This window comes from Seriola dumerili, unplaced genomic scaffold, assembly GCF_002260705.1.
Source record: "Seriola dumerili isolate Sdu_G_001 unplaced genomic scaffold, Sdu_1.0 BDQW01000322.1, whole genome shotgun sequence".
Lineage (NCBI taxonomy): Eukaryota > Metazoa > Chordata > Actinopteri > Carangiformes > Carangidae > Seriola > Seriola dumerili.
In genome coordinates this window covers 2598463-2659410 of record NW_019174577.1, presented here as the reverse complement: position 1 = coordinate 2659410, position 60948 = coordinate 2598463, and the positions used below count along the sequence as shown (strand labels likewise).

General features: G+C 41.9%; 5 protein-coding genes across 6 annotated transcripts in view; 2 read left to right on the top strand and 3 right to left on the bottom strand.

Annotated features, from left to right (window-relative positions):
• The first annotated feature begins 268 nt into the window (after positions 1-268).
• Positions 269-11693, top strand: ankrd24 (ankyrin repeat domain 24). Its single transcript, XM_022759624.1, has 21 exons — positions 269-340; positions 645-775; positions 1088-1176; positions 1287-1351; positions 1472-1529; positions 1671-1741; positions 1926-2032; positions 2700-2872; positions 3481-3503; positions 4124-4246; positions 4353-4472; positions 4634-4763; positions 4928-5106; positions 6076-6239; positions 7011-7807; positions 7923-8239; positions 8809-9042; positions 10024-10200; positions 10284-10445; positions 10581-10646; positions 11478-11693. Exons 1-21 carry the CDS (start codon positions 269-271, stop codon positions 11544-11546), a joined length of 3327 nt encoding a protein of 1108 aa, XP_022615345.1. The 3' UTR covers positions 11547-11693.
• A 540-nt stretch (positions 11694-12233) lies between these two features.
• On the bottom strand, positions 12234-29883 carry LOC111232138 (SHC-transforming protein 2-like). Of its 2 annotated transcripts, XM_022759509.1 has the most exons (14): positions 29775-29883; positions 26778-27038; positions 23292-23362; positions 20702-20762; positions 20252-20371; positions 19657-19710; positions 19406-19457; positions 19001-19127; positions 17828-18008; positions 16603-16696; positions 15215-15394; positions 14757-15103; positions 14315-14466; positions 12234-14026 (listed from the first exon to the last, which is right to left on the bottom strand). In XM_022759509.1, exons 2-13 carry the CDS (start codon positions 26958-26960, stop codon positions 14338-14340), a joined length of 1599 nt encoding a protein of 532 aa, XP_022615230.1. In that variant the 5' UTR covers positions 26961-27038; positions 29775-29883; the 3' UTR covers positions 12234-14026; positions 14315-14337. The 2 variants fall into 2 exon arrangements, with proteins under 2 accessions (XP_022615230.1, XP_022615229.1); XM_022759508.1 differs by lacking the exon at positions 29775-29883 and having other exon boundaries at positions 26778-27536.
• Positions 29884-32325: 2442 nt separating this feature from the next.
• On the top strand, positions 32326-34419 carry LOC111232194 (cyclin-dependent kinases regulatory subunit 1-like). The gene is made up of 3 exons (XM_022759594.1): positions 32326-32500; positions 33028-33155; positions 33878-34419. Exons 1-3 carry the CDS (start codon positions 32442-32444, stop codon positions 33919-33921), a joined length of 231 nt encoding a protein of 76 aa, XP_022615315.1. The 5' UTR covers positions 32326-32441; the 3' UTR covers positions 33922-34419.
• A 70-nt stretch (positions 34420-34489) lies between these two features.
• LOC111232090 (outer dense fiber protein 3-like protein 2) lies at positions 34490-36912 on the bottom strand. The gene is made up of 5 exons (XM_022759443.1): positions 36869-36912; positions 36649-36692; positions 35747-35857; positions 35257-35370; positions 34490-34977 (listed from the first exon to the last, which is right to left on the bottom strand). The coding sequence occupies exons 1-5, from the start codon at positions 36910-36912 to the stop codon at positions 34490-34492; spliced, it is 801 nt and encodes a 266-aa protein (XP_022615164.1).
• A 1778-nt stretch (positions 36913-38690) lies between these two features.
• cpamd8 (C3 and PZP like, alpha-2-macroglobulin domain containing 8) overlaps positions 38691-60948 on the bottom strand; it is a 41728-nt gene continuing 19470 nt past the window's right edge. The window contains exons 28-44 of the mRNA XM_022759517.1: positions 59568-59649; positions 55667-55823; positions 55124-55198; positions 52689-52854; positions 51935-52021; positions 51674-51810; positions 51424-51579; positions 50615-50677; positions 48506-48762; positions 48315-48402; positions 45582-45656; positions 45306-45411; positions 44985-45095; positions 44694-44906; positions 42881-42955; positions 40440-40641; positions 38691-39800 (exon numbers count right to left, since the gene is read on the bottom strand). Of these exons, the coding sequence (XP_022615238.1) occupies position 39800; positions 40440-40641; positions 42881-42955; positions 44694-44906; positions 44985-45095; positions 45306-45411; positions 45582-45656; positions 48315-48402; positions 48506-48762; positions 50615-50677; positions 51424-51579; positions 51674-51810; positions 51935-52021; positions 52689-52854; positions 55124-55198; positions 55667-55823; positions 59568-59649 (2051 nt within the window). The 3' untranslated portion in view covers positions 38691-39799. The remainder of the gene's footprint in view (positions 39801-40439; positions 40642-42880; positions 42956-44693; positions 44907-44984; positions 45096-45305; positions 45412-45581; positions 45657-48314; positions 48403-48505; positions 48763-50614; positions 50678-51423; positions 51580-51673; positions 51811-51934; positions 52022-52688; positions 52855-55123; positions 55199-55666; positions 55824-59567; positions 59650-60948) is intronic.

Below are 60948 nucleotides of genomic sequence, written 5' to 3'. Positions count from 1 at the left end.
TATGTGTGACGAGCTATTCTGTTTTATTGGTTGTGATTTTGAGTGTAGCATACAGTCTCTGGCTTGAAGATCTCTATTGTGTTGTTGCTGTGACCTTTGAAGGGTATCTGATAGAAACTTGGGGTTATCTGAGTTCTCGACATGATCTGTTGTACGTCTGGGCTTGTTTTGTAGCCAGGCGACAGTTGTATTGTCATTCAGGACGCACAGTGGTGGCCTTGTACACTGTAGCTGTATTTAGTCGAGTGTGTGACGCCCTGCTGGAGCTATGGATCCTCAGCAGCCTGTTTTTAGCTTGATGAAGCGGTTCTGTCCTTGTCTCAGTCTGCTGCCGCTGCCAGTAGGTATCCTCTCTCTCTATACCCAGTGAGCATTTGAATATGAAAGAAAACTGAGGAGCTTTTACTCTCTGTTTATTTTTGTCTTAAAAGTAGTTTTATGTGACTTGTAAAACTGGTCATATTCTGTTAATGATCTCATATTTTTACATAGACATCAACATTGGTTGTTGCACATTCTAATGATATTTCTTTAGGCTACCCATCCATTGTTTTGTATGTTATGAGATATGCAGTATGGTATCGGTTTTCTTTGTGGCAGTACAGGGTGATGACCTGTTCTCTGGCTTGCCCCCCCCCCCTCAGAGTCAGGACTGGAGTAAGAGTGATGAGAGGCTCCTGCAGGCTGTTGAGCAGAATGAACCTGACAAAGTCTCCGCTCTCATCGTCAAAAAAGGTCTCTGTCCCACCAAGCTGGATGCTGAGGGCAAGTCAGCGTAAGTTAATCATCTAATTTTTACCCTTAAAAGTTACTTTGGGAATTAAACAATTACTTGTAATATTCAAATTCCTTAAAGTTGCATTAAGATTATGGAACATGATTTATTGTGTGGGAGTATTTAGATCAATCCAGTTCTTTATCAATTCTTTTTTGACCTTTTTCTGTTAAATGGTTTGGTTTCATTCCCTGCTTTCTCTTGAACTAAAACTAATGATTAGAGAAATCGGCAGTGTTGGAGCTGAAGAATGCTCAGATTTTAAATGGAAACCAATTCTCATTTCTCATCTCTAATCCTTCCTTCTGACAGCTTTCACCTCTGTGCATCACGAGGCCGACTAGACTGTCTGGAGGTGATCATCTCTCATGGAGCAGATCTCAACATCCCTGATGGTGCCGGTACAGCATTTTATTTACTGAATAACAGTCTAATCTCATAACCCAAGGTTGTTGAATTGCACGTGTCATGGATTGTTTATAAATGTCTGTTTATAACTGACTGACTCCAGGCTTCAGCGCCCTTCACCTCGCGGCCAAGAATGGCCAGCCAGAGTGTTTAAAGAGACTCTTACAGGTAAAATACAAAGTGACACCACTGTCTGGTCAGCCAGTTAATATTGGAAAATACACTGAAAATGGATAAAGGACTTTGCAAATGAATCTTTATGATTTTGTTTTGTGTTTTAACTAACAGGAAAGGTTGACAGTAGATTGCACAGACAGCATTGGCAGGACACCACTTCATCACGCAGGTAACAGTTACACAACCACAACAATTTGCATGCTACACACATAGATCCCATTCAACCTAATTTAAGTATTGAAAACAAGCCAGCATCATATGTTATATGTAAACCTTTGATATCAACCATAGTTCTGACTATTTTCTGCAGCAGTCAGTGGCTGCTTGTCCTGCACTGAGACTCTGTGGGACTTTAAAGCCAACATGGATAACCAAGACAGTGTAAGTTGATGATTACAGTTAAAGTATATGAATTTTTTTTTTAATTGTTGTGTGAGATGGAATTTTCAGGGTTTTACTTCTTATTTACTTTTGGTCTTATTCAGTACATTAGACAACATTATCAAATATCCATCTGCGCTGTTGCTCCATGATGTTTGGATGTTCATATGTGTGTCTCTGTCAGGATGGGGCCACACCTCTGATCTTAGCAGCCCAGATGAGCAGAGTGGAGATTTGTGTGTTCCTGTTGGGACGAGGTGCTAATGCAAACATACAGGACAACCAGGGAAGGTACTGGTACTTAGTTAGTTAGCTAGTTACCTAGTTAGTTAGCAGGGCAGCTTAACTCTCCTTCATCCATCTCACTGTTGCTGTAGCCTTGACAGATGGAATGACTGAGAGGGAGAGACAGTGGGGGGCCTGTTGGGGCAGACTTGAACATGATGCAGCTTCTTCAGCTAAGCTAGACCCTAAAAACCTCATCAGGATTATTCTCACAGCAGTAGGGTTGCAGGATAATGTAGGATACAGGAAGGATTCCCGTAAAAGGTCTCCAGTAGTTGGGAGTGCTTGGGAGAGATTTGGATGGATGGAGGTCAGGACCTCTAGCAGGGAGCATCCGCTTTTAATTTTGGCTTAGATCGCCCCTGGGAGAAGATGATTATAGGAATTTCCTCATGGTTAACATTAACAAGGTTGAAGAATGCAATTTTTTCAGGCTGTATCATTACATCAAATCAAAATGTTTCACTGCTTTATACTTTATATCATATACTGTAATTTCCTAGTAATTCCTCCTGGCTCAAAGTCGTTTAGGTTTTATCATACTACATGTTTGTAATGATCTGATCATGCTAATGATCTGCCCCTTACTACAATTATATAGATCTAAAATACTGTAAATATACTGTGTGATTTCTACAGTACTAATTTTGATGACAATGTTTGTGAATCACAGATCTGCATTAATGCTGGCCTGTGAGAGTGACAGTGTTGAAACCGTAGAGGCTCTGCTGAGAGGCGGGGCCAACACACAAGTGGTTGACGCCCTTGGACACAAAGCTGCCGACTACAGTGTAACCACAAGCAACCAACGTGTCATACAGATGTTGCAGGATGGAGTACCTCCAGGTACAGTATGAGGCCTGGGGGCCTTTTTGATTTGTAGCAATAGAGAGGATAGAATTATTATAAATCAGGCCTAACTAGTTTGGGTAAATCAATTGAATAAATGAAACAGCTCATGACAACACAACATGTGGTAGCAGCATCTTGCAGACTATCAGTATGGCTTCTGTTTGTGACTGTGCTTCTCTGGATCCTGGCTCTTAAGCTGTAAGACTGTATTAAAGTGGATCAGGAGGACAGCTGGGTGTGATTGCAAAGTGGGGTTTGAATAAAAAGGAGACGAAAGGCTTGTTCCACTTTTATCTCCCAACAAAGACATAGCTGTTATATGAAAAACAGATGTGTGACTGGTTGGAAAAGGAGATGAAGGAGAGAATTTGGTGTGCATATGATGCCTGACCGCATTAGCTTTTATTCTTTAATTGGAGATTTTGGTGGATTTACTACTAGATACATGAAAGCCACGACTATAACCTACATGTTAAAAAGTGAGTGGAAGTGAGAGCATGCATGTGCACATATTCTCATGTGCCTCTGGCAGTTCGATGAAGCTCACTGCTATAGAGGTTAAAGTATTTTGCTGTGTGTGTCTTTTCCTTCTGCATACGTAGCTTCTGAGGGCGCAGGCGAGGAGGTAATGTTGCATAGCTGTGTGTTGCATCACTCCCTCCATCAATGAGATCACGGCCCAATTTGGCCGATCATATTGTGCATGTTTTCCAATATGAGGTCATTGTTTTTGTGTGCTTCTTTCTTTTTGTTGGCTTTCATTCCCCCTGTTGTTGCTCCATTTTCCCATTTTAAGTTGAGCTTTACCTCTACTGATCCCCCTCCCAACCCCCACACAGCCCCCCCAAGTTCCCTCAGGCGCGTCATCAGTGCAAGGGGGGACTACCCCCCGCAAACGGAAAGCTCCTCCACCACCTCGCTCTCCTCTTCAGGTACTGTAAGAACCATCTCAGTGGATGGAAAACACATTTTAACCACAACCCTGCCTTACAGTATTGCCAGCACATTTAACCTATATCGGTGGTAGCAATGTCTGTAATCACTGAAATGTCACCATCACACGTTGCATATGTGAAATGTTAAACCTGTGAGTTTTTTCATCTTCATTTTGTGACTCCCAGTTTTGGACCAGTTGACCTCTGTTTTACTATAATTAATTGGTAATGTATCTTAAAAGATTAAGTGAACAGTACCATCTCTGTAATGACTAATAAAGAGTTATTTGATTGTTTTTCCATCACAAAGATGCAGGGTTTGCCACCATCTCCACAGCCCCACAGTCCTGCTCCCCCTGCACAGTCCCCTGAGCCTCAGTCCCAGTCTCCTTCTCCTTCTCCCCAGCCTCCAGAAGCACAGCAATCAGCCCAGGTTGGCACCTGATAATTGGCTTGTCATAGTTGATGTTCACCCTTCGTATTACATGAAACGCAAACTTTGCTAGGTTGTCACAGTGTTTTGTGGCTGTCTCTGTTAGGCGGAGGACGAGGAGGTGTTTGAAGAGATCAGACGGCTCCGTCTGGAGAGAGGCCGTCTGCTCCAGAAGATCAAAGCCTTGGAGCAGCAGCATCAGAGTGCCATCTCTGCCTTGGAGGAGGTACTGCAGGCAAAAATGTTTCAGGATTTCATTTAAACCTGTTTCTATTCATTAGAGCTGTGTCTGCATCTGCATCAGAAATTATTTATGAAGACTGAGTGTTACTTTTTCTAACCTTTATTTCTTACACATGTGTGTTTGTGTTTGTGTTTGTACTGTAGCTGTCCGAACTAAAGCAGCGTCTAGAGGAGGCAGAGGCGGAGAGGGACAAGCTGCTTGAGGAGCTGAAGGGAGGTCATGGAATAGGGGTCAGTGACTCTGAGGACATGGATGAAATGTTGGACTTCCCAGGTATGTGATCTTTGTGTGCATGTACTTCCCCGGCCCTGGCACAGAGCATGCATGTACTTCCATGCATGTGTCCCTGTCACACCACATGGGCATTCCTGCATCTCTCATGTCAGGAAGTACACTGATTGATTTATGTTGCGGTTTCTCTTGAACTTTCCCTCTAGAGAAGCTGCTCTCGAAGCGCTCCAGAGCCTCCCCTGCTCAGGATGAGGCCACTTCTCAAGCAGACTCTGACTCAGCCAGCCCCTCTCCTGCCCCTGCAGACCCAGGAGCTGTTGCTGAGCTGCGTAAACAAATAGAGGAACTTAAGTCACAGAACTCTGAACTTGTTCTCAAAGTACAGGTGAGGTCAGGGAGTGCACAAATACACACCTGAACGCACCCACACTCACACCTACTGACACATATGCAGAGAAAAAATTCTCATTCGACTGACATGTCCCACCATAAATACACTAAACATGAACATAATCAACCTTTTCACTCTCTCACATGCAAACACACACACAGGCCTCTTTAAAGAGGATAAATTGATAGGGAGATGATGGTTCCCTAGCAGAAGATGAAGATGCCGGGTCAAGGCAGCTTGAGTGTCCCTGGCTGGAGCATTAGTCATGACCACTTAAATGTTATGACGCTGCGCTCTGGTACACTAATGCACTGAGGCAGTTGTGCTCATACAAGTATAAATAGAACAACACAACATCAGATGCAGACATGGGGGCATTTTGTAGTCATTCTTCACTAACTGGGTCATGCTGGTTGAAGCGCTGAAGTCTGTTTGAAGTATTCTGTTCTGGTGTGGTTGTTCATTCAGCGCTGTCTGAGCGGCAGGGATCTAGGCCAAGAACTTGAGTTCTTCTCTGCTGAGTGACAAAGAACCAGATAGGAAAGTGGGGAAATGTAAGGTCGGATAGGAGAGAAAGGAGAGATTGTATCTGTGGAAAAAGGTTAGAATTAAGCTGGAACCAAACCTCCTGTTGTCATTTTCTGTATATGGTGGATATAGTGACTTAAGTTAATTAAAGGGAGTCCCTGGGAGTATCGTTTCGCCTGTGAAAACAATTGTACAATTTCTTCTTTGGACTTTAGTTTATAAATAAATTATACATTTAAAATGGAAGCTCTTTGTCACAAACTGGGGGAAAAGCAGGAAGGATGCAATGAAATGATACTATCAAGTTTCATCATGGGAAATGTAGTATCGACTGTTTTTAGAGCTATCAGCATCGACTGATAAACTGTACAAGGCATCCTAATGAAAGGTGAAAACCTCCATAAGCTACTTTAATTTCCTCTGTGTTGTATACAGATGCTGGAGATGTTTGAGAAGGATGACACAGACATGCAGACCGCCAGCACGGACTCCGTCCCCTTAGCTCAGTATGAGACCTTGAGGAAGGAGTTTGAAGCCCTTCAGGAGCGATTGTCCCTGGCCCAGGCTTCAGAGGAGGCCTCCAGCGTGGCAGAGCAGTGGTAAGACGGATTCAGTTATTCATTCATTCAAACTGATTTACCACTCGTAAGCTGAAACAGCCAACATGGTTCACATTCATTATGAGATGTGCACACCTTTGCTAATATCAGCTCCAAAACTCAAAATCAGGGCCATTTTTAAAAGTGCTGAGCATTTGTATTTTTTCCTGCAGCATGCTGGAGGCTGAGCAAGCTTAGATGCTAAATGGATACTCATGACAGCATGGATTTGTTGGTTCCTTTACCTGTTTTTCATAATATTTATTGTTTCTCCAACATCATTGTTGTTTATCTCCTATTCTGAGGAATTAATTATATTTGTATTAAAATAAACTGTATGTACGACAGGTTGCAGTTGTATGCTTCAATAATCCAGTGTTAATGTGATGTAATGGTGAAATGATTAGTTGATTAATGAATACATAGGAAATTTACTATCAGAATTTATTGAGCAAAATGCAAAAAATATTTTTTTTTCCAGTGGGAATATTTCTTTGTCTTTTTAAGTTTGTAAAATGATTATCTTTGTTTTTTTTTGGACAAATCAGGCAATTTGAAGACATCACATTTTTTATACTGTTTTCTGATTGGTAAAGACTAAATCATTAACTGATTAATCAAATAAATAATTGTCAGATTATTACACAAATGGAAATAATTTAACTGTAGAATTAGTTTGATGCTAAATATGTATTTTCATTGATGTGATTGATTTGTTCAGTTACGTTTTGCAATGTTTGAGGGATTGATAATGCTTGTCTTGTTTTGCAGTGGTGATGACAAGTCTCAGGAAGGAGGTGCAGATGCAGAGAGCGCAGAGGCTTTGAAGGAGAAGCTGCGTGGGTTGGAAGAGCAGTTGGCATCTTCCCAGTCTGAGCTGGAGGAGCTGAAGGAGCAGATGCGGCTTGGGGTGCTTTCTGTGGAGTGTGGTGAGGGGGATACTGTTGCGGCAGGTGCTGGGACTGAAGGCGGGCCGCGGGCTGCAGAGGAGGGTCCGAGCCAGGAGGCACAGCAGCTGAGAGCAAGGGTGACAGAGCTAGAGGCGGAGCTTGCGAAGAGACAGGGCGGGGAAGGGGGTCAGAACGGCCAGGACAGTGACACAGTCAAACAGCTGACAGAGAAAGTGGAGGACCTCCAGGCTGCTCTGGCCCAGAAAGAGTCTATGAATGTAGAGGGGGAGAAAGACGGCGAAGGAGAAGAGTCGGAAACAGTGAAGTGCCTCCGTGACAAAGTGGCTGAGTTGGAGGCGGCCCTGGCAGAGAGCAGGATATCGGGGAAAGAGGGAGGAGCAACGAGAGATGGAGATCAGGTCCGTCGTCTCCAGGAGCGTTTGGGAGAGCTCGAGGGGCAGCTGAGGAAGAGTGTGCCCCGTTCTGATTTGGAGGAGGTGCAGGTGACTCTAGGGCTCCAGTGTGAGCAGCTTGCCAGGGAGAGGGCCGACGTGGCTAGAAGGCTCAACGATGCCCTCCTGGACCTGGAAAGACTCAGGCCTCCTCTGCGTGCTGATGATGAGGAGGAGGAAGAAGAGGAGGAGCACTCAGAGAGCTCAGAGCCCTCAGTCATATCAGGTGTGTAGTGTCATTTTTTTTTTTTCAAAATATAAAATATTCTGTGTATTTAGTTGTTAGTCTTGGACTCTTCTGTCCCTTTTGTGAGTGAATGAGCATGCCTCTCTCCAATCAGAGCGCACCAGACGCACCTTGGCAGCAGTGAGAGAAGAGCTGGAAGTGGCAAGACAGGAAGCAGCCCAGGCTCTGGATTGTCTGTGTGCAGAGCGAGAGGGCCGGGCACAGGACGCCCTGCAGCTGAAAGATGCGGTGGCGCTCTCAAAACACAAGGAGGCGCTGTCCGCAGTATCAGAACAGCTAGCTCAGACACTGCAGGAGCTCCAGGAGGAGAAGACCCTTCGTAGCCACGCTGAGGAGCAGGCTGCCGCACTAGAGGCCAAACTGAAGCCCATGCAGGACGCCATACCCAGAGAGGAGCATGAGAAAATCAAGGTCAGCAGGGACATTCACAAATATAGAGGATTGGAGGGACAGACTCAGAGGAGAGGGGCTAGCTCATTAGCTCATTAGCTGCAACACAGTGTCTTAAGAAGATACAGTGTTGCCACTACTACATTTCAGGCCATTTCTCATTGGGCTACATGCTTTTGGTTCAGGTAAGAAGAGTCACCAAATATGGCCTGTCAGATTTCTAGAGCCCCATACCCCTGGGTGTTGCCCCTGAGTTGATGTGTGATTATCATGAAGTAAGTTATCTACCATTTTGAAATGGCTCAGTAGAATTAAACTAAAGCTGAAGATTCACTAGGGAAATGCTTGTCTGCTCTAAATAAATAAGGGAGTTCACCTCAAATTGGGGTAAAAAGCATAAGTAAGTGGGCTGCACATACTCTGGTACATCACAGTAGATATAGTAATGTGAAAAGGCATGCAGACAGACAAATGTAATTGCATTTCCATCTCACTTAGGAGTACATTTTGCGAACAAATTTGCCATAAACTTTCCAATCATCACTGAACAGAAAGTTATGATTCGTCAGTCTTTGCTTCTTGCCTCACAGGCAGAGCTCCAGCGCTCCCTGCAGGTCAGTGCGAGCAGTGCAGCAGCAGCACAGGACGCTCTCACTGAGAAGGAGATGGAGCTTAGAGAGCTCAAGTCCCAGAAGGCCGCAGAACAGGGTCTGATCTCTAAGGAGGACCACGAGGCCCTACGGCTCTCTTTGCAGGCTGAGATCAACGCCATCACCGCTCGCTTCAATGACCTCACCCGCAAACATGAGAAGACCTGCACCGAGGTGTGTGTGCGTGTGTGTGCGGTGTGTGTGCGTGTGTGTGCGTACGTGCACGCGTGTATGCATGTGTGTTATTGTTTCTGGCTTCTCCAATCCCTTCTAATGCTATCTAAAGCCACATTAGATGTTATTGTGTCTGCCACAAAGTGAGCCATGTTCCATGAAGGCCTCTTTCCTGTCTCTACATTATTCATATGTGTGCTACTTTCTCTATTCACTACCTTGCTCTGTTTCATTGATCCCTCTGTATATGTGCTTACTGATGTGCTGAAGTGGGGTTACATTGCACTATAGGCTCCTGATGTCCAAATGTCATTTCTCTCTTCACCTGTGCATTCAGATATAAATACTCTCACTTTGTAAACTGAGTAATTGCCTCTCCAATTCAGGTTGACAAACACAGAGAAGGGGTCACATTGTCACACAGAGAATGATATCTTCTAATGGCGTTTTATGTATTTCATAAATTGAGTCCGGCTCAAAGTAGAGGGCATTTTATTACAGATATATGGTCTCTTTAGCACCCAATCATTAAGTGCTGGTAGGTGCTTAGACACACCCTTGTATGTAAGTTCCCTAAAACAGAAACACATTTGAATATGATACCCAAGGCAGATGTGTGTAGATTTACTGTGGCTTGGTTTACTGCACTGCAACCACAGCGTGAGTGTATGAAGATCAAAGAAAGAACCGTTACCAAGGGAAATTCCCCTGAGCAAAAAAACAGACAAAAATGGTTGTGGGAATAGGCATTTTGAGGGAGAGATATTTTAGATTTTACAGAGAAAATGAAAACATTTCAAAACAAGTCATACAAGACAAAGTATAGCTTGAGATGCATGGTAAAGCCAATCAAACAGCAATTTAAATATCTCATTTACTTAAAGTTCTACACTATATAAGCAGAAAAGATCTGAACTGGTAATATGACCAAACAGATGGTATTATTTACACAGGGTGTTATTGGTGGTTTCACTGGTCTAGGTGTTCCAGGTGCAGAGGGAGGCTCTCTTTAACAAGAGTGAGCGGCAGGTCGCTGAGTCCCAGCTGGTCACAGTGCAGCAGCAGCTTTCTGAACTGCAGGCGCAATCCAGCCACATCCAGGAGCTTCACAAGGACATCCAGGAATCCCAGGGCCTGGTCAAGGAGAAAGACCGTAAGGTGAGAGATTGTAGGGCTAGTTCAAACAACTGCTGTTGAAGCACCTATGAGCTGACCAAACTGACGTGTCTGTCTTTGCGCAGATAACAGAGCTGTCCAAGGAGGTGTTCCGGCTAAAGGAGGCCTTGGGAGCTCTCTCACCTCCTCTCGGCATCACGTCCTCCTCCTCATCCACCCATCATGGTAACCCTGGGCAGCAAGTGGCACTGCAGAACAGAATTTCTATACTCACCCAGCAGCTCCAGGTGAGGAGAGGCTTGACACAAGGGATATGTAAAGTGAGATATCACCATCTATAAAGTGCCATCATCTGTAAAAAGAAGAAAAAAGAAAAAAAAAGATTAAACAAATGTTCATGTGACAGTAAAATTGTTTTGCAGGATTGGGAGAGGAAGCACAAACAGGTGGTGGCTGTATATCGCTCCCATTTACTGGCAGCTGTACAGGTCAGTTGAATGCACACATACACACCAGAGCACAAATTCAGACTTAAACCTTTGTTATGAGACCTTTTCTTGAGGATTTCAGTGTGTGTAAGTGTGATTATGAGTGCTGGATCAATTCAGTTTTTCTATGTGCGACTGGCTGGACGGACACTTATAGTCCGGACTGTGAATGGCACTGACTGCTGAATTTGTCCCCCTTTGTGGTGTAGACAATAAAGAGTGGGCAGGCTTAGTCCACCATCTCTGCTTACCAGACGGTGGATGAAATTTCAAAGGAGATGTGGGGGGGAAAGGGGGCTCAGCTCACTCTCTTGTTCTATCAGTTCCATCATACACAAAGTATAATGTTGTAATGTTGGTTCTAATGAGGGATTATTGATGTTGTTGACCTTTTAAGAGAACTGTTGGCTACTTAGTTTCTTCCTCTTTGTGTTTTTGGCTGATAGAAGCTTTTCAATGCAGACCAGTGCATGCTTTGTGCTTGAACTTTTCAAGCCTCTCTTTGATATGGGACAGGGCTGAGTGTGGGATAGGCTGCACAGTGTGGTTGATCCCTACTCCTGGTAAGTCTGGCATTGACCAATGTGCTGCAAAAGGTTAGAAGTTTAGTTTTTGTAGGTCACTGTGTGTCACTGGCCCCTCTTATTGACTCTGCTTATATAGGAGGGTTGGAGTTTAGCTTGATATCCAGAATGATTGTCAGTTTCTAAAAACCTTGGTGCTACTGGTGGGTCCTATAGAGCCTGTTAGGGGGGCTCTTTCTGAGTTTATGCAACAAAGATTAAAATGCCGTAACTTTACATTCTTACATCATTTTCTGTTGCCAAACAGGGCCGAATGGATGAAGAGGTGCAGGGTCTGCTACTCCAAATCCTGAGGATGACACAGCAGGGACACTGAACCGTAAAACATCTGCAAGTATCTCTACACCTCCAGTCCCTCTACAGGTCAGAATAAAGCATCTCCAGCACAGCAACCTGTGGGACCAGTATCATAAAGATCCCATCCAGAAAGCCAAATACAACTGATCTGTGATCAGACATAGCTGCATGCGTACAATACAGTAACCTAAACAACAGCCTTAAGGATTGACTGATGACCAAGCAGTGAAAAAACAGAACTGTGGAGTGCCTTCATTACATGTCAGGGGTTTGTGGTGGCAGAAAGTGAATGTGGATGCAGAGTGGTTATTTAGAAGATAGAATCAGGTGCACTGATTGTGTGACAAGCTGAATGATTTTATATAATATTGTTATAATAAAAAAGAAAAACAAATTGTTCACCTGTTGATCCCGTTCTTTGCAACTCACTTCATGCACAAATACTGTTGATTGAGCACACAAAAGCTTTTGAAAGCCGCGGCTTCCACACTGTGCCTCACATCTATTTATGGGTGATGGAAATCTGAAGTCTTAATTTGGCTGTGACGTGTGTATGGGAGGTCGGACAGCTGGGTTCACTGTGCAGCTGCTGCATTAGCTAGCGAATATGAAGACTCACAAATGACAAGATACCATTTGAATTTCTTTCATTAATCTTTAATTAACTCTTTAATTAAATTTATTGACAAAAAGCCAATAAGGTTAATCAAAGAAGAAAAAATCCAAGAAATTCCTGAGAACGCAAAAGGGGAGATCTGAAAAAATGACAGTAATCATTTGGACCTCACCAAAAGCCTTGTAGCTCATCTCATCTCTGTGCATTCATGAGGCTGTGGCTAAGAACAGCAGAGGGCCTGATTAAAGATATGTTGAAGATGACACAGAGAGAAATGCAAAAAAGAATATGACCTACCTCTAGTAAGATTTAAAAGTATCAGATTGGCAAAAATAGGGTAGGAAATGTCAGTGTAGCCAAAGAACAGAAAAAAGACAAGCAAGTCATTGAGATGTACAGACACAGGCGTTGGGATAAGGACAATCAATAAACTGATGTATTTCCCTGAGCCGGGACAAATAAAGGATTTCATTTCAAGTCCAAATCCCCTGTCTTTAATATCACTGCAGAGCATCTATGGCTTGCTTCAAAGAAAACAAAAAGATGAATCTAGGAGAACGTTCTAAGGGATACACATAAAGACAATGACAATCATGACCACAATAAGACAGTATTAAACGAATATTCACCCCAAAACAAGAGCAGCTTAGATTACTGTTCACAAGTATAAGAGCTTAATCATCCTGAAGTTTGTTCAGTCATTCATTGGCATGGCAAGAAAACTAGTCTTTTGCATTAGGAGCATAAATGCACATTATATACACTCTGACACAAATGCCTGTCTCTGTAGTTATTAAGGCACTGAAGTTGGAGGGGCTGGGGAAGTAACAGGCATGGATATAGTGTGTGTGTGTGTGTGTGTGTGTGTGTGGATGTAGTATTCATTTGAGCTCAGAGTACAGTCTGACCAATGGTTTCCACAGGACTATACAACACATACAGTATGTCTTTAACAAATTATGAACAGCCCTTACAAACACAACACAAACGACTGATACTCACGGTAAATGCGTTAAAACCGCTTTCAAGACAGTGTGTTTTATGTTCACTTGGCTGTCTACATGAAGATATAGTACGACTGCATGATTTAAAAAGTGAGATTTGGTGCTTCGATTATTATGGAGAAAGCAAAAAAGACAGTAGAATGCGTGGCTTTTTTATAAATCCAGCACTGAATCATGTTCAGTGTGTTTCCATTGTGCCATCTCAGAGTCAGGTACTGCAGCCCTGTGAACATGTAACAACAACCACTCTTTACAGTCCAATGAAACAGATATTCCATCAACTGTCTTTTGTAATTGCAGTATTTTCATTTCTTCCATTTATACTGAAATGAACTACTGAATATGGAACCTGATGTCTTTTGTGTGTTTTTTTTTTGTTGTTGTTGTTGTTTTTTCATATCTGCACCAAGTAACAATTGACAGTTTTGTTCTGGTGATTGGATCTTAACATGACAGTATTGTTCTGTGGAAGCACATCACTATTACAGGCATTGTAGGACATTTCTTCGCTGTGCAACAAATCCTTATGTGATTTCCTGAAGGTGGGTCCTCTCCGAACAGTCACAGTGGTTGACATTAACCAGCTCCGGGTTAAGTCAAACTGTGGATTCTGGTGGAATTGTTAGCTTCATAGCTGCATGCTGAGGAGTTTATGACAGATGAGGGATAGTTTGGGTTGATCCTGGTAGGACAACAGGCGGAGAAAGTACAAGCAGATGTCAGATGCCTTACTCTCCTTGGTAGAGTTGCTCGTGGAAAGAAAGTGTGAGTCATATCCTTTGTTCCAGATAAATATCCATCACGGATAATTGATTTCCAGATACAGTTTTTTACAGTTTTTTTTTTTCTGTAGCTGCATGGGCACGGAAAAATTCTGCTCTGGAATAAGGTGGAGAAAGATTGATAGTTCAGTGATGGTGATAGAATAATCACATGTCTGACAGTAGATGAGTTGTCCATTACTGCATATATGAACCAAAATGTAATTGATTACCCCCACAAGGTTAAAAATAACCACCTATGTTTTCTTGAAAACATGCAATTTTCATCCAATGCACATTCAGTTCTTCTTACCATATAGAAGGCTGCCAATAATCTGAAGTCATCCTGCATCCCTGGTTACATTCATTTCCAATAATAACCATTATAAATGTCCTGCGTTCTTACCATCCCATGCAGAGGCAGGTGGCTCACTGTTTCCTCCTGACCACCTGTTTAAGGTGGAGCTCACTCTCTGCTGCAACAATAGGCAGCTCGTTCTTCAGATGATATGAGATAAGGTGGCTTATACTCTCAAATAACATGTCTTTGGTTCGGACCTGTGCAGAGAGGAAAGTACGAGATAGCAGGTGTAAGTAATCATGTTGACCACAAAGCTTATGATGGGATTTTTGTAAAGCCTGTTTGCCATATTGAAAGGTAATAGATATATTAAATGACAACAAATGAACTATGATCAATGTTCAGTGAATCCTAAAGACACCCACAAAGCAGTAATTACAAATCTTCATTTCATATCTTGCTTCACTGGCTTTTTCTGAACTACTATGACCTTTGATTGCTGGCAAACATAGTTTTGACAAGCTGTATCGCCTGCTATTAGACTCACCACTCCCTCAGGATCCACCAGCAGTAGGTGTTTTGGCAGGCCACAGTGCATGCCTGTTAGCACATACTGTCCCGGGTTGGTTGTGCTCTCCCGGACGAGGAAATCTCCGTCTCGGACCAGGAGTTTCTCTGCGTCTCGTCGGCTCATTCGGCTGTGGTACCAGGTCTCCCTGCGGAGCTGATCCTCGTTTGGGGCCACAGGGGCTCGACGGCGTGGAGGGCTGGGCCACTGGTCCTCCAGGATCCGAACGCCCCCCCCCCCAGCAGCACCTCCAGCTGTGACGGATATGCTGGACCCAACAGCTCCACCACTGGCCTCGTGGAGCTTCAGGGCATCTTCAAAGGGCCCTACAGGGACAGCAATGTTTCCCGAATAAAAATATTTTCACAATATTCAACAAAGTGAAATTATCCTCACTATATCTGTCAGAATATGTCATTCTACACCTTAGGACTTACTCATGTCGAAGAGATCTTTCTTGGGACTGTCGGGTGCCCTGCCCCCTCTGTGTCCACAGGGCCCCTGTGCCAGTGAATCCAGGTGTTCCAGACTCTGGGTGTTAACATACTGATGCTCTTCATAGTCTCTGCTGCTAGATGGTTGGCCGTCAGCACACAGGTAACCATCTGACGTCAGACCTGAGACAGACAGGTGCGCTCAGTGCATTTCTGACTTCTGGCGGGACATGCAGAACGGTGCGTGTGTGTGTATAGTCATATGTGTGTAAATATGTGTGTGAAAATCTTTTATGTTTCTTATTTTTTGGGCCCTCTCTAATGGTTGACATCACAATTTGAAATATTTCCACAGACAATTAAGACCAGTTGCAGTATGTACTTAAGTGACTGTGTATTACGAATGTCATCTTTTTTTTCTTTTTTTTTTACCAATTGTATGTAGGAACCAATGAGAGAGTAGCTTCTGGAGGGCCCTAGTAGCTGAATGGTTACAGTGCATGCCACAAAACACCAAGGTCCATGGTTCAAGTCAATAATGAAGTATTAACAATAGTCAATACTTGAATAGAATAGCTTATTTATATTGTTTTTTCATGCTATAAAAATAAAAATAAAAAGATTTATCCTGAGGAACTGAGACCATTGCAGATATTTGTGGAAACAAATAGTACATGTTACCTGAAAAGAATGGTGTGGTCTCCACTAGATTCCTCCACAAAGATAATAAAAATCATTTCTCAAGATTAACTATGGTAATAATCCAAAGGGAATTCAGAGAATCTTGAGGACGCTCCAAACTTCTCTCCTATCAAAGCTGATGGACAACCTGAACCACGAGGTAAAGTCTATCTATCTAAAGGTCATCCTGATTAAAGGTCCCAACAATCCTAATTCTATCAGGTGATTCTAAGAAGAGTCCAAACACTGGACTTTTTATGCCTGTGCCAGATCGTAAGTACATTTAATTCAGGGCAAAGTGCAGGAATGAGAGAAATGATCAGTGAGAGAGGTGAAGAACAGCCTCCATGTGTAGAGACAATTTAATTACAGATCCATAGACATCTGACAAGACCATTGAAAAATCCCTCAACTTATTCTCTATTAAGGATCACTGTTTTCCTCACTAGGTAAATAAAGAACATTCACACCCAAACCAAATAATAAAAAAAATCTGATATAGATTTAATAAGTATCTTTTTAATCTCTTTCATCTTTAATCTCAGCTAATATTACCCCTAATAAGGCAATATTATCTTATAAAGTAGCTCTCTGGTATTTCAAAATAAAAGATTACAAACAATGCCCCTCTATAACAAACTGGTGTAAAAGGTTACAGGCAAGTTTTTTTTCTTGCTGTTATACCTGCTTTTTGCCACAGGGTGTCTCACCTGAGCTGCTGCAGGTCTCAGTGTCCCAGTGAAGCTCATAACACAGTTGACCAGGGGGATAAGATGCTTGCTCCCTTCTAGCTGGTGAGCTCATCTGCAAACACACATATACACATGAGGAATACATCCTAAATACATTTATGTCTCTATACCTGAATGGACAACCCTCTCATCTCTTGTCCGCACATTATGTTGTTTTGAAGCACTCTATTTGAAACATTAGCTACAGCATGTCACCATTTTGAACAAGCTGCAGGGAGAGAGACATGATTTCTCTCAACCGGTCAGCAACAGAGGACAGAGGACTAGATGTAATCATATCTGCCTTTGGCAATTACGGTGCAGGCATATCAGGAAGACAGTTATGGAGTATGTTTTCATGTTCTTGCCGTTTGCCTACCGGTAAACGATGCAGGGAAGGAGAAGCAAAACATAATAGTCACCAATTTATGAGGGAGATATCAAAGAGTTTACCTGAGTCTGGCTGTCATTGTCTGGTAAAGGATAGTTACTTAATACCTGATAAAGACCAGATGTAGCTTCAATTACATCTGTAATAACATTAGATGGTGAATTTGGGAATTTCACATCGCACATGATTCTTGGATGCTGTCTTAGTGCATCTCAAGCTTACATATTTGGCAGTGTTATATACTGCAGTGGAGGAGGAAGTATTCAGATCCTTTTAATGATACCTTTTTTAAATTCATTAATACATACAGATACACATTCTCTTCTCCTCAACAAACTTGTGACTTTTACTACGTTGCTTATAGCACTATTCCTGTTGCCATTTTTTATGGCTTCCATTTTTATTCATTGCACTTTACTCAACTTAACACTACTTACACTTTACTGTCTCTTACTGTCTGACTTTTCACTAATCTTTGATTGTTTTTGAGGAACATTGGAGAATTTGACCTCTCTCCTCAGCTACTTTTTCACAAAGGGACACAAACCAACAAGGTGTCAGCCACTTGTTATATCTTACACAGTGTGTGTGGTTACAGCTGTCAAATGAATGCAGTGGTGTAAAATGTACAATATTTCTTTTGGAAATGTAGTGCAGTAGAAGAATAAAGTTAGAAATAAAGTACCTCAAAACTATACTCAAGTACAGTACTTGAGTGAACTTCATTATATTCCCCCACTGCTACACTGCACAGCTAAGGCTACCATACCAGAATCCAGAACCTGACCCAACTTGACGTTCCAGGACACTCACCTGTGCTGCTGTCTTGCTCTGTGGCTGGGTGTGGATGTGACCCAGGAGGGCTCCACTGGGCCTGAGCCTGGAATCCACTACACCCCCAACAGGTGGCTCCTTCCCTGGGATGCTGTTGTAGTAATCATGCTCAGAGAAGTCCTCATCCTCCCCCCACAATGGCTCCTCCGGCCTGACAGACCTGAGGAGGCACATACATGTGAGTGAAAGTAAGTAAGTACATTAAAGAAAATACAATGAAAAACAGAAAACATGCCAATGTTTTTATTTCACTGTGCATGAGCATACTAACAGTATTATTACAACTAAATCAAGACCACTACTTCTATAATCAGAGCAAAAATAAATTTGATTATCATTGTTTTATTATTTTTTACAGCGATATTAATAGTAAAGATAATGATCAGGAGATCTAGGTTCTCAAATGGATCAGTTCAGATCAGATGACATCTCCACATCCGAAAGTGCTCTATATGATTCAGTTAGAGATTGATATCACTAGAGCTGGTGCTGATGTTCATTTGGAACCAGAACAGAAAGACCAACAGTCTGGAGTTCCTCCTGTCTCTACAGTTGCATCACTGCAACACCTGAAGTTTGGTCACATGGTGAGAAGATCTGTGAGGATCAGTATTAAAAGAATGGATTTTTGAGGTAACACAAGAACAAACTATCATGTCTCTCAGTAACAAATGAAAAAGTAATCTGAGAGCTGTACAGTAGATCAGGTTTTTGTGTTGAAAATTCCAACTAAGCTTTTTTTTTTTAATGTAGGATGCCTGGCCTGTATAGTGTCAAAGTATTTATATTGTCAAACTAAGTATGATCGATTATGCCAAGAAAGTAAACTTCCCCCACCTCCACTTCCCCCATGTCAATTTTCCTAAAACAGCATCTGATTTATATTGATATTTGCTGCAATTGTCTGTATTGTATTGTATTGTACACTGTATTTGCAGTGTTTGGTTTAACCTTGAGAATATTGCTGTACAGGGAAAGTATTTACAGATATTTCTTAGCAACTTGGTTCTGGTTACTGTGTATAAATAGGCTACAAATGTATGATTTAATAGTGTGTCACAACTCCATGGATGCCACAGAATTGAAAGACAGCACAAAAAAAAAAGTTTATATCTGTTCATAGAGGTTGTGATTTTGGCAGGACTGTGTTACCTCTCCACTGATGCCATAGTTTTGGGAGGACTGTGTAGATACTGTTTGAACTGCAGCTCGAAGGCCTGGCCGATGGTGCTGATGACACTCTGGGCTAAACCATCTGAGCACTCCAGGATATGACAAGCTGAAGGAAAAAAAAAAGACAAGAAGTTGTTTTTTTTCCAGCTGCCACATACTTTCAGGAGTAAGATCCTGACCTAAGATTAATCCCACTATGTTTATCCTATATGCTAATTTTTTCTTTTTTAACGGGGATGATATCTTGCTCAAAAATATTAGTAATTTATATTATAAAATAAAAATCGCAGTAGATGTCATAGTAAGGTCTACTCTCACATCCAGGATGACTTCATGGAAAAACTATTTTACTTCCAAATGAAAAAGAAGCTTTTCAGGACACACCTCTCTGATTCACCGGGTCTTTGGCCACATACGCTACATAATCAGGCGTGTCCTGCAACACACAAGAGGAAAAATTCAATTAGTCCTGATAAACTAGATGTACATTATTACATTAAAGCCTTCAGTGATTCTTGGATCATGAGATTGGAAAACAGTAAAATGCAATCCAGTAAGATATGTGCTGTCTGCCAAAATGTCCATTCCTGCAACAACAACGTGAGAGAGAGTTGGGAGTAAAATGCTGCACTCACTGTGTCTCCCCCAGAGGCAAATGAGATGGATTGCATGGGATGATGCGCTATCACCTGAAAGACACAAGTAGATAAATCAGAGGCAGAGGTTTGTCTTTTTGTTGTTGTTGTTATTTTATCGATTAACATGGATATATATATAGCAATGTAGATGGAAAAGGAGACAAGAGATGCCAAGATCCAATGAAGTAAAGGTTAAGGGGTTTGACAGATACAGGATTTGAACCAATGTCAACAATTATACCAACAATACATGTATGAGTGAAGCTGTTGGCAACTCACTAAACATTGTTCATAATAAAAAGAATTCTGTATTTCCACCAACATTTTATTCTGCAGGGGAAATTACTTTAGCAGTTAATTTACTCATGACCCATCACACCTATTTATTGGATGTGGAAACTCAGGGACAATTAAATGAGAAATTAATTCACGCATGTCATTATGAAAGTTGAAGGAATTCAGTTTTGGTCACAGAGGATCCTTATATACAGAATATCAGCTGTGGACAATAACATTTATTAAAAGGATATTTGGACAAATTTATCACTCTAATTTCTCATTCTGAATTTACAGTGCTTTAGAAGCATCTAACCTGTCGTGTGGTAGGGATGAGCAGACCAAGTCCGTCTATGGAAATATTGACAGCGATACTCATGCCTGCAAATCGCAGGTTACTCTTCCCCATAATGGACTGGAGAGCTTTGTTCACGGCCTGCATGAGAAAGATTACAGTGAAAATGATCATCACATATTTAAAAGTGTGGTTATTTCAGAAAAGGATAATGCCATCCTGTTTTTGTCAAGAGAGACAACCTGCATAGGGCAACAGATGAGTTTGTTTTGTCCCATTCAGTGATTCAGAGAGCGTCACACAAGCTGTCACGTGTACCAAAGTGACTGTCGTAGACACTGTACCCTGCATGGTAAATTTTACACATCTAGTTCTCCAGCAGCAACAATTTTAGTATAAGTGAGAATACCAGGAAATATTGCAAACAACATAAAGAAACATGCACAGTAGGATTAAAAGTTTACTATTAACCTTCTTCCTCCAAGGCCCCTTTCCTCCTGGCACAGCTTCACAGAGCCTGTTGATGGCTTCCCTAATTAACAAAATGAAGAAAGGTCAAAGGTCAAAATATAGTGGGAGACAGTGGCTAACGATCAGCTGGGTGCAAAGACATATTTATGATCTCGACATCATGTTGATTTATGGTTGCTGGATTGTTCCATGAGTATTGCTGAGATGAAAAGTTTTAGATGTTTAGCCCATGTATGTTCAGGGCTACACAAATTTGCTCCATCATGATGATGGAAAAAAACCTGAGGTTAAACATGAACAGAAGCTTTGTATTTCCTCCCTCGGGCTAAAGTCATAGGTCACAGACCCTTCACAGTTCAAAGGTCAAGAAAAGGTTTCCAGCAGGGCTGTTCACAATGTACTAAACTAGCTTTTAACACTGATTTCCATGGATCTAACAAAAAAAAAACAATCTTCGTCATCATCAGTGATTGTTTATCAAACTCATGTTTAAGTTCCCATTGAATTAGAGAAAAAAAAACACTATAATCTGATGCAAAATAAAGTGTCTGCATGTTTTCTTTAGAGTGTCTTTATTCACATTTATTTTCCACAGTGCAATTCACTCTGCAGATTTGTTACAACTTTGCAGTGAAGCTGCTGTAACTCCTGGGAATGGCTGTCTAATGGGCGTTTAAAGCCTCTGTCCCCTGTGGGTCTGATGGCAGGAGTGAGCCATAATGTGGATTTGAGGCTGGAGCACACACACTCTCTTTGCCAGGGGACAGCGGGGACAGCAGTCAAGAAGCCAGCTGCCCCTATCAAGTGGCTCGTAAATATTTAAAAAGCAGCGTCCCGGGCCCCATCTCGAGTAAAGGTCTTCTCAGGGATTTTTGACAAACACCACAATGTTCAAATGACTCATGCTGATGAGAGGGCAGAGGGAGGAGGAGGGGGAGGGGGAGAGAGATGGGCTGCTGTTGTTGTTTTTGTCTGCAGCCTCAGTATCTTCCCTGCAATAAAATGCTGGGCTTCATTATCACTGGTGTTGCTGTTTAACACCGTGACACACAGAATACTGTTGAGAGAATGAACCCTTTTCAAATCCAGGAGCTGAAGTATGTTTTTCTCTGACAACCACTGAAATGATTTGCAGTAGTTTTCCAGGACTCAGTTAAGTTATGTACAGCCAGCTTTCGATGGAAAATAAAGGCTCCCACTTTAAATTGCTGCTTTTGAATTTCAGGCAGCAACAGTTCACATGTTGTAGATATCCTATAAAGTTTTTTTTGGATCTATGAAGACAATCAATCATTGATTTTTGGACTTGTGGGACAGATGAGCAGTAACATGGTCCCCAAGGAATCAGAGTCACACGCCTCATGTCATTAGCATCACTAGAGAATTTGGAAGTCTGTTTTAAAGTAGCCTTTGACTAAATGCTTTATACAAGCTATTCAAAAAAAGGCCATAGTGCATTTGACAGAGGGTAAGCACCCTGAAAGTTGACCATAAAGGCAACAACCTCAAGGACACAAAAACAAAACAGATTCATCATCAATGCATGAAAAAATCATGATTACAAATGATGTCATGCAGTTAGTCATACAACCTAAATAAACCTGGTGTACACAGCTTATGCTTTGCATGGTTCCTCCCTTTGCTAATGTTTTGTTTTGCTGTTTTGTTTTGAACAACCCGCCCCCCCTTTAAGAAGTTACAGCCGCAGACATTATCCAACAGGGTGCGTTCATGGGGACCACTGCAGCTTTCCACAGTCATTAGTGAACACCATCAATAATAGATCCCTCTCACTCTCTCTCTCTGTATCACTCTATCTCTGCTGCCTCTACCCCCCTGCACTTAAGCCTTGGATGCATGGTGGGCTCCGATTACTAGCGATCGATTGTGGAGGAGAGAGAGGAGGGTGAGAGACAGATAGGAAGAGCGGGGGGAGTGTGTTTCTCCCATGTGGTTGAGGATTGCAAAGAACCCTGTTTGTAACAATAACATCACATGTAGGGTATAAAAAACACAAAGACACAAACATATTAAGACCCTGAGGTATAGGTTTATACATAAACATATCACGACCTGTCACACCAGTGAACACATACTGTGCAGAGTAGTTGTGTTTGTCTTTTAACTGGGACACGCAACACTGCAGTGCTGCCATCATGCACAATCTTGTGACTTTAGTTTGTGTTGATTTTTTTAAGATTTGCGTTGGTATTACATTTCCAACTGGTCGATCATGGTTTGGTAAAATAACCTTATAGAAATTCAAAACTGTGCTGTTGTCAATTAAAAAATAATGAAATTCTTCAACATTTCCAAAAGGTAAATTATTTTAAATCAAAGCTTGAGGTGAGACTTTATTTTGCTTATTACAGCAAAAGCCACATAACTAAGGATAATCCATCAAGTCAAAGGGACATATATGATAAGAAAATGAAAAGAAACACTCAATCTATGTACTGTACCAGCCCAGCATTGACACACCGCTGATAGCAATTGGATATCATAGCCGTTGGTACTTCAGTTAATCCTATACATCTTGGATCAAATTCTCCTGACTCATCACTACCAGTAGAAATGGTTACCAGCTTACCTCGTCACCTGAGTTCGCGTGTTGAAGTCCAGGGAGCGCATTGACTTCAACACTTCAATGCAGCCCATATACTGCAAAGAAAAACAACCCAAACAAAAAGAGTTACAACACGTTTCAAAATATGTCTGCAGACAGGTTTTGGTCCAGACTACATGCCCCTTTTTGACTAATGACCTGTGCATGTCGAGTGCTGTAAGTGCTTGTGGTGTGATATCTCCAAAATGGGATATGGCCTAAAAAATGAAAGCTGAAAGTGAACATAAACTTGCTGTAGCATATTACTGAAATTACCTGCTTTCTGAGGACCTTAACTAGCATAATAAATAATTATCTAAATGTTTAAAAAGAATAAACCTGTACAGCAAATACTGTATTTCAAGAAAAACTTTTCAAAATTGTTTTTTAGTACCATTGCAAATTATCTATTGGCAAACATGACTATTCCCAACAACACATAATTATCTAGCTCAAACAAACATTAAAGGCCATTAAAGTGTGATGCAGTGAGTGGCAGCCAGCTGAGCAGCTTCCTAATGGCTGCCAGGTTGAGGTGCTAATGGCACCTTGACTAGATTAGCAGCACTAAGAGCTCCAAATCATGGACGAGCTGTAGCTCCTTAGTCCTCTGGGGGATGCTAAGGGTGTCAGTGTGTGTATGTACTGCAAAAAATCATTGCATTTGAGGATGCTTTGTATATCTGTGAGGTTTAGATGAAAAGATTTAATGGTGACGGAAATCTACTACTTAATATTTCTGTTTGTAAAACAGTTGCATTGCCATCACCAGTAAATGTTTATCTGTATAGTAACATATAATGTAACATTTGTCTATTTTAAGTCTCATAAAATTTGGGATCTAATACTTTAGAAATGTAACACCTTGTCTGATTTGTAAACTCTTTGTGAAACCTATCTGGTGCGACATACAACTCACATCTTATCCACCCCACATTATTTTGGCTCAATCAATGTCGTGTTTTCTACAGTTATTACTGTACTCAGTATAGCAGACAGCGACAGACCACACGACAGCCACACAAACAAACACACACTCCAGAGAGAGAGAGAGAGAGAGAGAGAGAGAGAGAGAGAGAGAGAGAGAGAGAGAGAGAGGAGCAGAGAGAGAGAGAGAGAAACCTTTGAGTCTGAGAGCTTAATGAGCTTTCTAACCAGATTTGGAGACGGGGGGATGTCTTCCATCAGGAAAATTGTCTCTCTTTTTTCTTTCCCGCTCTCTGCCAATGCCTTCATTGTCACTCATTCATCTGCTGATGCAATGCATCCCCTCCTCTATCACGCTATCTGCACTTTTATCCTTTTTGGATAGTCCAAACTCACTATTCCTGTGACTACAGGAACAATGACTTTCCAAGAAGCATAATTTAATAAGAATGGCATCCTCTTTCAAACTTTCTTGCATCGTGGCTGCCTACTTTGAGATAAATCGTGGTCAGTTCATAGTTTGCCAATGTAGAAAATGTCGTAAACTAATTTTATTATCTAGTATAATGCAAGGCCAGACCAAGAAACATGCAGAATATGTAACAGTGGATGGACAGAGAGTGGTCAGATAATGAGGACCGCAGGATGTTACCAAACAGTACCTGAATGGTGCAGAGAGTAAATGATTAGTTTTTTGAACTTTGATGGACCCTAAGAAAACTGCACCCATAGCAACAGAAAATCATGTTACAGATTACAGATATTTATAATTTGATGGGGAAATAATGTGCACCAGATTGTAATGGAGCTGTATAAAATGATAGCTGTCTGGTTTTAATATAGCTCTTTAAATGATAGCTGCTTTGGCAGCTGCAGTTCTTTGTTTGATGGTTGCTGCAGTGTCCTGGCTGTCAGAGACGGCAGATGCGAGCCAGGCACAGAGCCTGACACGACTGTGAGGACAGAGTCAAAGTGTAAATAGGAAACCAATACTAAGAATCATATTTGTATCTTTCCCAGCAGAGAGAGTGTGTGTTTGTGTGGATGTGGATGTGTGGGTATGTGAAAGACTGAGTGAGAGAGAGAGAGAGAGGACAGAAATAGAGGGAGAGAGAGAGCTGGCGCTATGGTAGCTATGCTGATTAAAAATGGCACAGCGCAGCAGAAATCTACTGTCACTTTGACACTAATACATGCAGCAACTACTCCTCCCTGCATAGACTTACCACTGAATTGCACATATACCACCGCTTTGGGTGCCGTGAAATGCTTTTCAAACATTAGCTCACATGGCACTTCTAAAATGATTGCAGTGCACGTTCAGAGATGACAACGATAAGCTGTTAAAAGCTTAGTCTGATAATTAACTGAGTTATCAATCACCTATGAGAGCAGCACTTGTTATGAATCTAGGAAAGCTCTGCGTGGGGACGAGAGCTCATACGCACTCATCATTGGACCCCTCCCAAACTGATCCAACCGTCCTCCTCCACATCACATGATGCAAATGACTGATTAAATGTAATTGAATATAGGAATGAATGGTGCCTGTATAATGCCATTAGAAAGCATGCTTGGGCCCCAGACTGCACTAATCAAGAGCATGTCATTAGTTTGGGTGGGGGGGTCGGGGGAGAAGAGCAGTACAACGAGGGGCAGGAACAGGAGCGGGGGATCGCTAAGGGGAGATCATTGACATTGACGTCAAGCAGTCCGCAAATCACAAGCACGCACTGCTGAAGATGTCTCTTCAGAACACTTAATTATCTGTTTGGTTTATAATCAACGAACTAACCCTCAGTTTCTTTATGTAGCCTGATCTTATTTTCATAAAAACACAGAGTTTGTGTAATATTTACAAACATCACTCAAGCTGACTATAATGATGCTAAGATTGGGATTCGCTATGCTGAGGGATTGTAAATTACACTTTATGGACAAAATCTTAGGGTCTCATTGCACAAATGAAATGAATGTAAACAATCCCAAAACCACACAAAGAGCACCACTCCCACAAGCTTACGGTGGGATCTTACAATCAGACACAGGTTAAATGCACTATAAATACAGATGGTTATTGTTTGAAGTAGTGTATGATGCATACAACCTATGGTAAACAGTGCTGCAGAATAACAATCCTCACTACAGTCTGAACACATTATTTCATGGTTTATCTTTTTCCACCATGATGTCTGTTTCTGCTATCCTCCTGACGCAGTCTCCCCACCAGCCACACCAAGTCATCTATCTGGATTAAATTATGTATTCCCCAGCCCTCTCCACATGAGCTGCATAACAAACTGCCTGGCACTGTGGTGTCCTTTTGTTTCCCACCCAGGCATAGAAACCTAAATGGGGTCATCAATATTATGGCATTCACAGGTACCTGTGAGAAGACAGTTGTTTATTAATGTGCACCTGGAAAAGTTTTTCTTTTTCTTCCTTTTAAATACAAAAAGACACAAATTCTGAATGAAGTGAGTGTTTAACTTCTTTTACAATGAATAAACAGTATGCGTTAAAAACATGTGGCCAGTGACTCACCCTGACAATATAAGAGGCACCTGGTCCTGCAATCTTCTTGTCAGGGTGCAGCCAGCCCTGGGAGGGTTTGTGGATGAAGCTGCCCTTCTGGTTGAAGTCTTCTCCTCCCAGCCACATGCCCTCCACTCTTGTCCTGCGGTTCATTCCTGACCTGGAGCTGCTGGAACCACCAGGGCTCGCCATGACCTCTGTGGCCCCAAATCCGTGCCCCCCTGGACTGGCAGAGTTTGCTGCTGCTACTGCTCTCTGCCCCCGAATGGCCTGTAGGGAACAGGGGGTGACACACACAGGGTCACAGGAGTTGAGCACTGCTGCAAGACTGGCCACTGGGCCACTGACTGAGGTCACACCACTGGGCCTGTGTGATGTTGAAGACGGGGAGACAGAGGCCTGGGAAGACGCTGCTGCTGCCTTGCCAGAGTCTTTGCTAGAGCTGGAGCTGGAGCTGGAGTTGGACGGGCTCCGGCTGAGCAGCGAGTTGGAGAACTTCCACTGGGGCATCTTAGGGATGAGCATGCAGAAGGTTGTGGTGGCATCCTGTTCCCCATCCAGGCAAGGGGAGTCAGCCAGGGCTGTAGCCCCAGCAGAGGAGGAGGTCCTGGTACTGGGATCCAGAGGAGGCAGAGGAAGGCTTGGGGTGGAGGAAGGGACTACCGGTGTGGCCACAACTTTGCCACTCATGGCTAAGCTCTGCATCAGGTCGTCGGAGGAGGTCACAGACTCGTTGCGAAAGCGGCCATACTTTGGCTTAAGGAGCATGCCCGGAGGAGCCGCCTGAAGCAGGACCTGAGAGGGGGGATAACTGCCACAGGATGAAGGGGGGGAAAGGGGAAAGGGGGAAGGGAAGGGGAGGGGGGAGGTGTGATGGAAGAGGGGGAGAAAACTAGAGACAAAATCTTCCAGGCGGAGTCCTATATCCTTGTCAAAGTCAACTGAATGCTGTCTGGTCCTCTCCCGTTCACGCACACACACTGTCCCACTCTCATACCGCTCTCCTCTCTATCTGAGATGGCCCTCTTCCTTTCACTGCCTTAGGCAAGCTCGCTCTTATGCTCCCAGTCTCTCTCTCTCTCTCTTTCTCTTCGGATGATGTCATTGGGTCTATTAGCCCTGCCCTGCCCAGCTGCTCTCAGACTATATTAGCTAAAACACATCTGCCTGAACAACCCTGCTCGCAGACACACACATTCGCACACTGCAGAGCACCTATTATTGTGCATAAAGGACATTCAGCACATTAAAAACACGTCAGTATAGAGTATCTTTTGGAAAAATTGTATGATTTCAAGTCTCTGACTGAACAAAGCTGTTATTGTATAACCTGAGACAATAAAAGAAAGCAATGATAATGAGGTTACATTTAAGGTTGCATTGCTTTTAAGTTAATCAAAGCAAAGCCAGTGCTCTTTTTCTCAATTTTTAACTCACTCTCAAGACAATACATACAAGAATATTTCACTTCAGTAGGAATGTACACAAAAATAAACAATATTTTGTAACAGTACACACTGATATGACTATATTCAAATACAAATAGAAATATTAACAGAAGAATTGATAGAGAATAAATACAGGGATGAATGTCATCCAATTGTCAGGGTATGTGGTAAGTAGGGGTGGACCCAAAATGCAGCCAACACTTGGGAGACGGTGCAGACAGGTTTATTAAACAAAAGAACTTAAAAAACAAGCACAGGGAACCACAAGGAACAGCAGACCAAAACACGAGAAGCACAGGGGATGACAACAGGCAACATAAACAGACTAAGGACAAACCGGACATGAACAGCTTGGGGACGAACCAGACATGAACAGGCAACGCGACCAGATGATGACAAACCCAGAGATAAACAGACGAACCGACACAGACAAAGGGGAGCACAAAGACTATATAGACACAGGAGGCAAGGGTGATTGCACACAGGTGAAACACATTAGGGTGGGGCAGACAATCACCACACAGAAACAGGACCAAGACAGGAAGCAAAAACACTGACACACAAGGAAACCAATTACAAAATAAAACAGGAAGTGCGAAAAGTCCAAACAAAACTAACAAAAGGTGTCTGCCATAGCAAACCATGACACCAGTTAGTTTAAGTGTATTTTGTGTGAGTCGAAAACTTAACAAAGGACACAATGCAGCCACACTCATAAGGGACTATGTGTCTGAAAACATCCACCCTATCCCATCTGTCTGAATTCTCTTCCAAACTTCCCTCCCACCCGCCTCCCCAGAGAGCAATCAGCCATCTCAGCACGATCCTTTGAGCCCCTCAACTCCACCCACCCTCATGCCTTTTTCCCGATTCTCTGTCAAATCATTTTTACTCCCTTTTTTTCCCCCAATTTCTCTCACAATTGTGTTTTCCCATCTTGCATACAGGTAACATAAGGTATGCAACAGCAGTCAAGGTTCTGAGAGTGAAACACAAAGTGGGTTAAGCAGGGATTTACACCACACAACTTTTTTTTTTCCATTTTGTGGTGGTCCAATTGTGTTCATAGGTAAGAGTGAATACAAGGTATTGAAAAATAAAAAAAAGACCACAAAGGTTACTCAATTTGTTGGGAAAATAAAGAAGAGAAAACTGACATTAAATGTTATAACGACACAAGAAAAAACTCAGTGGTCAGAAACAAGTGGTCAGAAACTCAGTGTGCAAACAAACAATGTCTGGAATGATTGTGAAATAACCCAATAGCCAGGGTCATCTGTTACCCACAAAGGAGGGGTAATGCACTGACTAAATAATGCCACCTACACAGACAAGGAAAAGCTCATTATGTTCCTGTCAATAGCTTAAATTCAATCAAGCAAGTCATTACGATTTGTTTAGTCCCATAATTAGTCTGGACAGTATAGTGTCTTGTTTTCTTTCCAACAAAATGTGACTCACTAAACAAAATATGACTCATTCAAAACAGTACTGACCAAAATATGAGCAAATTCTACACTAAATGTATTCACAAATGCATCAAAGGCAGGAAGCTTACCTATATGTCTGGGTCTGAAGAGAAAAAGGATGAAAATAAGATCGAGCCCAGTAAACATCCAATGACTTTTATCAAAGATAAGCTATGGTTGAAAATGCAAACAATTTAATTTCACTAGTCAGGAAACCCTATAACAACTGAAAAACCCACACACACAAATAAACCACACTCAGATTCACTATGACACCACCACCACTGCCATCCCACCTTCTCTCAAACAGCCAATCACTTCTTGTTTGTTTGCTACAGGGTATAAGAAGTTACTGATAAACCAGATGTAATCGATACATTTTGACAGACGTAGCTGGCCTTCCTCAGTGCACTTTTTTCCTGACAAATAATAACTGCACTGACAACAGATGCAAAATAAAAGAGATAGGCCTATAAATGTATTTCTACAAATCAATCTGAATTTTAAACAAATGATAGTGGTATGAAAGTGGTACTAGGTTTAATTTTCATAAATATCAGTTATCTGATTGCACCTGATGTTAGATTGCATTTTCAATCACAACTATACTATGTTTCCCCGTATGTGAAGAGTTAACATATTTACCCCCTGATTTGGTACTTTGCATATACAAGTGGAACAAATCATGCTGTGAATACACCACCACTCATTAGCAGCTGTTACCTTGACAACAGTGATTACAACTTAGAAAAACAACACAGCTCACCTGCAGCGCAGAAACCTAAAACTAAAGAGTTTGGTTAAAATATAAAAAGAGTTTGTTCTTGCAAATCATTGACTGAGAAAAGTAATACTATGTTTATGTAAAGCCTAGAGAAAATACAAACGATGACTGACGCATTTCTCACTGCCTGTTATGTCACAACAGTAATGTTGAAATTTCATAAAATGTATTGAGTCAATGGAAATGTCTAAAATAGAAATAAGACAATAATCTATTTTGACATTACGGAATAAAGTCCAGTTATAGTCAAATATTGAGTGACAAGACAAATTTCCCTTCCTGTCCCTGGATTGGATCAAAATTGAAATCCTTAACATAAAAATTTCACTGTATCTAAGCATAACTGAATACATAACATACATTATTGAGGGATTTTCATTATTTTCTTTGCCTTAAATCAGCCAACAACATTATTGACAAAATATGATATATAAATATTTTAATAAGACATGCTCCTACAAGAAATTATGGTCATTGTTATTATCATTATCATTAAATATATATTATATATTTTACTCTACTGACATAATTTTTGAAGACCAGACTAAAGGCAAAGGAGACCCCACAACAAGCAAGAGCTGAAGGAGGCTGCAGTGAAGCCTGGGAAAGCATCACCAGGGAAGATACAAAGCATCGGCTGATGTCTATGGGTCAAAGACTTCAGGCAGTCGTTGTCTGCAAAGGATTTTCCACAAAATATTTTGTTTGATTTCATGTGTATCTGTCCAATTACTTTTGAACCCCTAAACTTTAGGCACTATGTGTTAAATGTGTTATACATGTCCCACACAATTATTTCTATACAGCTGTAAACCTACTCAAATAAAGCTAAAATTGCCACTTCAATGTAGTATCCATTATCTCATTTCAAATTGAATGTGCTTAAGCACACAGCCCCTGAAGAACAACATATGCACATACTTGAGGTCTGGACTGTAGCTCTGATACAGCCCAGATCGTTTTACTAATTTCTAACATTTTAAATCTTTTACTTTTTATGGTACTTTGAAGGCAAAGCTAGCGTCAAACTTAAAAATAAGGATATAACAAATCAATTTTTTTTTAAATTATTATTATTTACTGAAAGCTGTCAGACAGGCCTATGTAGGGCTACATGATGTTGAGGTTCTGTGACACAACAGCGTTGGAGCAGCAGACACCCTTTTCAACCACCAGATAAGTTGGACCTGCAATGGCAGCTAAGCTAGTCAGATGCTAGGTGACAGAGCAATAGCCCCTCTGTTACCTAAGTGGGTTACTTGTATCTGGTTGTTTGTGCATGTAACGTAGACGTTACAGAACTTCCTGAAACACAGCTGTTTTTTTCACTACTGCTGTGTACACCAACATAAAGCAGGAGAAGGTGGAGTTCAGTGAACACCCAGTTTGAAAATTAGCTTTATTTTATTGGCATTTTTCACATACTGGAGACCACGTGCGCAAACATCCCGACGTCGAGGGCAGGCAGGGTTGCAACGTAGCAGAGAGAACGAAGAGATGAAGAGCTCTCACTGAGCTCCTCATTTCGCTGTCAGAAAGGTTCTGGCGAAAGACCAGAAACGTTTTCAACTAATATATTTGATATCTTCCGTTCAAACGACAAAACGTTCAAAAGACTTACTTGACCTACGTGACTTAAAACCAAAATTTAAGATGACAGCTGAAATTTAAGTTTTTAAAAAAATTTCCAGGAAAATAACACCCACTGTTGCAAATAATTTTTCCTCGCTGTGCTTCCGGAGCAGAGTGCTTCATCCTCTCAAACATAGACGATTTGGGGGAGGGCGGGTTCCTGCCTTGGCCAATCCGGGGAATGCGGGGAGCCGTTGGGGTTTGAATCGTTGTCTGAAAACAGCGGCAGATGACAGCAGGCTGTTGCGCTCGTAAATCTCAGGAGAAGTAGGCTAACTGTTTAATATCACCTGAAAACAGCTTTCCGGACTTCAGCTTTGACTGTTATCGTCGACTGAAAATGTCAAAAAAACAAATTTACTATTCAGACAAGTACAACGATGAGGAGTTCGAGTACAGGTATGATTATCGACATTTGCTAACGTTAACGTTTTCAGAAGTCCGTTATTTTTGGTTGAGTGGCTAGTTAGCTAACGTCAAACTACGGTAAGATTAGCTTGGTTAGTTACGAGGTTCAACATAACTTTAACGACTGTTGAAACGTCGTCCTGGTATGGGTAATCTAGTAAAAGGGAGCACCGAGTATATTATTTAGTTTAGCATTACCTTAACATTCGCAACTTGCTAATAATACTCAAAACAACTTATCGTCCACTTATCAGCTACCCATGCTAATTGTTATTAAAAGTGGCGTGGTTTGAACGTTGAGGGGCTAACGTTAGATTACTGCAGCAGGTTTAATGTAAAAAAAACAACAACTAACCCTTACATTATATCATTATAAACTGAGGCTTCAAGTGTTAATGTTGCATTAGAATTACCTGAAATTGACGTTAAGTTACTGCTTCGCCGTCCTTTTGCAAAATAGAGCTATTGTCGGTGCTCTGGTGGGTCATTCTTCAGTTTTGTTATTTGTCTTCACATAGGCATGTCGTGCTTCCAAAGCAGCTGTCTAAACTGGTGCCCTCCTCCCACCTAATGACAGAAGAAGAGTGGAGGGGACTGGGGGTGCAACAGAGCCAGGGCTGGATTCACTACATGATCCACAAACCAGGTAAGTGACCATGGAATTTAAAGATAGGCTCTCATCTTAAAACAATACTCTCATGTAGATTGAATGAGCATACTGATTGCTCGAGTCATTCCTTTAGTTCATGATCAGAAGGAAATGCTTTTTCAGCATGTGAACAAGAAATGGAGTACAAAATCCAGTCTTAGTCTTTGTTCTCTGCCAAAAATAAATTGTCATGTTCAACTAAAGCCATTGTATGGTTTCAGCTGTCTGCATTAATCAGATCAATTGGGTGTTTCCAGAGTACAGTATTTTTAGTACCAAATTACGTTTTGTATTACCATCTCCCCAATGCAGCTCAGCAAGGAAATACAGCCTGGAGAAATACAACATGTTGTTCTTAAGAGACTAACTTACACATATTTTTGTCTAAATCAGACAGCTAGAACCTCATTTTTATTCAGTTTCAGCCCTCTCTTACATTGTAGTCCACTAGGAATATTTTCATGTCCAGTAAGGAGAAGAAGAATTATGATAATGATCAGTATCTGTTGCTTTACAAGTGAGAGTTTACCGGTAGTATTAAAATTATTAAGGTAAGCATGACAAATATCAGAATTTATCCTCTAATAGCTCCTAGCATGTCCCACTAGACTGTGCTGAAACTTAGATGGACTATTGACTTAGATGTCAATACACTGTGTGGTGTAGCCACTGTACTTAGATGATGCTGACAGATACTTCTTCTTTGCTTTCCTCTCCAGAGCCACATATACTGCTTTTCAGAAGGCCTCTCCCAAAGGATTAAATGGGAACTATCTGTAAAATACCTGCTTTCATCTTTGCTGATTTGTATTGTCTTCAGACCATACATCTCTCCTACATACATCTCTACATTTGTTCTAATGTATTGTGTGGAAATTCCTTAGTTGTATTGTGGTTTTTGTTCTTTCAAACTCCCTCAATTTTTAGAGGTAATGAGAGGCAAATATCTTGATTCCACTGTGAATGATTATAAATGATATGAAGGTGAAAATTTGCCTGTCAACTGTACATTTTTAATGCATTTTTTTTAAATGTCTTTTGATGTAATTTTGTTATGATTGATTTATTTACTGAGCTGTCATACAGGCACAGGATTGTATTTTTCTTAAGCCCATGATTTTCCCATTTTCTGTTCTTTATACTTATGTTTGTGTTATGTACATATATTATTTCTAGATATTATACATTTTGACACTGAGTCATGGTTGATTCAACAAGTTCTTTGTTGCTGAGAGAACAAAAATAAAATGTACTTTCTTCACGTGTTTGCTCATGCATATTTTCCTACCATTACATATTTATGTGTGTCATTTTCTCCAAGTGATTGATGTTTAGTCAGAAACATTGACAACTAGTGGGGTGACAAATTCTGAGTGTCTGATGCCCAGAGAGAAGGCAGGGGCCCGGGCCTTGTCAACTGTCACTTTCTCTGGATTGTACGTTCCAGGGCCAGGTTTCTTGGTGGCATCTCTGGGTAAGCTGTGTCGTCCCAGCATTGAAAATGCAGGTTGTCGGCGTAAATATGTACCTGGGTCTGTACTGTTGTACCTGCAAGGCCCAGGTGTCTTGGCTAAATCCACAGATGGTCCACCTGTGCTGTAACTACCTGATATTGTGTAGCTTGCACTGGCTGGCTTGTTTGGGACTTGAGGGCCCATGAGTGGAGGGAGACAGTACTTGTTAGGAGCCGGTACGGAGTCAGTGCTGCGGTAGTGTGTGCGAGAGCCCATTGTGTAGGATGGAGGTCTGCGCTGTAGGTTGCATGGTGGGGCTTTCTCAGGGCTGTATGCACCTGGTCCAGGTGTTTGGAATAGCTCCTCTAGAGAAGAGAGAACAGTTGAATAATAAAAACTTAACTCAACACCATATGGTAGAGTGCACTCTGGGTTCAGATTTTCAGTTGCAACAGCTGACTGGATCTCAAGAAGTGTCAAAAACAAGTGGTTTTTGTACAAGGGCTCATTCTATAAACTGCTACAGAGCTATGAATGCGACTAATTTAATTTAAAAAAAAAAATTTTTTTTTTTTTAAATTGTCTGTAAAGGAAAATATGCACTAAAATAAATATTTGCTCATAATACAGGAATAGGAACTTACTCTGTGCTTTCATTCTGCCCAACATTGAGTATGCAGGTGTGCCATCCTTTCCAAAGCGAGTGATTTTTGCATCAACATGGTACTGAGGCCCTGGACTGGAGTCAACACAATACACTGGGGAATATAAACATTTATTATAGATTCAATGTCTCCTCTTTCAGTTTGGTTTGATCATGCAATGGCCCCAAATTGCTTGATGAACATAAGGTGAGAAATAACTACAGAATAATGTGGCGTTGTCTCCCCCTATTGGTTCTAATATGACACCACCTTTGATGTACCACTGATTTAGGTGATGTACTTGTGAGATTAAATTATTTTGAAAAGAGATGAAATCATTCTATCGGTTAGCTTTCTGAGCTGTGGCCAAATTTATAGCTTTGACATCAAGGTTCTGACTGAGACAGCAGCAAAGCATTTATTACATTAAGAAAAAATAATAAAGGTTTCTACTGTAGCAAATGTTAAAGTAAGACAAAGGGTGTCTCACTATTGTCACTTATCCTGCCATGGAAAGAATAGGCAGGGCTTGTTGGCTTGGTGAAGTCGTGACCAATAAATCCAATGGTTGGAGGAAGCCCATAGCGACCAGGACCTGGCCCTAGAGACAGGCGGAAATGTCACACACTTATTCACAATCTTACATACACATTATGTTCCATAAATTGCATTTGCTGTGCACAAATGACACAGATTTGCAGTAAGGAAGATTAATTTAATTACGTATACAGCTGTGGTCCTACTGCAGATGCATACACCACAGAAGTGGGGATCTGTGCAAGGAATGTACTTCAGTACCTTTATCAGCTCCAAGTAAGTAAATATCTCTACAAATTTGCACAATTATTACATTTTACATAACCATGAAGAACTACGACCTGTCATTTGACTATTTGATTCATTAGAAGCAAAACTGAGCTGCTTCATCATCAGTCTGCTTTCAGAGACACCTGTCAGCCAATTAGCCTGGAGCTATTAGTAATTAAACGACTGCATCTGATTTTTGTCTGTCCTGCACACTGCATCAAACAAACATCTACCAGAGCAGGAGGGTGCTGCAGGCAGCAGCACACAACATCAAGACACAACCTGGGGAAAAGTATTACATCAGCATTGAAGTGCTCAGTGGCATGTGCACAAGAAGAGCAAGTGGGAGCATTTTTCACAGAATGGAGCGAGTCCTGGCAGGTCTGCACACTGAGAAATCCTCCTCTCTGTTCAGGTGGGTGCTCCCCTTTGAAATTACGAGATACCAAATGACCAAACGTGACCAGCTGGAACACAGGTACTGGTATTCATGTCTTTATACAGGGTATAAAATTTTACAAACATGGATTCAAGCAATCAGAAAAAGTAGCTTTTTGTAAGATTATCCTCCAATGATGAAGTTACCTTTTTCCCTTCCTGCAATTGCTGGATATTTTTTCTCCATTTGACTCTTTGAAGAAGTGATGGATACTTCAGAGATCGCTCATTGGTAGCAATACTATAGAAATACAAAACATGTTAATCATAACAACACAACATTGGCCAAGAAAATAATGATTGACAATTCTAAGATCATGGTTAAAAAAACCAACAAACTTAAAGGTAATCTTTTTTTGCACCTTACCACAGGTAATTCTCCCTTTCAGCCAGAACTGAGGCAGGCTGCATACTTGTAAATTCAAAAAGTCATCACATGAGCGCCCGAGTAGCACCTCACTCCTTAATCCATGACCTCCTTGGTTGTCTTTCTTCAGCTATCACAGTATATCACAGTAGGATCCAGCATCACCCATACCACCCTTAGCTAACACTGACACCCAGAACCCTGGATGATCCAGAATCAATCCTTAATTTCCTCTGAAACAATCAAGAAACCTGAGACCTATAATACACATCAACATGTCAACAGCAGAGCAGACTCTCCACTGGATAGGGTTTTACCTATCTGCCAGTTTGTCCTTTTATCCAAATGCTCCATCTGTGGTGGCTCAGACAGGTGAATGGCCCTTCCTCCACAGAGGTAGATGTATAGGTGCACTCAGCTGCAACTTAGGAACAATGTCATCACTCGGATTCACTCTCATGTAATGCTAGCCCCCCCTGCAAACCATGAAACCAAGATCCCCCTCTCCCGCCTTTCTCTTTTCACTCTTTCTGCTCATTGCAGTGTGGAGACGCAATATCACTCTTCAGCCATGCATGCAGTTGCTACGGAGACTGCTGCGGATAGTTTGCTGCTGCCAGATCCCCTGCACTGCTGGCTCATTGTCCCAACAGGAACAAATTTTTTTCCATTCAGACTGGATGGGTAAATTGTACTGTCCCTGCTCAGAGCTTGGTCACAGGGTAAAGTTTTTGTTAAGTTCCGTAACTTTTACCTCAAATTTGACCTTAAATGAAGACCTACCGACAGTAACAGTTCTTGACACTCACTTCTTTACATTTATGAAAGTAGGAATGCAGAGAGAATTCACGTTAAATTTCCTGCATGCACAGTACTCCCTTGATACTGCATACTGTATACATTTTCTTCCAGGATCAGATGCAGTGCAGCACACCTGGATCAGTTACAGGCTGACTGCCTTCATTCAGCAGGCCCCATTGATCTAGTCATAAACTGCCAACATACAGCTGGAATACACCGCTGGAAATTAAACTAGCAACCCTCTGTTTCCTCATCCTTAAAAAGTCAAACCAATTACCCAGATGCAGCTACAGTTAAGCACTCTTTGATCTCCCCTAATCCCAGTGATAATTTGTAGTTGGGATTTGAAGGACTCATTTAAAACGGTGAGCTGCCAGTTGCCAGAGGCCACAGTAACCGAGAGGGTCGACAAGTGACGTGCAGAAAACAAACATTAAACTTTAACAGGCTCTAACTCTCTTGCGGCTGGTGCTTCGGTAACCCAAATCTAACACAAACACATGATGCACATCCAAGCTTAGACATGTGTTCAGTATGTACAAACTGATACACACACATGTACATGCTTTCTGTCTCTAACACAGTAGCTTGCCAGGGGTCAGAGAGTCAGTTATCAAAGCAGAGGGCCTTCTGAAGCAGCAGCGTTGTAATACAGCTCACTGCTGGCAGGAAATTATCTCCAGACTTAACTAGCCTTTCAAAGGAAATGGAGCAACACAGCCCTCATAAACAACTGCATGGAGCTCCTCTGCAAGTGGGAGCAGTGACGAGTACAGTGCTGCATCTGCAGAGATGGTAGCAGGGGGGAAGGTACTTTGGTAAAGTTACACAAAGTGTAATGGGACAAAAAAACAAAAAAACATAACAAAACAAAGGAAGAGGTGTAGTGGCAAAGTGCAGAAACCAAGGCAAGACATATTACTGGTCAGACACATGAGCAAATCTTGTCTGCTTATTAACTACAGTGTAAATCCGACAAAATCAAAACCCTGGATTGTATACAAATTTTATTCTCGTTTGTTTTAAAAAGCACAATATTTGATATGAATCGGGGCTACATTTACTCAAATTTGGTACATTTACAGGAATTTAAAACTTCATTCTTGATTTTTAAGTTGACTGCTTCACGAATAAAAATTTAACAAAAACACAATAGCTTATGAACTGTACAATCAAATCTCAAGGTAGGTAAGGTGTAAGGTGACTTGAGAGTAGATGATGTTCGTGTCTTGATACAATAGTTTCAGAAACATTTCAGCTGGTGCATCCCGGTGCACCATTGGTCGAAAGACGCATCTCTTGTAACTGTAAAGTCCATGGTTTGAGTCGGCCAGAGGCCTTTGTTGCATGTCAGTCCCCCTCTCTCTCTCCGCAAGTTTCCTGTCAATCTCTACTGTGCTGTCTAATAAAGGCAAAAAGCCCCAAAAAATCTCAAAAATGAAAAACATTTCAGCTTATGTTTCTGTAAAGCATATGGTTAGCATATGTCTTCTTCCAGCAGGATACCAGCACAAGAATTTCAGCAAACGTTTCAATAATTGGGTTAAAGCTTGCTATGAAAGAAAAAAATGCCTTTGATAGCACATACTGTATCTCTTGTTCGAACTGAAAGAACCACAAGGGCAAAAAAAGTAGAATGTATGGGCAGGCAATGACAAAAAAAAAAAAAAGATATGACCTCTAGCTACAAATAAATACCACAGATAGAAAATATAACAAAAATATTTTGCTTAAAGTCAGGTGTAATTACAAACATAAATACTTGATTATTTCTTCTAGTGATTATAAAGGCAGTACAGTGAATAACAAAGATGCTATGGTGCCTATTGGTGACTAGGAGTCTGGAGGAAGAAAAATAAAAGTCTGGAGGACACTATCTTAATAACAAGCATACACAGTCACATCCAACCACACACACACAAACATAAATGCATCCGCTCTATCATTCAAAACAATCTAAAACCTAATAACATACACTCGCACACAAAGTCACACTCTCATTCTCCAGACCCCACCATCTCTTCCTTTCAGGCTGGACAAGTCCCAAGTCTCTCTTCTCTTTCCATTCACTAGCATATTCACAAATAATGTACAATTTGGAGGTGGGTATGGCTTCACTCTGTGAGGGTTTCTGTGGATGACAGGAAAAAGGAACAAACATTCAGGAAAAGATTATCTTGTTAAAACTTCTTTCTCTGAACAGTATAGATCTGTAATTAAAAACCTGCAGAGAGAAAATGGTATTCAGCTGTCCCACACCATCAAACAGCTCTTTCTTCAGGATTACTATGAAGGACCAAATGTCATACCTATGGATAACTGATCCATTAATGTTTTTTAAAAAAAAAAAAAAAAAGTCTACTTCCATGAAAAAAATAAACCCAACAATGAACTGATCCTCTTAAGTATTTCCTGTGTGATCAGCTGATTTTATTCCTCTGTGCCATAGACCTCTACTGTCTTTTCCTAAAGAACTATTAAAAACACACCAATGAGCCACACTGTTGCACTGTGTGACATATTCCTTCTTTGAGGTCAACGTGGGCACAGTAGTTTATTTTGAATCAGTCCCACAATCACTGTCCTAAATGCTAAATAGAGCACCAAAAATGTGTCCATCCACATCTGAAAATAGTCATAGGCAAATCTGGCCATAGATCCTCACATTTATTCCGATCTACATAAGTCCCAGTCTAAAAATCACTGGCATGATGCCAGAAATCCAGTAACGCAGTGAAACAAACACAAACAACAACAAATCTGCTCGTACCATCGTTCAGGGGTGTTTTTTGTGTCCAGTGTGGGTGGCTGGGTATCTGCTGGCAGGAGCACCTTCTGCTCTACATCCTCCCCACCTTCAGGAAGGTCAAAATGGTCCCTTCCCTCTGCATCAGCAAGGAAAGGCTCAGAATCTGGGTCGTATTCATAGGAGTAGTAGGACACCTCTGCCATGGATCCCTGCTCCTCTTCACCTGGAGAGATCCAGTGTGGGGTGACAAATACAAACACATGAAACTGAATGAGGAAAGGTCTGTAGAGATTAGGCCCTGACAGTGTAGCCATTGAAAGGCTGATTACAATATCTGATATGTGATGACAGCCACTTGATCTAGTTGCTGAAGATTAAAGCGTTGGGTGTCAAGGAGACTTAATATCCTGTACATCTTAAGGTCTTCAGCAGCAGTACCCCATCAGTGACAGTAGGGGTCCTTCCATGCTTAAAATGTTGTACAATCCCATAACATGCTACTTCAAAAATCACCCTTTTTGGATTAGGGCATTGCTTTATTAAATATTCATTTTTGATACGTGCTCATTACAAGTCCCCCACAATCAGATTTTGCTTCTTTAAAAGACTGTGGTACACATTAGACTTCATGGTGAGTTCTCACACATAAACCAAAAAGATTATGTAAACGCTTGATTCTTAAAGTGGGAAATTTAAACATGACCAAAAAGCGTGGACAAGATGGGAAAAAAAATCAGCTCAAATAAAGCCTGCAAGTCTGTGTATCCATTATACCATATGTTGTCCTCTGGTACAAGTTCACTAATAAGACAAGTCTGCACATGGAAGCTAATTCCAGAGCTCCAGCTTCCTCCACTGTTCCAGTGGAAACTGTCAGTTCCTTGGCACAACCCACCTTCACCTATTACACTCTCGGTGCACTTAGCGGGCATGTCGTCAACATTGTAATGGTTTACAATGACTGTTTTTACAGTACTTATTCAATCTAATCACCCGTGCGGTTGTCATATTGTAGGTGAGTGTGTGTGAGTCTGTGGGCGTATTTGACTATGTGCGTGTGTATACGTGTGTGCAGATACAAATATATATGCATATACACAGTGGGGTCTCTTGGTCTCCAAACTCCGGTCCATCTCCACTTTCTGAATGTGGTCTCAGACTTTTGAACCCCACTGTACACTTATACACACACATATCTATATATGTGTATGTATGTGTGTGTGTGTGTGTGTGTGTGTGTGTGTGTGTGTGTGTGTGTGTGTGTGTGTGCGTGCGCGCGTGCACATAACAGCATTCCTGTGGTGAGTGTGAAGCATTAGCTTTTGTACTAAGGAGACCTTTTCCCTGAGAGCAGCTTTGTGAGCTGTAGCTACTGGGAGCTGCAGGCTGGAGAACAAGTCAGTGCAGGTTGTGCCACATCACACACAGACACACACTTGTGCACAATTCAGACATTGACATAGGCAGACTTTAATGTTATATATCAGTAATAGCTCACACATTGCATACAACATGGAATCCATGCACATCCACAGACATGCATATACAGCATGCACACCTCTGCAACTTGTGAATGACTGCTTTGCCTTTTCATGTTTCCATTGCCAAATGTAACACAGCTACATCCTCCCTCCACACGCAGCCAAACATCCTATCAGGAATTCTCTGGCTGCCTCTCTGGAAGTGGCAGCTGATCTAAGCTCATGGCACAGCAACAATTGAGCCTGCAGTGTGAAACCTATCCACCTATTTATCACACCGATTGTAGACATGATGTGGTGGCAGGGGAATGTGCTGCCACACACCCCATCTACATCTCTACTTTCCTCATCTCTTCCCTTCTCCCTTTCGACCCTGCTCCTTTCTTCTCTTTCGTCTTTCATCTTGTCTCCTGGTCATCCCCTTTTCACTATCTGTCTCCCTTTTCTTGTTTACACCCCCAACACATCCTTTCATCTCTTTGTTTCTCACTCTCTCTTCTTCCTGCCCTATTGAAATCCCATTCTCCACATGATAATAAAAAAAACCCCACACAAACACACACATTTTATTTAAAATGTTTATAATATGCATATTTATAATATGCAAATTTCATACCATCTATTTACACACATTTGCGCATGCCAACATTACGTGCCAATATGCCTCAAATTTTGGTGCTCTACATTTACATTTAGCTGACACGAAGCTCAGATTGAGCTATCATGGATGCAGAAGCAGATGTAACATGCTACAGATTCTACGCAACATGCAAATATTAAAGACAACTGTCAAGTGAAAAGCTAGTTAGTCCTGTCTCTGCTGCTGGGTACAATTGGCCTCAGCAGGCAGAGGGAGGGATGGTTGGAGAGCAAGAGAGAGGTGATATGGAAGAACTTATGAGAAGAGTGTATGGGGGAGATGGGAGGTAATGCAAAGCTGTGTACAGTATAAGTAGGGAAAGGCATGGTAGATGAAGTTACCTGTGTGTACAGGCACTGAGGGCTGCTCAGTTTCCTGGCGTGCTGTTGTTTGCCTCTCCTCCACCGTAGTCTTCACTGGAAATACAAACACACATACATGTTTGATTATTCACGTCTATGTGGCTGCCACGGTACCTAAAAGAAAAAAAAAATAGTAATGAATTAAACAGAGTTTCAGTGTTACATAATCTAAATACTGCCTAGAAGCATTATCCACCCCACTGAGCAACACTTCTTGGCAAAACAATGATGTACACTCTGTCTCAACAGAAGCCTGCATTAAAATCTTTCCAAAAATAGCAGGGGCCAAACCATGGCCACAGGGGCCATGTGTGGAAACAAATTATATCTTTTTCCTTTTCAAAACGGGGAAATGGTGGCATGAATGTCCGCCACACAACCATACACAAACAAACAAGGCTAAACAAAAATACAATTCTTTTGATAATCTACACAGCATGAACCACTTGGCACAAACTGAGGTCTTTTCCCACCAAAGTTTTGTCTATGTCCTTTCCCAATCTGCTCCACAACATGAAGGCTCCTTTGTTGTTGGGCTGTGCGTCGGAAAGGAATGTGACAAGGATTTCAAAGGGCTGGACAAAAGCACTCTGTCATTTGGACAGAGCCCTGTAATACAGCAGAGAGTGAGAGAGGGTGGGGGGGGGTGGGGGGTGGGGGTAACTCTCCTCAGACAACTCATCCAGTAATCAGCGCAACACCTGAACAGCTGTTTCCACAGCTCAGATCATGGCACACACAGATGAGCATAGACACGAACAGACATACATATAGATGCATGCACAATGGACATGAGGACGATTACGCACTGTTGCTGATAGCGGAGAAAAGTCAAACGACTATCCAGTAAAATACACAAGGTCACAAGAGTTCCCACGCTGACATAGAAAAACACTTGTTTCTTCTGAAAGTTTGGCTGTTTCCCAATGAAGTAAAAGGTACGACGTCTATGAGATCATTTCATCCAAGCTAGTCAAAGATTATGTCGATTTAAGAGTTGTTATTTCTGCATGTGGATTTATGATGATTTACACGGCTGCGTCAATGTCTTCCAACATCTCTTGGTATATGGTCAAGGATGACTCATCTACCCATTTATCTTTTTTCCACATTTCTATAGACCAGTGTCTACGGTTTTTGCACCATGAAACTTTCAAATGTGCATTCCTCTTTGTAATTAGGGGTTTATGCGCTGCAACCCTACTATAATATCCCTCTCTATGTAATTGTCGACAGACTGTTCTTGCTGACACAGTCAGATCACATCCTGCATTGACATTCTCAGTCACCTGAGGAAGAGATGCCTGTCTGTTTTTCCTTACATGTCGCACTAATCACAGTCACTGATGTCTTCCCCATAGAACAAAATGCAAATGTCCCTTTAGTCACTGTTTCTACTGAAACATTGGCCAGTTGAGCTGCTACCTGGGCCCCAATTGTGAATCCTCTTTCAAAGTTACTTAGATCTCATCTTGCTATCTTGATATAAAATCAGGATCAACTGGGCCTGCTCAGTATGTTTATACCTGCCACTTTATCACCTGTCTGCAGACACAGAATATGTGCGGGCGTAACATCCACATTTCTAGTCCTGCCTTGAAGCTCTGATTGGTCGACTGTTTCTCCAACTAGCAGGTCTGAACTGAACCTATCTGAGACGTGGGTGAAGACTGAGATGTCTAGAATCAGGTTATAGTGGTTCAAGTGGCAGCATGAGTGAATCATGGAGCCTGACTGAAGAGAGACTGAGGTCCAGGCGATGTCAGGTGTTGTGCGATGAGAGAGCTCTTACTGTTAGGACATTGGGACAGTGGAACCTGCTTGATGCGTGTCCCATTTCGACAGGCAAACACCTCCATCTGACACTGGTTCTGGTAGAGCTGCCCATCTGACCCACAAACTGGCTCCCCGTCGTAACCACAGTCCCTGTAGCAAGTGCACCGCTCAAACTGCTCCTCCTCCAGACAGCCAAACACATTGTTGCACTGGTTTGCCTGCACAAAACCTACACACACAAAAAAAATTAGGATGCTCAAGAAAACAAGGTGTATGTGTATCATTAAGGATGTAAAATAAATCTCACCTATCCACTGATTGGTTGAACTCTCCACCTCATTGCAAGTAGGTCCATCACACAGCTCCCGTGCTAGCGGACTGCTCTCGCTAACGTTGTAAAACCGTGTGGCCTCGAAGGCTGCACGACAAGCAGAGACCCACACCGGCACATTCACACATCCACACACACAAAACAATGATGACGCTCACCATAACTAGGTCATAAACTTAAAAAGAAATTCAAATTTCAACAAAAAAAGAAGACACTTCATAAATCATGGTGAGTTAGACGTTTTTCCTGCTCTGTAACTTTAAAGAGCAGTACTTAAAATATTCATCAGAGGCACACCTGGTTCGTAGTAGTCATAGATCTTGACCGGAACAGGTGCTGTCTTGCCCACAATGTATTCCCTGACAGCTTGAAAGGCCACACACGTCATACACTGGCTGGGAATCTAAACAATATGCAAAATGTGGACATTAAAACACTTTTACACACACTTGAAATACTCTCTAACCCTGTGCAAAGTAAATTTCTCCTCATCCACCATCACTGTAGTATGCTTTCACATGTGCACATCCCTGAGACACATCCCAGCAATTAGGAATCTGGATTTATACTCACCTCATCAAAGTAGAACAACACTTTTCTCCCATTCAGCTCATATCTCTTTAGACCCACTCTCTTATCCATCAGCAACTGTTGAGGAGGACACAAGTAAACAAGGCTCAGTATGTAGAAAAACACACAATCAGAATTGGACTGAAGCAAATCTGCTGTGTAGAGTCATGCGTGAAGATTTTAACTTTGTAGAGTGTGTGTGTTGTTAATTTCCTTGGTGAAAACCTTATGGTGGGAAATATTTTTTTGAAATACTTATGAGACCCCTAACAACAGTCTCTAGCATTACCTTGTAAAAACCTAGAGTTGGAAACCAGCTGAACATGTAACATGCCTACATCTTCATTTGACAATTAAATCAAAACAATTTTAACAAACATTCCTTCATTCTGCTTTAGTTTTAGTTAGGTGTACCTAATAAACTGCCAACTGAGTGTACGTAGTAGCCATGGACATGCACATGAACACTAATCAGCACCACAGTGGACTGGACAGCTCCACCTCATGCTAATCAGGGTTTACTATTCACAGAGAATTAAATCTAAAATTTTAAACATAGAACAAAAACCCTGAGTTGACTACAGTAGCGCTAGGTTAACATGTTCTAATGGTCCCACAAGCCATTTGGACATGTTGATACTAAAGAGCAACCCATTTTACACAATGCTAGATGTCAGCTGTAATAAATCTTTTAGCTGGTGTACTTCCCATTGCCTACATGTACAGTTCATGACTGAGGTGTATCTAAACACATTGTGTTGTACAGTGCCCTCACCATCCTGTCAGGTTCCACATGGTCTGCATTTGAATGTGCTCTGTGAGCCACAACTGGAATGCAAACCATATGCAATCTACCATGAAATGAAGGCTGGGGTGGAAAATGTGCAGGTCACCAATCATGGACTTGGCTAGGCTTATATTAGCTGAAATCAACAAGGGATCATAACTTTCCTCTGGGATAGCCTGTCCAGAGTTGTATACTAAGTGAATTTATTGTATTTCGTGAACCTTGTGCACAAAAGTATAGGTGGGTTAGACATGCATGGCCATTTCTAGTAAATATGAGTGTATGAATGAGTAATGAAGACGCTGTTTACTGCAAATTCGGGTGTGTGCATAGAGAGCCAGCAGAGTTAATTCCCCCCACAGGGGGATTTTTCATTCTGTCAAAGGTGGTAGCCTTTGGACAGCAGGGGTTTATGAGGTGCTCAGCCTGAGCTGGCGCCACTGAGACACACACTCTCTCTCTCTCTCAAACACACATACACTATACAATTGGTCTCTGTTTACAAAAGCATTGTTTGTCGATCTAGCAACTAAAAATTGCCAATGAACTCCCATAGCTCAAATGTTATACCCAGAGTGTGTTCTGGGTCGTTAAACAAAGCTCATTATATTGGGTGATAAGAAACCATGGCTGTGGTAGCTCCCAGTCAGTCACTGGGCTAATCATTCATGACTACAGCATCCATGAAAGCAACTAGACATGACTGTAGAAGCCAAGCTTGCCACCATAAATTGAGGAATGTAAGTGGCAGTCGGGCAGGCAGCAGTAAAACTCCAAGGGAGGCCAGCAGGGGTGTAAACTGAGCTTGTTAGCCACTACATCTCAGGTTAGCCTAAACTGACACACTCACAGCAGTATATGTGTGCATGTATGTGTGTGCATGTTTAACATCTCCCCAGGTAGCCAGAGAGGTGGCTCTTTTAGAGGTGGAAGCCTGCAGACTAAGACCCTATAACTGTCTAGTAATGAGGGACAAGCTTCTGATGGGTGGCTGGGGAGCTGACCTGGATCTAGCCCCTAAACTTTCCTTTTCTTTCTCTCACTCTCTATCAGTGTAGCCATTTCTAAATTCACCCATATATCCTACCAATGTTACTCCTTTTAATTCAGTCCTGTGTTTATTACAGTATATCTGTCTCTTTCTTCTGTCTTTTGTAAAGTATACAAGTTTTCTCTAAGTCTGCACCTCATGAGGCCCAGTGAGGTGAGTGCGTTTGGTCTTGTGTGCCCAGAGAGGCCCGATGGCCTCTGACCCTGAGACATTGTAACTCCACAGGGCCTGAGTTGGCTGGTCTTTCTCTCATCATACCTAAAAAAAACCACCATAATAAAAAAGACCCTCTTCTTAATGACCACTCTCGTGACCGTGAACGTTCCAAACACATGTACACGCATACAGACATTTGAAAGACCTTCAACTTGCCAACAAAACACACATTGCTTAGAGGACATGTCCCCATTTGAAGGAAGTCTTCGGGAGATGAACAGAACAACAACTTTAAACAACAATGAAGGGAATGTCAGGTAAACACTTGACTCCTTCCTGCTCCGACAAATATTTACATCAAAACACCTTCCACTGTACCACAGGAATAATGCCCATATCCAAGGTATGTGTGTGTTTTTTTAAGGACGCATCCTGTGGGGGTGTGAACATGTACACATGCATCTGGGGTCTCTAAAGGAAACAGGCGGAGTCAGATAAATTCCATGACGTACTGCTTTTCATCAAATGGCCTCCAGATGTGGATGCATCTGTATTCCTTTCTACCTGTCTTTCAGTTTGGCCATTTACCTGACTACTTCCACTGCAAGTCTAGCAATCTCCGAGCCAGTATGACCAACAACAATATCCGATGGGTATCTATGGATCTGTGTTTGTTCATGATGATGTACAGTCTCTAAACCTTTAGCAAAGTTTGTGCTTGTGTTTTAATGTGATTACTTACCCTTTCTAGACTTTCCACATCTGCTCGGAAACCGGAAATCATGGGAACTTCTATAACGGCCATGTTGGATGAGCCTGAATGGAGCCACCTAGACAGAGAGTCGGGGGTCAGGAAGAAGATCGGGTGTTGTGAGCAGCAGAGCTATGCATACAGGCCCACTTCTTTATTTGTACACACAGCGTGTGTTCTACCTGGCACAAACTTCAAGGGAGATGTGGAAGTCCATTTTGTCCTGGTGGGCTGCTGGGTCGTCGTCATCGATGGGTGCCCGCCGCTTCCGGTTGAGCTCAGAGCGGTTGTCAGCACGGCTCCTAGAGCGCGAGGAGGGATGGCGGGAAGATGAGGAGGGGGGCTGCAGGTGACGCTCCTGAAAAGGCTCTTTCAGGTCCACTTTGAGCTGGAAGGCTGGCTTAGACACTGGGTCAGGTACGTTGTAAGACACATCGATCTACAGGAGGGAGTGCAGGGAGCGCAGTGTTTAAGAATGTTTTCCATCAAATTGAGACTTTCAATTCTCAAATAGAGCAGCCTGTCTGGATCGCAAGGAAAAACAAACACAGGGGGATGGCACAGTCAGTCTGTTGGTCCCCCATCTTGCTCCAAACTGAAACACTACAATAACTATTTGCTGAATTGCCATGAAATTTTGTACAGGCATTCATGGTCCCCAGCCTGCTGACTTTGCTTTGATTCCCCAACTTTTCCTTTAGCACCACCTGCAGGCTGACATTTTTGGCTTTTAGTGAAATATTTCTATTCGATAGAATACCATAAGATTTGGCTCAGCATTCATGGTCCACAGAGGATGAATCCTACTTTTCCTCTATTGCCACCACAAGGTTTATATTTGTGGTTTTGAGTGAAATGATATTGGATGAACATACAAAATTTGGTCTAGACTAAGTTTTGTTAATATTTCCCTATGCGATTAGGACATTAGCTCTTGAACTGGTAATCCCAAATATTCCCCTTACATTGGTTGTAGTTTTACTTTGTCCTATGAGGATATGGCCAATAACAAGCAGACACCTTGTGTAGCCCTGATACTGAGACATAGAGCTGATGGTTTGTCACAGTGGCTGCTATCAAAGCAGGTCTTCATTTGTTTGCCAAATATTTGGTATGTGTTTGAGGAAGCTATTTCGTAAAATAATATTTTTGTATGAAGGAACAAAATTAATTAAATAACTTCTTGACAGCTGTGTGAAAGACACAAGTTTTGGCATCGAAGATTGGCAACAAACTACGTAGAGTTCAAATATTTAGGACCTCCGGCCTTGAAAACACTAGAAAAGCAGGAAAAAAAAAGACTTAGGCAGCACTTTAAAGCATAAACCACAAATCATATTCACTGGACACAAGACATGCATTCAGCAGACTACTATTTCAGCCTGAGGACAACTCACTGCTTTGACGCTCTTTTTAATTTCACAGAGGATTGTTATTGCCAGAACCGTACAAATCATCCAGTGTGATTTGTGTCCTTTGCAAAGCTACTAAATAATAATCCTGCGGCGCAGGACGTATACTCATCACATACAGTTTGTCTACAAACACGTACACAGGCAGGTCTCTTTGATAGCCCTGCTGTTGTATTTCATTAGAGCCCAGGTGCTGCTGGCCCGAGGGTCTGTCAGAGATGTGTGTTGACGCACAAAGAGGTGTGGATGGAGGGAGAGTAGAGAGGGAGCGAGGTGTGAAGGAAGAAATCGTATGTTTGTGAGTGAGAAACTCGCTGAGGAGAACGAGTTGGAAGACGTTTCAGGCACCGCACAGCACAAGACAACATCCGCTGCTCTATCTGGCTCTACCTCAGTCAATTCAAGTCGTACCTCACACACAAGTTTCTCAAAATAGGATTGTAAACATCCAACTTTGATCGAGCATGCTTTTTCATTTATGCCTTGTTTGGTTTTAAAGCAAACATTTAAACATGGGTGATAAGAAGAGAGGACAGAGGTTCAGCCAACAAAGAGGAAAATGACTCCCTCGGTTTATGAAAGGGGTTTTTTGTTTGTCTGTGACAAGGTAGAAGTAAACAGCATCCTGTCCAGGGGACCACAGGAATCAACAGGGATGATCAACACATTCCAAAACAACTGGCTAAACTCTACCAGATTACTCCAATTTACAGGGAGGAATTTGGGCATTATGAGGCGACGGCAACTGACTCTCCCCTGCCGGGAGATTCTTGCTGTGAGCCAGTGAAATAAGCATAACATTACAGTTCCTTTTTGAGCAATGTTCAAGACTGAAAATGTGTTTGTTTGTGAAAGCTCGTGTGTGTAGCACTACAATACCTGCATGAGACAGCAGCCTTCTCCTTTAGCGCTCACAAAAAGGCCTGTGGGGATACTGGGGATCTGAAAAAAAAAGAGAGAGACAGAAGAAAGAGAAGAAACAAAGAGAGTCAGAGGGGGCAAGGAGAGGTGAGTGAGTCATTTATCAAGTGAATGAATGCTGTAGGCTGCTGCACTGCCACTAGTGGTTCCCTGGCTACTAACCAGCAGGGCTTAATTGCCCCCAATTAAGCTGACACCACTAATCACAGCGGAGGAACATGCCCGGCAGAGAGAACATACTGCACTCTCACCTGAACCACTCTAGCTCATGGAGCACTTTTACACACACCGCAGTGCTGACCTAGCACCGCAGTGCCCTGGGTAAAAGTTGGTTTGTGCACACACTGTCAGGTTTGTAATGTGTGGGCAAACAGGCCAATAAAACATAGCCATTAAATCAACAGACCAACTAGGTGCTTTTGGGAAATCCAGCTTGGTTTAGCTTGGCAGTGTGAAAAGGTTCTGGCTACTAAACAGCTGGATATGGAAACAGAGATTAATGTTCAGGGCCAGAGTAAGGCTCTGGTACATAGTTGCTCATCAATCACTGTAATCAAGAGAGAAACGTTTCTAATTTGCTTTAAAGTGCAAAGGTTCCTCTCTGAAGTATCAGCAATCATTAGTAGACTTGACAATTAATGCAGATACAGTCCAGTAGACCTCGACAAACTGACGTGTGCTTCATCTGCATACAAAAACACTGAGGAGCATACCACCATACCACACCAAGTATTTATACTATTCACTGTTTCCATGGATGCGATTACCTTGGCACTCTGGAGGAGTTTCTTGTTGTCCCTGTTGAGTTCAAAGGTCTCCTGGAAGTCAAGGTTGGTGGAGGCCAGTGAGATGGTGAGGTTGACCCCTCCCACATAGGACAGGATGGCGTACTCTGACAGAGCCTGCAGAGCCACACACGTGTCCTGGCACAGCGGGTGTAAGAAAAGTCAACTTTGTATTAATGCTGCTACAAGTGTTTGATTCAAAAGAGAAGAGAAGCCAGAGAAACAAGGCTACCTGTGTGGAGGAGAAGCCGCCCAAGGCATTCCTTTGCTGGGAGAGCCATTTGACCACAGGCAAGGCAGAAGCCACATCCCCCAGGAGGGTGTAGGTCAGTAGACCATAGGCTGTCATCTCCACCTCTGCTGACACCACTGGGTAAAAACAAGAACTGATGATGAAAATTCTTATTTGGACTTTGCATTTTATTTTGGGGAATTACAGACGGGCATCAGGTATTTCCAATAGAGAGGTAATATTGATGGATGTAAAGTATACCTGACTGAGAGAGGCCATCACTAAATCCCATGAAAGTGTCCTCATCCGTCATAGTGCTGCCTGTCAGACTCCAGTGGGTGAGTCCATCTACGGAGACAAACAAAGGGAGATTAAGACAGAGAGGGTGCAAAGGGAACATCCCATATCATATGACTCACTGTATCATTATCCTAATTGTCTGAATCTTTCAGCAACTATGCAACCAAGCCCTGTGCCTTCATTGTACTTGGCAAATAAAATGATTATGATCAACTAAGAACATTTTTGTATTCCCCTCAACTCAGTCAAATCTGCAAAAACTTGCAGAAAGTTTCAGTCAAGAGGAAGAGAAGGAAATGGCCAGAGGAAACCAACAGTGAGATAAGAAAAAGAAAGGAAAAGGGAGGAGTGGATTGAACTACTGAGGACTACAACAGCTAGTTTCACAACTGTTTCTGTCCTATATCTTCTGTCTGACTGCTTGTCTAACTGTGAGCAGCCTTTAAGCAGGAGATTAATTGTAAATCTGTTGCACTTTTGTGTTGTTGCAAAGACTTGATCAAAGAAATAAGCCATATATTTCTACATTTCTGTACACTGTCACTGTGATCTTTTTAATGGTGCATTAGTCTTGTTGCTACAGACCACTTTCATTCAACATCTGGTCTTTGCTTGTCACCTTTTTATACATCTGTTGTCCAGTACTTAGCTCTGAATGAATGAGCCTCTGGTGGCTTGTTAATCATGTTGCTCACAGTGATGAGTGTGACGGTACCTTGAGTGATGGCCATGTGGTTGAGGCGGCGCAAGGCCAGCGGGGCGTAAGGGCTGCGTAGCAGAGCCAAGGCGTATGCAGACAGGGCCGTGGTGTATGGGTCATCGGCAGAGTAGGTGTTGCTCTCCAGGAAATCCTTGGCTTTGGCCACTGCCACCTTCTCTTCCTGGATCAGACGGGACAGCATGCAAGACAAACACAGATGTGGTAGTGGTAGTGATCAATAGCTTATAAGACATGTCAAAGATGGACTTTGCAAACAGACTTTTTTGTTTAGGTATTGTTGCACATAAAAAACATGTTCGTGGCATGTTTGCTGGCAAATGTGCATGCCTTGACACATTTATTTATGTATATTTCTTCTCCCACTGGTGCTGTTTAAATAGGTATTTGAAGTGCTTTTTGAGCATGTTTTTCCACCATTTTTGAGCAACTGGTTAAAATAATAAAACATCATTCAATACTTCACTTACATTTTGCCTTATTATGAAGGTGCCAATCTACATATACATAAAATCATAAGGACAGTTTATTTTTGGAATTCCTGAGCTTTACCCCATTTGCGTTCTACATACTAGTACTGGAGATACTACTACAGGAGAATGTTTACACTGGGAAAATTGAAAAATGTGAAATATTTTAAAATACTAGGACACAGACTAAAATTGACAATTTTTTTAATGTGTGGTGTTGACAGAGGATGTGCTGCAATGCAAGACACAGCTAAAAAAAAGCAGTGACACTGAAAAAACTGAAAATTGTGAATGGTATTGTGATGGTTCCATGGACAGTTTAGTAAACAAAAATCAAAAGTAATAAAATCTTTTGTATATCACTACCTGTGAAGTTTTCCACTTTAAATATATTTTTGGGGCTTTTTATGCCATTATGATAGCACAGTAGAGAAAGACAGGAAATGGGGAGGCAGAGAGAGGGGGAATGACATGCAGTAAATGGCCGACTGTCAACATGGTATAAGTAAAATATAAGATACAGTGTCTTTCATCTCTGTACAGTAGTGACTTTTTCCTTTTATTATATTCTGTTTTATCTGCAGCAGCAATCTACTGTAATTGCTCCGCAGGGATCATCAGATATGCCTAGTACATGACATGACTTTGGCATACCTTGACACACACACACACACACACACACACACACACACACACACACACACACACACACACACACACACACACACACACACACTCGCGCGCATGCACGTACACACATGCACGCATGCACACACACACACACACAAACACATACATGCACACGCACGCACGCACGCACGCACGCACACACGCACACACACACACACACACTTACTTAGTCAATCATCTCTGTCAGTGTTCAGCTGTTTACAGGCTACCCTGTCCAAACTCTCCTTTGCTGAGATACAGTTATTCAATAAACATTCATTTTGGCCATTAAAAAGTTGAGAGTTGACTTTCATCTCATGCAGATGTGACCTCCCCTCTCATCCATGAGATGATAGGCCTCCAGAGCCACTCACTGTAATTGCAGCAGTCATCTTTTAATTAAGTGAAATTGGAGGGGGGATGGAGATTCTGCTTTGATGTGAAGGATACCTTTTCAGTTTTTATCAGTTGTAAAAGGACAGATTCTCAGAAGAGGCCCTTTGGGATAGATAGCAGAGGAAACGAGGAGAGACAGATGGATGGAGAGGAGCCAGGGAGAGGAAATGCTAAATAAAGAGTCAACTATGTGGACAAATTGAGCGCAAAGACAAAAACAATCAGATGTTTAGCAGCTTTTATGTTGCAGGAATTTCCAACACAAGCTGAGGACAATCGAAGCAGAAAATTTTGAATCTTTTGGCGACTGACTAGCACACATGGGGAAGTTGTTCAATCATTAAGGATGGCTATTAGTAGAAGAGTTAAGAAAAATCACGCCAAAAACAGAGAGAAAAGCAGAAAGGATAAAGAGAGGAATGTAACCTAGGTGTCTTTCAGGCGACTCAATTGTCTCTACATGTCAGCCTAAATCTTTTGATGAAGTTCAAAACGTGATTAGATATTAGATTAGCAGCACTGGAGCATAACAAATATGAGTAGGCTGACTGCCAGCACATCCATCTTCACAACTATCAGGAATGCAGTTATATGTCCACACATGACCCAGGCTGGTAGGATGGGCTACAGGAGTAAGTGGTGTATCTGGGACAGGTAGCGAACTACATGTTGCTCTTAAAAGAGTTTCACCTGTGAACCCACTGAAATCATAAATCTAATTTTACAGCACTGCATCTAGAGTGTAAATGACACATAAGGCAGAGTTTTTTTTTCCTGTGGGTTTAATTACCACCAAATGAAACACTATTTGGTCCATTGAAAGTTCAACTCTAAGGAGTGTCTGTGGTGTAAGAGGCAGAGGCTGCAGTGACAAACTGTTTTTGTCTGAGGGCTTACCTCTGTTGTTATTCCTGTCTCCAAGAGAGCTGCGACCACATAGGCCGTAAGTGAGATCTTCCCATGGATCCCTCCCTGTGGACAAAAACACACATTAGCTTTCAGTTACTTTCACAAATGGTACAGATCTCCATCTCGTAATATTCACAGGAGTCCGAAGAATATTTCTTTCAAACATTCATCTCATTAAATCATGTAAATTCTAAGGCAGTTTAAAAAGGCCCACCCCTGGAAAAGACATTTTAGTAAACAACACTTCAGCCTTCACTTGTCCCAAGTGTAAATATTTAGTTAGCTGGAGGTCTGACGTTCCAAAATTAGCTTTCACCTGACACACAAACACAACACACTGAAAACATAAATATCCAGAGGGATGTAGATTCATACAATAAGGTGAAAGAATCGTAGGAATGGCAGCCTAACAGTCCAATCGAAATCCATACTGTCATTGTCTCAGAGAAGAAGAACCAATCCCTCCTCTTCAACAAGATCTTCTGCCTTTAAGCCCACCCCCACCCCACATCCAACTAGACACAGGCGTACCTGCAGGTCTTTGTTGAGGATGCGTCCCATGGCAGGGAAGGAGCCATCATTCCTCTGATGCTTGATGAGCCAGGACTTGGCTGCTCGAAGCTCCTCGGGATCAATGAAGATAAAACCTCGAGATTGAGCAAAGGACTTCAGCACAAATGCTGTCAACCTAGAGGAAGGAGACGTGGAGGTGGAGGGGTGAGACAGATAAAGATGGGTGAGGGTAAAGGAAAAGAGGAAGGAGATAAGAGGGGAGAGATAATCAAAGATTCTTTAAAACATGTGCTGGCACATCCTAAAAAATACTTAACCATCAAGAGTTTGAAAGCAATGGAGTGAGAAGTTTTTCAACCAGTAACACTCTTTCAATCTGTCAACAGACGAGGAAGGGGGCTGATAGTGAAGAGTGTAGATGGAGGGATGTTTTTGTCAAGAGGACTGGTATGTATAGACGGATCTGATGAAATGGAAAAAAAAAAAAGGAAAGGAAGTGAAGAGAGGAGGAGATGGGTGCGGCAGGGTTTGATCACCGCTACAGGATGCGGCAGCTGTGCTCTTGAGAATGTGAAATCTCACACAGGCCAATCAAGTACGTTTCTGCATGTGAGTTGGAGATTCCCCAAAAGCATTCCGCAACTTATACAAACACGGATCCCAGGGACGAAGGTTGTGAATCTGGCCGGCCTGGGAGTGCAACTGAAAATTTATGAGCCGTGGTTTTAGTGGGCCGCGGTGGAGAACGACCAGGGGAATCACGGAGAAAGGCCAAGGTCAGCCCTAGGGGACACGGCTGAGCTAATAAACACACACTCATCCATAAACAACAGACCTCCTGGTAGTGGTCGAAAGCTGCAGTCTTTGAACAACAACTCCTCGGTGACAGCAAGACATTCCATTACAGCACTCCTGACTACATCTGACTTATAGGATGAGGCAAGCTGCTTACCATAAAAAGACAGAAACACAAGATGGAAATGAAGAAATAAACAAACAGGTCATGCTCTGGTTTCTCAACGCAGCTCGTAAGTGAGAGCATGATCCAAGTAAGAGCACCAGGGGAGATGAGTGGGAAAAAAAGAACTTTGCTCTCATAAAGCAAAACATTAAATCTTCCCTGGCTGAAACCTGGATGTTATTCCTCCCCGGAGACAAAAATAGGGACGAAGCTGCAAGCCTGTTGGAATTTTTATAATGTTAAGTAATATCGTGTCACAGGCTTTAAATGTCGGGCCCCAAGGAAAGGTACTGGAAAGTGTAAATATGATTTAGTTTGAAGAAGAAAGGAAGCACTAGACAGACTCACTTCCACCACTCGGCCCTTGGCTGGGGTCACCCTCTCCAGATTCTCCCCCCTCCACTTCTTATTTCACCCGTTTTCTAACCTCTCACTCGCAGATCCCCTGTCCGAGCTACCCATATCCAGCTCCACACTTCAAAGGGTAGATCTGAAGTATTTTTTTTAAAGACAATACATGGATGTGCTGCATGATAAAACCTAGGTTGATAAGCTGAAAGGAGAATGTTATGAGTTGGACTTGGAGAAAGTGTTCCTGACTCCTGTTTAAGTGGGGGGTTTTTTTTGTTTGTTTTTTTTTTTTTGCATTCAACTACTGAGATGTTGCTGGTGTGTTGTTTCAGAAAGCACCCAGAGGTGCATTACTTAAACTGGATTACGACAACATATTACTAACAAGGGGTTAGAGTTAGGGATGACATCATGGATCAGGTGCTACTTCTGCTACTATTGTAACCAAACTGGGGAAATAAAATCAAGACAATAGTAAAATGTTAGCAAATGTCTGCTTGTGGCTGTAATTTCTCTGTTACCATTTGGTGGATATGTTTATATTTTCAATTCTGAGGATTTGCTTTGCAGGCTGTCTGTGGATGACAGCTTTGTAACAAGCCCACACGACTTAATATTTAGTGAACGTACAGACCACTGAGGGCTTTAGTTTTACAAATGCACATCTTTACAATGACTCTATAGCCAAGATATAGCAAAAGAAAGGAAGAAACACTGGCTTTTCAGTTTGGCACAGGACTGGAAATAGATATTAGGTTAATATAGCAGTAGATATCAGTTCTTTCAATCTCTGGTATTCAGCCCCCAATCCTGCTAACTCTGTCAGATCAGTCTTTGGGCAGACACAAATGCCATGCCAGCCTCAACATGTAGAGCCAAGGACTGAGACTTCAGAGAAAATGAAAAAATATACTGCCCCACTTTTAAAGATAATTATAAAAGGAGGGAGCAAACTTTTGACAAGTTTGTTAAAAGATATATTTCTTAGTTCAGCTGTGACCTCCGCTTTCTCTGATAGATAATGTGGAAGAACATAAGGAAACTACAGGGCTTCCTTTCTTGAAAATTGTCTTTAGGTTTAATGAGAGAGCTTATGCACTGTCGCCTTGGGCTGGGATGTTGTTTGAGTGTAAAAATCTGATGAGGATAATAGTAGAAGATGACATGATTATAAAATCCAAAGAGTGAATCAGTTAGGTATGTGTTACAGTTGGGGTCAGAGGTTAGCAAATAAACACAGTCAATGAAAGGTTTTCACAAGTATGGCAAAATGCGACCTATACATGTATGCACAAACCCACACCCAACCACAACATTCCCCTTCAGTCTGTATTGCTATATTTGCAAAATAGCAGGCAGTTTTTATTCAAGTCAACATAAAAAGGAGCAAGGGGATGAGAACCTACTCTATAACCCCCCCATTATTCCTCGTCAGTGTCTCCCTGCTTCTGAATTACATTCAGTCAGTGAACTTTCAGCCCACTCTGTGCAGTGTTAACAGCCTTTGCAGCAGAGATGGCCAGCATTGCACACCAAACAATTACTGCCAGCCCTTGTCATTATGTTCATTCTTTTCAACACATCCTGTCAATTTCCTCTCAGATACATTTTTACAAGCTGGAATACATTAACACTGCATTACGGGAGCTTTTAAGCAGGCAGTAAATGCACTGCTCTACTTGTGAACTCTGGAACCAAAACAAAAGCCGAGCTTGTTTTGGATGCAAACATGTTGCTGATGGATTCATAAAGTGTCTGATGCAGGTTTACTGAAGGTTCACCATCTGTGTTGTGCCCACAACCCACACTTGTTGCCCCGGGCGCCAAGGAAAACTCCAAACCACTGCTTGTTACATCCTCATATCCTCTCACAGTCAACAGGGGAAGAGTTCAAGGTTTCCATGGCAGTTTAATGTTACCAATTACACCCAGGTAGTGAGTCATTAAGAGGCATGCGCCACCTCTTTTCACATTTTCGAGGCCATGTCAAAAAAAGAGCAAAGAGCCATTTGGTGAAGTGGCTCCAGACAACTTATAACACTGTCTCCAATAGTGGCATTAAGAGCTTGTCTGTGGGGCCAAAGCAGCATGGGTCCACTCAGTGCGACGGATATGAACCCTGATTAACTGCAAATAAATCTTGACAGCTTTGCCTACCTCAGGGATCCAATTATGCAGTTTGTTTACGATTCTCAGTTGTTTATGTAACCTGCTGTTTCACAGTGTTAGCTCTATTAAATATCATAATACCCACCTCAGCTCATAAATCAACCAGAGGTATGCACATTGTGCATGGGCCTCAAAATGCAAGCAGTGGAGCTCCCCATTGAGAGCATTGATTTCAGTTTTATAAATATTATGAGATGATTCTGTCTGCCTGCCTGCCCCCAGGGAGTGTAAACATGAAATAAAAACTCACCAGTGAATTAAACACACCAACAGGAATAGATTAATTTGAGCACAGCGTACTGAGATGCTGATAAAAACTTCATTGCTTTGGCTGGTAATCTATGTCCCAGTTAAAGCTGAAGAATGTGGCTACAGCTAAGTGTAGTTTGGCTGGTATGAGTTGTGTAAACTTCAACAGTTACCCCTACAATGACTTACCACATACTGCCAGAGGAATCCCTCTCTCCAAAGGCACTGTAGGATCCATCCTGCCGTTTGTAGGTCAGTTGTCTCTGGTAGCCTGGATAAAAATAAAGAATGGAAGAGGTAGTGGGAGAGCACTTTCAGCAAGAACAGTTCCTCAAAATGACTGAGAAATTACCAAAATTATTCACACGCTTTTTCAGATTTTACAGTGCTTTCAAAGTCTGTAGGAAATCCAACTGAACATTTTTTCTCTCCATCATTGCAGATGGTTAAAAAAAATAGACTAAAGCAGACTCAAAAAGCATTCCTAAGGATTCTTACACTCTGTGTGTAATGGGATAAATATACACTAACTGAAGGAAAGAAAGACGATATATTGAGAGTAAACCAGGAGGCACACTCCGGGGCTCAAAAATGAAGCCAACACGTAAGTACCAAAAGCTGCATGGTTTTGGTCCATGTAGTTAATTTCCCCCTTCGTGGCAACTGTACAGGGGGTGAATTTTTATAAAACTCACCCGTTTAAATCATATTAAGGCTTAAAGTTATGCATAATTGAGGGCATGTCGCTTTGAGTGACAGGTGGGTGAGCGTATGCTTGCCACAAACTAGCATGCACTGAAGTCTTTTTGCCCTTATTTGGATTAGCTGGGAGTTAGGCGGCATAGGGCACTGCCAAGATGGCAACGGCTGAACAGCCCACTCTGACCTTGAAAACTGCTCTTAAGGAAACCTATGGACATCCATCTTCATTTACAACACAATGTATGGAGTCAGCTGAAAGTAAATTGGATTTAATGTTCTATAAAAATGTCAGGATTTTAACCAAAGGTTCTTCTTTCATCATATGATCTTTGAAGTTCAGGCAGAGGAACCCACAAGCAACAAGCTGAGACTGAATTCTGGGCTAAATTTTACAGGTGGTACAAAGACGGGCAAAAGCAGCACTTCAACATGTCCCATTGTCCTGACCTTGAAATGCCCTTTGGCTACTCAGTTGTTATTTTTATGCACTGTAAAGGGCACAAAGTACAAACCTGGGAAGAGAGGTTCAATGAGCTGCATGCAAATAACATGAAGCATAGTGAACTTCACCCAACTCTCTTTTACATAGCGAGCTGCACTTAAATATATGAACAAAAATACCAAGTGTGCTTGGACATACCCTTGTTGTTGTTGCGCACATAATGAAGCATTGTCAAGTCACTGCGATTATGTAATTGTAACAGAGTAACTATGCAAAGGCATTCAGGTGCTCCACACTGTGATCAAAGAGGGTGATTCAAGCACAAGCCACTTATTTTGTTTAAAAACCAAACAAAAACCAAACAAAACAATATGCTTAATATGGAAATAATATTACATTTGTTGTCATATTTTAGAAATTCCCACC

What these genes read in the sequence shown, in the direction of transcription:
- ankrd24 (XM_022759624.1), top strand. Translation starts at nt 269, where the DNA reads ATGGATCCTCAGCAGCCTGTTTTTAGCTTGATGAAGCGGTTCTGTCCT. An exon ending in TGAAATGTTGGACTTCCCAG is followed by an intron (nt 4,764 to 4,927) that starts GTATGTGATCTT and finishes CTTTCCCTCTAG; the next exon opens with AGAAGCTGCTCTCGAAGCGC. An exon ending in ATGAGAAGACCTGCACCGAG is followed by an intron (nt 9,043 to 10,023) that starts GTGTGTGTGCGT and finishes TCACTGGTCTAG; the next exon opens with GTGTTCCAGGTGCAGAGGGA.
- LOC111232138 (XM_022759508.1), bottom strand. Translation starts at nt 27,536, where the DNA reads ATGCTCCTTAAGCCAAAGTATGGCCGCTTTCGCAACGAGTCTGTGACC. An exon ending in TCATCCCTACCACACGACAG is followed by an intron (nt 19,711 to 20,251) that starts GTTAGATGCTTC and finishes TGTGTCTTTCAG; the next exon opens with GTGATAGCGCATCATCCCAT. An exon ending in ACTATGGCATCAGTGGAGAG is followed by an intron (nt 18,009 to 19,000) that starts GTAACACAGTCC and finishes GTGCCTCCTCAG; the next exon opens with GTCTGTCAGGCCGGAGGAGC.
- LOC111232194 (XM_022759594.1), top strand. Translation starts at nt 32,442, where the DNA reads ATGTCAAAAAAACAAATTTACTATTCAGACAAGTACAACGATGAGGAG. An exon ending in GATGAGGAGTTCGAGTACAG is followed by an intron (nt 32,501 to 33,027) that starts GTATGATTATCG and finishes GTCTTCACATAG; the next exon opens with GCATGTCGTGCTTCCAAAGC. An exon ending in CTACATGATCCACAAACCAG is followed by an intron (nt 33,156 to 33,877) that starts GTAAGTGACCAT and finishes TTTCCTCTCCAG; the next exon opens with AGCCACATATACTGCTTTTC.
- LOC111232090 (XM_022759443.1), bottom strand. Translation starts at nt 36,912, where the DNA reads ATGCAGCCTGCCTCAGTTCTGGCTGAAAGGGAGAATTACCTGTG. An exon ending in GAAAGGGAGAATTACCTGTG is followed by an intron (nt 36,693 to 36,868) that starts GTAAGGTGCAAA and finishes TTCTTCAAAGAG; the next exon opens with TCAAATGGAGAAAAAATATC. An exon ending in AATTGCAGGAAGGGAAAAAG is followed by an intron (nt 35,858 to 36,648) that starts GTAACTTCATCA and finishes GCCTGTCTCTAG; the next exon opens with GGCCAGGTCCTGGTCGCTAT.